Source organism: Oncorhynchus masou, unplaced genomic scaffold (genome assembly GCF_036934945.1).
Source record: "Oncorhynchus masou masou isolate Uvic2021 unplaced genomic scaffold, UVic_Omas_1.1 unplaced_scaffold_1268, whole genome shotgun sequence".
NCBI classification, from domain to species: domain Eukaryota; kingdom Metazoa; phylum Chordata; class Actinopteri; order Salmoniformes; family Salmonidae; genus Oncorhynchus; species Oncorhynchus masou.
In genome coordinates, this window is record NW_027002511.1 from 125,001 (window position 1) to 181,037 (window position 56,037).

At 45.0% G+C, this 56,037-nt stretch overlaps 1 protein-coding gene and 1 long non-coding RNA gene across 2 annotated transcripts; both read right to left on the minus strand.

The window, feature by feature from the left end:
- Nucleotides 1–18,197: 18,197 nt before the first annotated feature.
- LOC135530128 (uncharacterized) lies at nucleotides 18,198–18,811 on the minus strand. Its single transcript, XR_010453807.1, has 3 exons — nucleotides 18,747–18,811; nucleotides 18,371–18,692; nucleotides 18,198–18,316 (listed from the first exon to the last, which is right to left on the minus strand). It is a non-coding gene; the product is annotated as an uncharacterized LOC135530128 (long non-coding RNA).
- Nucleotides 18,812–23,756: 4,945 nt separating this feature from the next.
- On the minus strand, nucleotides 23,757–54,723 carry LOC135530132 (zinc finger protein 638-like). The gene is made up of 24 exons (XM_064958517.1): nucleotides 53,183–54,723; nucleotides 52,049–52,150; nucleotides 51,708–51,746; nucleotides 50,622–50,921; nucleotides 49,655–49,776; nucleotides 47,120–47,361; nucleotides 45,384–45,527; nucleotides 42,670–42,827; nucleotides 39,270–39,438; nucleotides 38,670–38,813; nucleotides 37,722–37,850; nucleotides 37,506–37,544; nucleotides 37,194–37,322; nucleotides 34,724–34,881; nucleotides 32,902–33,904; nucleotides 32,799–32,806; nucleotides 32,268–32,426; nucleotides 30,294–31,971; nucleotides 28,890–28,995; nucleotides 28,084–28,248; nucleotides 27,438–27,785; nucleotides 25,178–25,294; nucleotides 24,965–25,086; nucleotides 23,757–24,089 (listed from the first exon to the last, which is right to left on the minus strand). The coding sequence occupies exons 1-24, from the start codon at nucleotides 54,721–54,723 to the stop codon at nucleotides 24,054–24,056; spliced, it is 7,158 nt and encodes a 2,385-aa protein (XP_064814589.1). The 3' UTR covers nucleotides 23,757–24,053.
- Between the last annotated feature and the right edge of the window lie 1,314 nt (nucleotides 54,724–56,037).

The following is a 56,037-nucleotide window of genomic DNA, read 5'->3' on the forward strand; positions in this document are numbered from 1 at the left end:
GTCTGGGCCGGCAGCCTTGCGAGGGTTAACACATTTAAATGTCTTGCTCACGTCGGCCATGGAGAAGGAGAAGAAGAGCCCACAGTCGGGCCGCGTCGGTGATACTGCATTATCCTCAAAGCAAAGATGGTTTTTAGTTTGTCTGGATTAAATAGTACCAGTAATCCGGGATGCTGTCCTTCTAGGCAGAGTTCCTCTGTCCAGTCTCAATGTCAACAGTGAAGAGGCGACTCCGGGATGCTGGCCTTCTAAGCAGAGTTCCTCTGTCCAGTCTCAATGTCAACAGTGAAGAGGTGACTCCGGGATGTTGGCCTTCTAGGCAGAGTTCCTCTGTCCAGTCTCAATGTCAACAGTGAAGAGGTGACTCCGGGATGTTGGCCTTCTAGGCAGAGTTCCTCTGTCCAGTCTCAATGTCAACAGTGAAGAGGTGACTCCGGGATGTTGGCCTTCTAGGCAGAGTTCCTCTGTCCAGTCTCAACGTCAACAGTGAAGAGGTGACTCCGGGATGTTGGCCTTCCAGGCAGAGTTGCAAAGAAAAAACCCACATCTCAGACTGGCCAATAAAAAGAAAAGATTAAGATGGGCAAAAGAACACAAACACTGGACAGAGGAACTCTGCCTAGAAGGCCAGCATCCCGGAGTCACCTCTCAACTGTTGACGTTGAGACTGGGTTTTGTGGGTACTATTTAATGAAGCTTCCAGTTGAGGACTTGTGAGCTGCAATAGTCATTTACAACATTAACAATGTCTACACTGTATTTCTGATCACTTTGATGTTATTTTAAAGTGCAAAAAATTGCTTTTCTTTCAAAAACAAGGATATTTCTAAGTGACCACAAACTGTGGTGTAAGTCTCATGTCTGAATTGCAACTCCACTTTGTCTCTATACTGACATGACGATGCCTTCTTTGGGTACAGCAAGCCCCATCCCCCTCTCCCTGCCTTCTTCAACTAGGCTGCTGTGGTCAGAGAGAGGTCATAAATTCCTAGGGAGGACCCTGCCTCATGGCCACACAGTATAACTACAGATTGAAGTTTCATAGAGAACAAAGGAATTTCTTCCACCTCACAGAACTTGAGGTCCGAACAACGTTTACGTTCCGGAGAAGGTATAAAAGATCGGTGAAGAATCCAGCTACGAACTGGTCCGTTTGTTACATTTTGGTATTACCATAACGCTGTTTATATAATAGCCTCAGGGGTTTACATCTAATTGTTGTATAAGATGAATGAGTGAGGATGATACTGTTTGTGAAATTGTGTAATGTGATTTTGGACTGTTTAATGAAGGAAACTCCAATTCCCTTTTGAGTTGAACTAAATCAGAGGACCGCCAATGAGCCCAGTTAGGATCGGGCATCCTGGGACAGCCCCTTTTCTGAAATTCCGAATAAAACCCCAACTTTGAGAAGTTCTCACTAGACCATGTTTTTCTCCATTACGAGGGGACAAAGTTTGCAGACCATTGCTGAATCTTTCAACCATACCATGTGGTTAAACTCTTAGACTATCGATACCGACAGAATAAGAACAAGTCTTTGATACTAATTACTAGTCTGCAGCTAGGAATTCGGTATCATTGAACGCGAATAACGACAACCGCCGAAACATCCATTCTATAACAACACGAATGAATGAATGCCGCTCTGAACTATCCCCTCTAACCACGACAGACATAAAGAGACAGACAATTTAAAGTAAATAATACATTATTCAGAAGACTATGGATCAGATATGAAAATATCTGAACGGTTATATTAGGAAAGTATACATTTGTAATCTGAATATTTTCCTTGGTGCCCCGACTTCATAGTTAATTACAGTTACATGATTAATCAGTTTGATCGCGTAATAATAATTACAGAGAGTTATTTGATAAAAAAGTCTTCAGTTAATGATAGTAAAGACACGACAATACATTTTGCTTGTTTGATTGCATTACGGAGGGAATTATATTCTGTTTGTATTCTGTATTCTGGGGCGGCAGGGTAGCCTAGTGGTTAGAGTGTTGGACTAGTAACAAGTTCAAATCCCCGAGCTGACAAGGTACAAATCTGTCGTTCTGCCCCTGAACAGACAGTTCACTGTTCCTAGGCCGTCATTGAAAATAAGAATTTGTTCTTAACTGACTTGCCTAGTTAAATAAAGGTAAAATAAAATAAAAAATTCTGTCATATTCCCAGTCACCATGTTTACATACCTTAAGGGAACATTTCGACAATCACCGTATGGTTAGTGAGAAAGTCCCTATTGGAACTGTACGGTCCCTTACTAGACGTCCGAAAACATTTTAGAAATTCGGGGACGGCGTCGGGCCGAGCGGTAGGGCCAGACCTACCGGGAAGTCATCAAATGAACTTTGTCGGACATTCGGTTTTCGTTTAATAAAATAAACAAATTTTAGCCCATTTTTGCGCAATGCCGGAATATCCCACAAGAGGGCATAAGCAATCATATTGCTATTGGACAAAACATCCCGAATCACGACGTGCCATATCTCGGAAACCGAAAATATTTCGAAGCCGAAACTTGGTGAGCGTAGGTTTGGCATTATGGGAAGATGGCCCCGAACAAGATGGCGTCTAGGCCTCAACGGTTTTTGAGTTATGGCCATATTTCTGGGATTAAAGGTCCAAAATGAAAATAGAGAAAAGATTTTTTCACTTCACGTCAAAGTCAAGGAGCCTCCGGTGTCAATAAAAAAAAAATCGGCCATTTATCTATCGTCATTTACGAGAAATCGTACGGTGACCAGATCGTGATGTTCAGATATAGGTGTTTTTTTTTTTTTTCAACGGTTACAGATCCAGTTGCAGGGTGTTCATACGAGTATTTTTAAAATGTGCTGCGGAGCTCTGCGACATTTCTGTGATTTTCTATGATTTTCTGAAATAACACACACTCACTAAACCCTCCGTAAATAACTCAGTTCTTAACGTAAAGACTTAAAACTCAGGATTCTGTAAAGGCATACCCCAATGAGGATATGAGTTTATTTATAGCTTCCTGTGCCAACCGGAAGTGCCATAATTGGTGTCTCAGGGGCTGTTTGGAAGGGTTAAAAAAATCAGATCTGTCCAAAACTTCATATGTGTGATTAGACAACCCCCATGAACTGTAAATCAGTCATTTTTCCCAACAGATGTCAAAGAAAAGCTCTCACACACACACACACAGCAAGGATGGAGTGACAAAGCGTGGTGTTTAAAGACACAGAGAGCAGGCAATGGCATAAACATAATCCCAAGGCAGGGCCGAGTCCAACGAGGTGCCCCGCTTGACCGTAGCTCACTCGGTCTGAGCGCAGCGACCATGAGAAAAATAGGCCCACAATGAAGCCTGCACCACAATGTCATTTGATTTTGGGTGACAGCGGCGGAACCGTTAGGTTTAGAAGGACAATTCAAACACAGGACTGTTCCTAAGGTCCTCCCGATCTGTGCAAGCCTAACCTTGACTGTGTGGCATTAACCTTTCACAGTTAAAAGAAGGTGTTTACATAAAAACAGTGTGCATTGACTTCTCTCCCCATAGGAATACATTGCCTGCTCCCCTAAATACAACCTGGGGTCTTTATGGGTTATGAATGCTGTATGAACCTGTCTTCTATGACATTCCATCAGACCACTATGAGGTCTACCTGTGTCGATTCTAAGCTTCCTGGAGCAACCGGAAGTGGTTAAATTGACCCAAAAGGTATTTGGATGTACATCACCTCGAAAGGTGCCGAGGCCTCTGCATTATTCAACCCTGTGTAGATCAGTCAATTCTCAACTTAAAGACTTAAAACTCAGGATTCCCTAGGTTTCTATGTCAGTCAAGACATGTGTGTATTTATAGCTTCCTGTGCCAACCGGAAGTGCCATAATTGGTGTCTCAGGGGCTGTTTGGAAGGGTTAAAAAAATCAGATCTGTCCAAAACTTCATATGTGTGATTAGACAACCCCCATGAACTGTAAATCAGTCATTTTTCCCAACAGATGTCAAAGAAAAGCTCTCACACACACACACAGCAAGGATGGAGTGACAAAGCGTGGTGTTTAAAGACACAGAGAGCAGGCAATGGCATAAACATAATCCCAAGGCCGTGCCGAGTCCAACGAGGTGCCCCTCTTGACCGTAGCTCGCTCGGTCTGAGCGCAGCGACCATGAGAAAAATAGGCCCACAATGATGCCTGCACCACAATGTCATTGGATTTTGGGTGACAGCGGCGGAACCGTTAGGTTTAGAAGGACAATTCAAACACAGGACTGTTCCTAAGGTCCTCCCGATCTGTGCAAGCCTAACCTTGACTGTGTGGCATTAACCTTTCACAGTTAAAAGAAGGTGTTTACAAAAAAACAGTGTGCATTGACTTCTCTCCCCATAGGAATACATTGCCTGCTCCCCTAAATACAACCTGGAGTCTATATGGGTTATGAATGCTGTATGAACCTGTCTTCTATGACATTCCATCAGACCACTATGAGGTCTACCTGTGTCGATTCTAAGCTTCCTGGAGCAACCGGAAGTGGTTAGATTGACCCAAAAGGTATTTGGATGTACATCACCTCGAAAGGTGCCGAGGCCTCTGCATTATTCAACCCTGTGTAGATCAGTCAATTCTCAACTTAAAGACTTAAAACTCAGGATTCCCTAGGTTTCTATGTCAGTCAAGACATGTGTGTATTTATAGCTTCCTGTGCCAACCGGAAGTGCCATAATTGGTGTCTCAGGGGCTGTTTGGAAGGGTTAAAAAAATCAGATCTGTCCAAAACTTCATATGTGTGATTAGGCAACCCCATGAACTGTAAATCAGTCATTTTTCCCATAAAAATTCAAAGGAAAAATAAATCACACAGATACACAACTTGGATGGAGGGACGTATTGGGGTGTGTAGAGACTGACAGTGCCTCCAATAGTTAGCTTTGTTCGAGCTAAAAAAGAACCGTCAGACCTAGAGTTCGAAACTTTAGAATCCTGTTCTAGACCTCAGGTAGATAGTGCGTGGTGAGTTACGGCGCTCTAGAATGTTCTCGGACCGAGAAACAGCGTCGAACATTTGCAATGACTTCAATTCATTTTGACCATTACGAAAATGGCGACATTTAGAAATGTCCCAGAGACACAAGACTAGGTGCATTGTGACCGTCTCGGCCCATAGAGACAGAACCCAACATCTCGGTCCGATAGCTCATTCAAGGACCCCGTAGCAAGGCATTGAAAAAAGTGGATTTTCAGCACCAATTAGGCTTTTACTCGGACACCAAATGACCTATCGGGCCGAAACTCGGGATTCGGGGTTGCCTCACATAGGACTACACATAATGTCCGAACTGGCCCCGCAGCTAGAAAGTAACTATGTGTTTTATGGTTTTTTAATGTTTTGTACCGAAGGCCTTGTGAATTTTGGGCCAGCTCTGAAGTATGTTATACTTGGCTCCTAAATGAGTTGGGAAAAGTGGGTTTGGTGTCAGTTTGTATCAGTTTGGTGTCAGAATGATATCAAATTGACTGATGGACGGTGACTTGCAGGTGACTCTTGTCCATTAGCAATATGTTTAAGCGGTGAGGTACCATCACCAAAAGCGACATTCTGAAATCAACCCAAACGAGCGATGGAGAGGTACCAGTATCACTGCCCAGACATCCCTATGTCATCGGGCCAGTCAATTTGGCATTCCTGCATGATTTTTATGGCATGACAAATTGGTAATGGTGACTGCCCAGTTAACCATATGGCAAATGCACAGTGACTTTGAAAGAGTGAGAAAAATCACCAAATGGACATTCTGGAATCAACCCTAACGAGTGATGGAGAGGTACCAGAATCACTGCCAAGCCATCCCGAGTTCATCGGGCCAGTCAATTTGGCATTCCTGCACAAATTTTCAGTGACTTTGCAAAAGTAAGGAACATTTGCAATATGTTTTAACAGTGAGGTACCATCACCAAAAGCGACATTCTGAAATCAACCCAAAAGAGCCATGAAGAGGTACCAGTATCACTGCCCAGCCATCCCGAGGTCATCGGGCCAGTCAATTTGGCATTCCTGCGTGATTTTTATAGCATGACAAATTGGTAATGGTGACTGCCCAGTTAACCATATGGCAAATGCACAGTGACTTTGAAAGAGTGAGAAAAATCACCAAATGGACATTCTGGAATCGACCCTAACGAGTGATGGAGAGGTACCAGAATCACTGCCAAGCCATCCCGAGTTCATCGGGCCAGTCAATTTGGCATTCCTGCACAAATTTTCAGTGACTTTGCAAAAGTAAGGAACATTTGCAATATGTTTTAACAGTGAGGTACCATCACCAAAAGCGACATTCTGAAATCAACCCAAACGAGCCATGGAGAGGTACCAGTATCACTGCCCAGCCATCCCGAGGTCATCGGGCCAGTCAATTTGGCATTCCTGCAAGAATTTTTAGTGACTTTGCAAAAGTAAGGAACATTTGCAATATGTTTAAGCGGTGAGGTACCATCACCAAAAGCGACATTCTGAAATCAACCCAAACGAGCGATGGAGAGGTACCAAAATCACTGCCCAGCCATCCCTATGTCATCGGGCCAGTCAATTTGGCATTCCTGCATGATTTTTATGGCATGACAAATTGGTGATGGTGACTGCCCAGTTAACCATATGGCAAATGCACAGTGACTTTGCAAAAGTGAGAAAACATGACCAAATGGACATTCTGAAATCAACCCTAACGAGTGATGGAGAGGTACCAGAATCACTGCCAAGCCATCCCGAGTTCATCGGGCCAGTCAATTTGGCATTCCTGCACAAATTTTCAGTGACTTTGCAAAAGTAAGGAACATTTGCAATATGTTTTAACAGTGAGGTACCATCACCAAAAGCGACATTCTGAAATCAACCCAAACGAGCCATGGAGAGGTACCAGTATCACTGCCCAGCCATCCCGAGGTCATCGGGCCAGTCAATTTGGCATTCCTGCACAAATTTTCAGTGACTTTGCAAAAGTAAGGAACATTTGCAATATGTTTTAACAGTGAGGTACCATCACCAAAAGCGACATTCTGAAATCAACCCAAACGAGCCATGGAGAGGTACCAAAATCACTGCCCAGCCATCCTGAGGTCATCGGGCCAGTCAATTTGGCATTCCTGCATGATTTTTATGGCATGACAAATTGGTGATGGTGACTGCCCAGTTAACCATATGGCAAATGCACAGTGACTTTGCAAAAGTGAGAAAACATGACCAAATGGACATTCTGAAATCAACACAAACAATGGCATGACCATAGTGTCCAGACTGTGCCGAGTCCAACGAGGTGCCCCGCTTGACCGTAGCTCGCTCGGTCTGAGCGCAGCGACCATGAGAAAAATAGGCCCAATATGAAGCCTTCACCAGTACGTCATTTGATTTTGGGTGACAGCGGCGGAACCGTTAGGTTTAGAAAGACAATTCAACCACAGGACTGTTCCTAAGGTCCTCCTGATCTGTCCAAGCTTATCCTTGACCGTGTGACATTAACCCTTCACAGTCAAAAGAAGGTGTTTACATAAAAACAGTGTTCATTGACTTCTCTCCCCATAGGAATATATTGGCTGCTCCACTAAATACAACCTGGAGTCTATATGGGTTATGAATGTTGTATGAACCTGTCTTTGGTACCAGTCCATCAGACCACTATAAGGTCTACCTGTGTCGATTCTAAGCTTCCTGGACCAACCGGAAGTGGTCCAAATCGCCCTAAAAGTGTATACCCATACACTGCCTGCAATTTGATGGACATAGTGCATTGAACCCTGTGTAAATCAGTCAGTTTTCATGGTAAAGACTTAAAACTCAGGATTCTCTAATGGAATACCCCAATGAGGATGTATGTTGAGTTACAGCTTCCTGTGCCAACCGGAAGTGCCATAATTGGTGTCTCATGGGCTGTTTGGAGGGGTTAAAAAATCAGATCTTTCCAAAACTTCATATATATGATTAGGCAACCCCCATGAACTGTAAATCAGTCATTTTCCCCATAAAAATTCAAAGGAAAACTAAATCACACAGATACACAACATGGATGGAGGGACGTATCATTGGGGTGCGTAGAGACTGACAGTGCCTCCAATAGTTAGCTTTGAATGATATCAAATTGACTGATGGACAGTGACTTGCAGGTGACTCTTGTCCATTAGCAATATGTTTAAGCGGTGAGGTACCATCACCAAAAGCGACATTCTGAAATCAACCCAAAAGAGCCATGGAGAGGTACCAGTATCACTGCCCAGCCATCCCGAGGTCATCGGGCCAGTCAATTTGGCATTCCTGCGTGATTTTTACAGCATGACAAATTGGTAATGGTGACTGCCCAGTTAACCATATGGCAAATGCACAGTGACTTTGAAAGAGTGAGAAAATCACCAAATGGACATTCTGGAATCGACCCTAACGAGTGATGGAGAGGTACCAGAATCACTGCCAAGCCATCCCGAGTTCATCGGGCCAGTCAATTTGGCATTCCTGCACAAATTTTCAGTGACTTTGCAAAAGTAAGGAACATTTGCAATATGTTTTAACAGTGAGGTACCATCACCAAAAGCGACATTCTGAAATCAACCCAAACGAGCCATGGAGAGGTACCAGTATCACTGCCCAGCCATCCCGAGGTCATCGGGCCAGTCAATTTGGCATTCCTGCAAAAATTTTCAGTGACTTTGCAAAAGTAAGGAACATTTGCAATATGTTTTAACAGTGAGGTACCATCACCAAAAGCGACATTCTGAAATCAACCCAAACGAGCCATGGAGAGGTACCAGTATCACTGCCCAGCCATCCCGAGGTCATCGGGCCAGTCAATTTGGCATTCCTGCAAAAATTTTCAGTGACTTTGCAAAAGTAAGGCACATTTGCAATATGTTTTAACAGTGAGGTACCATCACCAAAAGCGACATTCTGAAATCAACCCAAACGAGCCATGGAGAGGTACCAGTATCACTGCCCAGACATCCCTATGTCATCGGGCCAGTCAATTTGGCATTCCTGCATGATTTTTATGGCATGACAAATTGGTGATGGTGACTGCCCAGTTAACCATATGGCAAATGCACAGTGACTTTGCAAAAGTGAGAAAACATGACCAAATGGACATTCTGAAATCAACACAAACAATGGCATCACCATAGTGTCCAGACTATGCCGAGTCCAACGAGGTGCCCCGCTTGACCGTAGCTCGCTCGGTCTGAGCGCGGCGACCATGAGAAAAATAGGCCCAATATGAAGCCTTCACCAGTACGTCATTTGATTTTGGGTGACAGCGGCGGAACCGTTAGGTTTAGAAAGACAATTCAACCACAGGACTGTTCCTAAGGTCCTCCTGATCTGTCCAAGCCTATCCTTGACCGTGTGACATTAACCCTTCACAGTCAAAAGAAGGTGTTTACATAAAAACAGTGTTCATTGACTTCTCTCCCCATAGGAATATATTGGCTGCTCCACTAAATACAACCTGGAGTCTATATGGGTTATGAATGTTGTATGAACCTGTCTTTGGTACCAGTCCATCAGACCACTATAAGGTCTACCTGTGTCGATTCTAAGCTTCCTGGACCAACCGGAAGTGGTTCAAATCGCCCTAAAAGTGTATACCCATACACTGCCTGCAATTTGATGGACATAGTGCATTGAACCCTGTGTAAATCAGTCAGTTTTCATGGTAAAGACTTAAAACTCAGGATTCTCTAATGGAATACCCCAATGAGGATGTATGTTGAGTTACAGCTTCCTGTGCAAACCGGAAGTGCCATAATTGGTCTCTCATGGGCTGTTTGGAGGGGTTAAAAAATCAGATCTTTCCAAAACTTCATATATATGATTAGGCAACCCCCATGAACTGTAAATCAGTCATTTTTCCCATAAAAATTCAAAGGAAAACTAAATCACACAGATACACAACATGGATGGAGGGACGTCTCATTGGGGTGCGTAGAGACTGACAGTGCCTCCAATAGTTAGCTTTGAATGATATCAAATTGACTGATGGACGGTGACTTGCAGGTGACTCTTGTCCATTAGCAATATGTTTAAGCGGTGAGGTACCATCACCAAAAGCGACATTCTGAAATCAAGCCAAACGAGCGATGGAGAGGTTCCAGAATCACTGCCCAGCCATCCCGAGTTCATCGGGCCAGTCAATTTGGCATTCCTGCATGATTTTTATGGCATGACAAATTGGTGATGGTGACTGCCCAGTTAACCATATGGCAAATGCACAGTGACTTTGCAAAAGTGAGAAAACATAAACAAATGGACATGATGAAATCAACACCACGAGTGATCGAAAGGAACAACAATCACTGCCCGGCCATCCCGAGTTCATCAGGCCAGTCAATTTTGCATTTCTGAAGGATTTTTGAGCACGTCAAATTTCTTATGACATTTGGCCCCCACAAAACATATGCCTTATGCACAAGCAAAAAAAAAAAAAACATTATGATAATAAAATATGACTAAAGTATGTTGATACAGTTCTTATACTTGTGTAACTGACACAAAATTCGAAAAATTTTCGAAAAACGGTCCAGAAAGCACTTTTTTAGGGGTGTGTGAAGTTTTTTATGAAATTTAATAATTTTTGACTTTTGACTTCCTATGAAATCATATTGCAGATGGACAAAACACATGCAATATGCGCAAGTAAAAAAAAAAAAAAAATTATGATAATAAAATATGACTAAAGTATGTTGATACAGTTCTTATACGTGTGTAACTGACACAAAATGCGAAAAAAATTTCGAAAAACGGTCCAGAAAGCACTTTTTTAGGGGTGTGTGAAGTTTTTTATGAAATTTTATAATTTTTGACTTTTGACTTCTGACTTCCTATGAAATCATATTGCAAATGGACAAAACATATGCAATATGCGCAAGTAAAAAAATTTAAAAAATTATGATAATAAAATTGGACAAAAGTATTTTCATACAGTTCTTATACATGTGTAATTGTCAAAAAAAAAGCGAAAGAATTTCGAAAAACGGTCCAGAAAGCACTTTTTTAAGGGGTGATACGTTTTTTTCAAAAAATTCGTTTTTTCAAAATTTGGCTTTTGGATGTTGACTTGGAGTCCAATACCAATATGAAAAACCATGGTGGAGTGCAATCGCCACCTGTTGGATTTTTGAAGTGTTACAACTGGCAATACCCATATGGCAATAGAAGTAAACTTTGCATGAATCAACGCCGCTTTGGGTGGTATTGGCCAATGTGTACATGGTTTGTCCTATGCCAATAACTTGCCATTCATTTTTGTCCACTACGGGGGTGAAATCCCTTACATTCTTTATTTAACCAGGCAAGTCAGTTAAGAACACATTCTTATTTACAATGACGGCCTACCCCGGCCAAACCCAGATGACGCTGGGCCAATTGTGCTCCCCTCGATGGTCCCAATCACAGCCAGATGTGATACAGCCTGGATTTGAACCAGGTACTGCAGTGACGCCTCACTGAGATGCAGTGTCTTAGACAACCGCGCTACTTGGGAACCCTGCGATGGTTTGCACTTTCAGTTTTGCACAAATGCTGCCATCTATCCACGGTTTCTGGTTATGGTAGGTTTTTATAGTCACAGTCGGTACATATATCTCCTAAACACTTCCTTATAAACTCAGTCACCGAATCAGCGTATGCATCGATGTTATTCTCTGAGGCTACCCGAAACATATCTCAGTCCTCGTGATCAAAACAATCTTGAAGCGTGTATTCCGATTTGTCAGAAGAGTGTTGGATAGTCCAACACGTCTGTTTCTCAAACTAGACACTAATGTACTTGTCCTCTTGCTCAGTTGTGCACCGGGGCCTCCCACTCCTCTTTCTATTCTGGTTAGAGCCAGTTTGTCCTGTTCTGTGAAGGGAGTTTGCTAACACAACGTGCCATTGGAACACAGGAGTTGGTTGCTGATAAAGGGCCTCTCTATGACTATGTATTAATTCCATTAAAAATCCAGCTGCAACAGTAATTTACGTTAACAATGTCTACACTGTATTTCTGATCAATTTGATGTTATTTTAATGGACATAAAATGTGCTTTTCTTTTAAAAACGAGGACATTTCTAAGTGACCCCAAACTTTTGAATGGATGTGTGTGTGTATATGTGTGTGTTTGGATGTATAGACGTTATGGACACTGGATAGAATATTTAGTATATCTGTAGAATACAGTGGGGCAAAAAAGTATTTAGTCAGCCACCAATTGTGCAAGTTCTCCCATTTAAAAAGATGAGAGGCCTGTAATGTTCATCATAGGTACACTTCAACTTTGACAGGCAATTGCACAATTATTTATGAAGTCGAGAACCATTTTGAATTAGGAATGAAGTAGTAAAACAACCTACATAGTGAAGACATCAACAAGTTATGGAATCATGTAGTAACCAAAAAAGCGTTAAAACAAAACAAAATACATTTTTACAAAATACATTTTATATTCTTCAAAGTAGCCACCCTTCTTCAAAGTAGCCACCCTTCTTCAAAGTAGCCACCCTTCTTCAAAGTAGCCACCCTTTGACTTGTAAAAAAAGTAAATAAAAATAGTAAAAATAAAGAAAAACCCTTGAATGAAAACCCTCTGCTCTCTTCCTCACAATTCAATTCACGGGGCTTTATTGGTATGGGAAACGTGTTTACATTGCCAAAGCAAGTGAACTAGATAATAAACAAAAGTTAAATAAACAATAAACAAAATTAACAGTAAACATTACACTCACAAAAGAATACAGACATTTCAAATGTCCAATAATGTGTAAATAGTGTGGAAGTGGCAGGGATGAGTCTCTCAGATTGTTCACAGCTTTGTGGAAGTTACGTGTGGCGTTGATGTTAAGGCCGAGGCATGTATATTATTGCGTGTGCTCTAGGGCAACGGTGCCTAGATGGAATTTGTATTTGTGGTCTGTGTCTCTCTCTCTCTCTCTCTCAATCTCGAATCAGCCAACAGGAGAGTCAATGGCCCAATACTTGAGCAATGCCTCCATCTAGTGGCCAAGCATTTCACTACACCCCCAATAACATACACATGCCAGATATCTGTGTTCGCGACCAATACTACCAGATTTTTATATGTGATGGTTCTTATTTTCCATCTCAATCAGCTTAACCCGCTTTAGTTTTTTCTTGTTGTAGTCTATAGCAGCGTTCTTTTGTCCCATTTTATTACCGTTGACACATTTTGTTTCAGTTTATTTGATTTTAAGTGATTTTTAGAATGTGATTTTGGTAAGTGATTTTTAGAATGTGATTTTAGAATGTGATTTTGGTAAGTGATTTTAGAATGTGATTTTGGTATGTGATTTTTAGAATGTGATGCCAGAATGCAATTTTTAGAATGTGATTTTAGAATGTGATTTTAGAATGTGATTTTTAGAATGCCATTTTTAGAATGTGATTTTAGAATGTGATTTTTAGAATGTGGTTTTAGAATGTGGTTTTAGAATGTAATTTTTAGAATGTGATTTTAGAATGTGATTTTGGTAAGTGATTTTAGAATGTGATTTTGGTAAGTGATTTTAGAATGTGATTTTGGTAAGTGATTTTTAGAATGTGATTTTGGTAAGTGATTTTGCCACAGGTTATGTTCCCCCAGTTGTGTTTATCTGCCATGGTTTTTCATTTAGTTTTCAACTCCAAAAGGTGAGAGTAAATCCCCCATGTTTAGTGGAACTTTGTAGGGCATCAGTGGTTCGTTTTCCCTTCATGTTTTTTTTTTCTTCCGATTGTCAGGCAGGAGGATATTTTTATTAATGACTTGATCTATGATTTACAGCCTTTCTCTTCCTTCATCTTTACAATCAGGAAGTCCAGATGTTTATGATGTTTAGCCCAAATGTTTAACAACACGTAACATTAGTTATTGAGGGTAGTGGTGATCCAGGACAAGTCCGGCATAGATGAGCAACCAACATGTTGACAAAGCAATTTCCTCTAAAAGGTCAAAGGTAACACGGGAGTGGGATGTGCCGTGTGCACGTTCTCCCCACTCCCGTCCTCTGGGAACACACTCGGAGCCTTAGAGAGACGGAGCAGGCTTGTATGATAAACACCCACGGCCCTCGCAGCAGGAGGAGATGCAGGAGGAAGAATACAGGAGGAAGAATACAGGAGGAGAATACAGGAGGAAGAATACAGGAGGAGAATACAGGAGGAGAATACAGGAGGAAGAATACAGGAGGAAGAATACAGGAGGAGAATACAGGAGGAGAATACAGGAGGAGAATACAGGAGGAAGAATACAGGAGGAGAATACAGGAGGAGAATACAGGAGGAGTATACAGGAGGAGAATACAGGAGGAGAATACAGGAGGAAGAATACAGGAGGAAGAATACAGGAGGAGAATACAGGAGGAGAATACAGGAGGAGAATACAGGAGGAGTATACAGGAGGAGTATACAGGAGGAGTATACAGGAGGAGTATACAGGACAAAGAATACAGGAGGAGAATACAGGAGGAGTATACAGGAGGAGTATACAGGAGGAGTATACAGGAGGAGTATACAGGAGGAGTATACAGGAGGAAATTACAGGAGGAGTATACAGGAGGAGAATACAGGAGGAGAATACAGGAGGAGTATACAGGAGGAAATTACAGGAGGAGTATACAGGAGGAGAATACAGGAGGAGAATACAGGAGGAGAATACAGGAGGAGAATACAGGAGGAGTATACAGGAGGAGAATACAGGAGGAGAATACAGGAGGAGAATACAGGAGGAGTATACAGGAGGAGTATACAGGAGGAGTATACAGGAGGAAATTACAGGAGGAGTATACAGGAGGAGAATACAGGAGGAGAATACAGGAGGAGAATACAGGAGGAGAATACAGGAGGAGTATACAGGAGGAGAATACAGGAGGAGAATACAGGAGGAGTATACAGGAGGAGTATACAGGACAAAGAATACAGGAGGAGTATACAGGAGGAGATTAGAGCAGGAGAATACAGGAGGAATGTACAGGAGGAGAATACAGGAGGAGTATACAGGAGGAGAATACAGGAGGAGATTAGAGCAGGAGAATACAGGAGGAGTATACAGGACAAAGAATACAGGAGGAGTGTACAGGAGGAGTATACAGGAGGAGTATACAGGAGGAGTATACAGGAGGAGATTAGAGCAGGAGAATACAGGAGGAGTATACAGGAGGAGAATACAGGAGGAGTATACAGGAGGAGAATACAGGAGGAGTATACAGGACGAAGAATACAGGAGGAGTGTACAGGAGGAGTATACAGGAGGAGTATACAGGAGGAGATTAGAGCAGGAGAATACAGGAGGAGTATACAGGAGGAGAATACAGGAGGAGTATACAGGAGGAGAATACAGGAGGAGATTAGAGCAGGAGAATACAGGAGGAGTATACAGGAGGAGTATACAGGAGGAGTATACAGGAGGAGAATACAGGAGGAGATTAGAGCAGGAGAATACAGGAGGAGAATACAGGAGGAGATTAGAGCAGGAGAATACAGGAGGAGAATACAGGAGGAGTGTACAGGAGGAGTATACAGGAGGAGTATACAGGAGGAGTATACAGGAGGAGTATACAGGAGGAGAATACAGGAGGAGATTAGAGCAGGAGAATACAGGAGGAGAATACAGGAGGAGTGTACAGGAGGAGTATACAGGAGGAGTATACAGGAGGAGTATACAGGAGGAGAATACAGGAGGAGATTAGAGCAGGAGAATACAGGAGGAGTATACAGGAGGAGAATACAGGAGGAGTATACAGGAGGAGTATACAGGAGGAGTATACAGGAGGAGTATACAGGACGAAGAATACAGGAGGAGTGTACAGGAGGAGTATACAGGAGGAGTATACAGGAGGAGTATACAGGAGGAGATTACAGCAGGAGAATACAGGAGGAGTATACAGGAGGAGAATACAGGAGGAGTGTACAGGAGGAGAATACAGGAGGAGTATACAGGACAAAGAATACAGGAGGAGTATACAGGAGGAGTATACAGGAGGAGATTAGAGCAGGAGAATACAGGAGGAGTATACAGGAGGAGAATACAGGAGGAGATTAGAGCAGGAGAATACAGGAGGAGTATACAGGAGGAGTATACAGGAGGAGATTAGAGCAGGAGAATACAGGAGGAGTATACAGGAGGAGTATACAGGAGGAGTATACAGGAGGAGTATACAGGAGGAGTATACAGGAGGAGATTAGAGCAGGAGAATACAGGAGGAGTGTACAGGAGGAGTATACAGGAGGAGTATACAGGAGGAGTATACAGGAGGAGTATACAGGAGGAGATTAGAGCAGGAGAATACAGGAGGAGTATACAGGAGGAGATTAGAGCAGGAGAATACAGGAGGAGAATACAGGAGGAGTATACAGGAGGAGTATACAGGAGGAGTATACAGGAGGAGTATACAGGAGGAGAATACAGGAGGAGTATACAGGAGGAGAATACAGGAGGAGTGTACAGGAGGAGCATACAGGAGGAGTATACAGGACAAAGAATACAGGAGGAGTATACAGGAGGAGTATACAGGAGGAGTATACAGGAGGAGATTAGAGCAGGAGAATACAGGAGGAGTATACAGGAGGAGAATACAGGAGGAGAATACAGGAGGAGAATACAGGAGGAGAATACAGGAGGAGTGTACAGGAGGAGTATACAGGAGGAGATTAGAGCAGGAGAATACAGGAGGAGTGTACAGGAGGAGTATACAGGAGGAGAATACAGGAGGAGAATACAGGAGGAGAATACAGGAGGAGATAAGAGCAGGAGAATACAGGAGGAGTATACAGGAGGAGTATACAGGAGGAGTATACAGGAGGAGTATACAGGAGGAGTATACAGGAGGAGTATACAGGAGGAGATTAGAGCAGGAGAATACAGGAGGAGTGTACAGGAGGAGTATACAGGAGGAGTATACAGGAGGAGAATACAGGAGGAGTATACAGGAGGAGATTAGAGCAGGAGAATACAGGAGGAGTATACAGGAGGAGTATACAGGAGGAGAATACAGGAGGAGTATACAGGAGGAGATTAGAGCAGGAGAATACAGGAGGAGTATACAGGCCGAAAGATCCAAAAATTATCATGTGGGATAGTGATGACACGCTTCACTGGGACAGTTATTAATGTACACCTTCACTGGGACAGTTATTAATGTACACCTTCACTGGGACAGTTATTAATATACACCTTCACTGTGTAGTTATTAATTTACACCTTCACTGGGAGTTATTAATGTACACCTTCACTGGGAGTTATTAATGTACACCTTCACTGGGTAGTTATTAATGTACACCTTCACTGGGACAGTTTTCAATGTACACCTTCACTGGGAGTTATTAATGTACACCTTCACTGGGAGTTATTAATGTACACCTTCACTGGGACAGTTTTCAATGTACACCTTCACTGGGTAGTTATTAATGTACACCTTCACCGGGACAGTTATTAATGTACACCTTCACTGGGTAGTTATTAATGTACACCTTCACTGGGACAGTTATTAATGTACACCTTCACTGGGTAGTTATTAATGTACACCTTCACCGGGACAGTTATCAATGTACACCTTCACTGTGTAGTTATTAATGTACACCTTCACTGGGTAGTTATTAATGTACACCTTCACTGGGACAGTTATTAATGTACACCTTCACGGGGTAGTTATTAATGTACACCTTCACTGGGACAGTTATTAATGTACACCTTCACTGGGTAGTTTTTAATGTACACCTTCACTGGGTAGTTATTAATGTACACCTTCACTGGGTAGTTATTAATGTACACAGCACCTTCACTGGGTAGTTATTAATGTAAACCTTCACTGGGTAGTTATTAATGTACACCTTCACTGGGTAGTTATTAATGTACACCTTCACTGGGTAGTTATTAATGTAAACCTTCACTGGGTAGTTATTAATGTACACAGCACCTTCACTGGGTAGTTATTAATGTAAACCTTCACTGGGTAGTTATTAATGTACACCTTCACTGGGTAGTTATTAATGTACACCTTCACTGGGTAGTTATTAATGTAAACCTTCACTGGGTAGTTATTAATGTACACAGCACCTTCACTGGGTAGTTATTAATGTACACCTTCACTGGGTAGTTATTAATGTACACCTTCACTGGGTAGTTATTAATGTACACCTTCACTGGGTAGTTATTAATGTACACCTTCACTGGGAGTTATTAATGTACACCTTCACTGGGTAGTTATTAATGTACACCTTCACTGGGAGTTATTAATGTACACCTTCACTGGGTAGTTATTAATGTACACCTTCACTGGGTAGTTATTAATGTACACCTTCACTGGGTAGTTATTAATGTACACAGCACCTTCACTGGGTAGTTATCAATGTATACCTTCACTGGGTAGTTATTAATGTACACCTTCACTGGGTAGTTATTAATGTACACCTTCACTGGGTAGTTATTAATGTACACAGCACCTTCACTGGGTAGTTATTAATGTACACCTTCACTGGGTAGTTATTAATGTACACAGCACCTTCACTGGGTAGTTATTAATGTACACCTTCACTGGGTAGTTATTAATGTACACAGCACCTTCACTGGGTAGTTATTAATGTACACCTTCACTGGGTAGTTATTAATGTACACAGCACCTTCACTGGGTAGTTATTAATGTACACCTTCACTGGGTAGTTATTAATGTACACAGCACCTTCACTGGGTAGTTATTAATGTACACCTTCACTGGGTAGTTATTAATGTACACCTTCACTGGGTAGTTATTAATGTAAACCTTCACTGGGTAGTTATTAATGTACACAGCACCTTCACTGGGTAGTTATTAATGTACACCTTCACTGGGTAGTTATTAATGTACACCTTCACTGGGTAGTTATTAATGTACACCTTCACTGGGTAGTTATTAATGTACACCTTCACTGGGAGTTATTAATGTACACCTTCACTGGGTAGTTATTAATGTACACCTTCACTGGGAGTTATTAATGTACACCTTCACTGGGTAGTTATTAATGTACACCTTCACTGGGTAGTTATTAATGTACACCTTCACTGGGTAGTTATTAATGTACACAGCACCTTCACTGGGTAGTTATCAATGTATACCTTCACTGGGTAGTTATTAATGTACACCTTCACTGGGTAGTTATTAATGTACACCTTCACTGGGTAGTTATTAATGTACACAGCACCTTCACTGGGTAGTTATTAATGTACACCTTCACTGGGTAGTTATTAATGTACACAGCACCTTCACTGGGTAGTTATTAATGTACACCTTCACTGGGTAGTTATTAATGTACACAGCACCTTCACTGGGTAGTTATTAATGTACACCTTCACTGGGTAGTTATTAATGTACACAGCACCTTCACTGGGTAGTTATTAATGTACACCTTCACTGGGTAGTTATTAATGTACACAGCACCTTCACTGGGTAGTTATTAATGTACACCTTCACTGGGTAGTTATTAATGTACACCTTCACTGGGTAGTTATTAATGTACACCTTCACCGGGACAGTTATTAATGTACACCTTCACTGGGTAGTTATTAATGTACACCTTCACTGGGTAGTTATTAATGTACACAGAACCTGTAAAGAAGAACAGTTGTTTTTGGTTGAAGCAGCACGTTGGAGGTCCAGTGTCTTTATATAGTTAGCTACTTACCCAAGACAGCGGAGGTCACACCAACTGCAACCCATTGGAGCAAACTGAGGGATTCGTGTTTTGTCCCGTCTACGTTTGCAGTTTATGATGCGAGAAAATGTTTATATACCGTACATTGGTCATATCATGGTTTCCTGTTGGGCATCTGATTCGCTGATACGCTTTTAAACACCTATTTAGCTCTGGCTTCTTCTTCTGCTGCTGGATCTTCTGCGATGTAAATCAGCCTGGAACGTGAAGAACAGCATCGGCACAAACCTTCGAGACATCTGCCAACGGTAAGTGGCACAGATTGATTGACCTGATTGGAGGATGAGACACGAGGGTCTACAGTGACTTCCTCTTCACGTCCAACGACCACGAGGCAGTATCCTCCTGTCCAGTATTTTGAGATCAGATTGGAGGATGAAGGGAAACGTGACAAGATGAGGAAGTCGCTTTCAAAATTTTGCAGTTTTATTATAAAAAACAACAACATTTGATTTGATGTTTTTGAAATCGTATGGATTTAGATGACTCCAAAACAAGGGTTTCGGTGAAATGTACTTTGGCTTGAAGTTTGAGGTACCGTAGCCATCGTGTATCGCGCTCGACCCTCTGAACATTACCAGTCTTATCCTTAGTTCCTTAGTCCGGCACAACATTTTGTAGCCCCCCCCCACACACACACACAATAACAATTCTCCCGACTAGCTAAACATAGCTATTGTCGACACAATTCTATAGTTGAATCATAATTACTTCACTGTTCACTGCCGGTATGTATATTGTTCGGGAGTTATTCTCTATGTCAGTACTTCCCAAGTCCTCTGGGACCAGGGGGGGGGTTGATATCTAGAAGACTGATCTAATCAGGTGTGGCCAGTTTAAGAGATACAATAACAAAGAAAACGATCCTCTCCAGGGAGAGGGTTGGGCCAACCTTGCTCTATGGGCCACGTTCCAACTTTGGACATTACACCTTCTCTATGCACTTGTCAGTAGTTGGTATTCAGTCTTACCTGACTGCAGGTGTGTAACAGGTGTTTTAGAGGCGTGGCTCCCTTCCAAGGGTTGAATACATTTCATTCAAAAGCTGAAAATTCACCCCACTTTCTGGCCAAACGATTTTCTCTTGGGAGTTTTTTTCCATTCAATGTTCAAGGCTCAGAATATTTGGGCTTAATGAAAGAACTATCTACATAGTATATCTGCATATTCATCTCCTTCACGGTACCAATTTGTTACGATTTAAAAAATGTTCTGATTTAGGAAAGTATTTATGAATCATAAAAACGTGTTGTTTTTTTTTACATTTTTAACTCTTTTTTTTAAAACGTTTTTAATTTTTTTTTTTTTTTTTAACGTTTTTAACTATTTTTTTAAAAACTTTTTTTTAATTTAATTTTTTACGTTTTACATTGTTTTTTTACACAGACGAAAGATACGGATAGTGGCTAATATTTAACACGATAGAAATAGGAAACAAGAGACAGTCAGGGTAGCCTATAATTAATACATTTGACAGTAACCCATCTCCGTAAGATCAAAGGTCGTACAACTTAAAATTCTGCATAAATCGGATAACTCATCAACTTTACTGTGGGAAAAGTTGATATGTTGATATGAATCAGTTTGCTGCCATCATGACTGGTTTCACATTCGTCTCCAGCGATTATAAGGTCAAATAGATCTGAAACTATTGTCATTGATATTTACAATTCCCTTTCCTGTTTTACCGAGCACATATTTATAAATTACTGCGTAAAGACAAATGGTGTTATTATTACTTTTTTTTTTATCCTCCTGCAACTCAACCAACGGGAGGTCGAAGGTCAAAGCTGTGCATCCTCCAAAACATGACCACGCTTCTTAAATTAAAACAGACATCCAAATACCCCCCCCCCCCCACAAAAAACAACCATGAAACTGTTCTGATACACATCGGGGCCCACATTCACAAAGCCTTTCAGAGGAGGAGTGCTGATCCTGGATCAGCCTTTAAGATCATAACTATATGGACTGGGGGGGGGGACTGATCTGTGTGGCTCAGTCGGTAGAGCATGGCGCTTGCAACGCCAAGCGTCGTGGGTTCGATTCCCACTGGGGCCACCCATATGTAAAAGTAGTGGCCCCAGCCGACTTGTAAGTCGCTTTGGACAAAAGCGTCTGCTAATGGGCTATATTATTATTATTATATTATAACTATATGGACTGGGGGGGGGGGGGGGACTGATCTATAACTATATGGACTGGGGGGGGACTGATCTATAACTATATGGACTGAGGGGGCTGATCTATAACTATATGGACTGGGGGGGGACTGATCTATAACTATATGGACTGGGGGGGGACTGATCTATAACTATATGGACTGGGGGGGGGGGGGACTGATCTATAACTATATGGACTGGGGGGCTGATCTATAACTATATGGACTGGGGGGACTGATCTATAACTATATGGACTGGGGGGGGACTGATCTATAACTATATGGACTGGGGGGGGACTGATCTATAACTATATGGACTGGGGGGGGCTGATCTATAACTATATGGACTGGGGGGGGACTGATCTATAACTATATGGACTGGGGGGGGACTGATCTATAACTATATGGACTGGGGGGACTGATCTATAACTATATGGACCGGGGGTAATGATCTATAACTATATGGACTGGGGGGACTGATCTATAACTATATGGACTGGGGGGGGGTAATGATCTATAACTATATGGACTGGGGGGGGACTGATCTATAACTATATGGACTGGGGGGGGGTAATGATCTATAACTATATGGACTGGGGGGGGACTGATCTATAACTATATGGACTGGGGGGGGACTGATCTATAACTATATGGACTGGGGGGGCTGATCTATAACTATATGGACTGGGGGGGGGGGGGACTGATCTATAACTATATGGACTGGGGGGACTGATCTATAACTATATGGACTGGGGGGGGACTGATCTATAACTATATGGACTGGGGGGCTGATCTATAACTATATGGACCGGGGGGGTAATGATCTATAACTATATGGACTGGGGGGGGACTGATCTATAACTATATGGACTGGGGGGGTAATGATCTATAACTATATGGACTGGGGGGGACTGATCTATAACTATATGGACTGGGGGGGGGACTGATCTATAACTATATGGACTGGGGGGCTGATCTATAACTATATGGACTGGGGGGGGCTGATCTATAACTATATGGACTGGGGGGGACTGATCTATAACTATATGGACTGGGGGGGGGGTAATGATCTATAACTATATGGACTGGGGGGACTGATCTATAACTATATGGACTGGGGGGGGACTGATCTATAACTATATGGACTGGGGGGGACTGATCTATAACTATATGGACTGGGGGGGGGGACTGATCTATAACTATATGGACTGGGGGGGACTGATCTATAACTATATGGACTGGGGGGGGCTGATCTATAACTATATGGACTGGGGGGACTGATCTATAACTATATGGACTGGGGGGACTGATCTATAACTATATGGACTGGGGGGGTAATGATCTATAACTATATGGACTGGGGGGGGACTGATCTATAACTATATGGACTGGGGGTAATGATCTATAACTATATGGACTGGGGGGACTGATCTATAACTATATGGACTGGGGGGGGGACTGATCTATAACTATATGGACTGGGGGGGGGGACTGATCTATAACTATATGGACTGGGGGGACTGATCTATAACTATATGGACTGGGGGGGGGACTGATCTATAACTATATGGACTGGGGGGGACTGATCTATAACTATATGGACTGGGGGGGGGTAATGATCTATAACTATATGGACTGGGGGGACTGATCTATAACTATATGGACTGGGGGGGGCTGATCTATAACTATATGGACTGGGGGGGCTGATCTATAACTATATGGACTGGGGGGGGACTGATCTATAACTATATGGACTGGGGGGGACTGATCTATAACTATATGGACTGGGGGGGGGGACTGATCTATAACTATATGGACTGGGGGGGGACTGATCTATAACTATATGGACTGGGGGGAGGGACTGATCTATAACTATATGGACTGGGGGGGGACTGATCTATAACTATATGGACTGGGGGGGGACTGATCTATAACTATATGGACTGGGGGGGGACTGATCTATAACTATATGGACTGGGGGGGACTGATCTATAACTATATGGACTGGGGGGGGGACTACTGGGCTCTGGTCTAAAAGTAGTGCGCTATGTAGGGAATAGGGTCTAAAGTAGTGCACTATATAGGGAAAAGGGTCTAAAGTAGTGTGCTATGTAGGGAATAGGGTCTAAAGTAGTGCACTATATAGGGAAAAGGGTCTAAAGTAGTGCGCTATGTAGGGAATAGTGTGCCGTTTGGGAAACTTCCAGGGTCAAGGGGGTCATTCGGAGACGGAACTTCCTTCCAGGTAATATTTCTGGAGAGAGAGAGAAAGAGAGAGGGGGATAGAGAGAGGGGAGAGAGAGAGAGAGAGAGAGAGAGAGAGAGACAGAGAGAGAGAGAGACAGAGAGAGACAGAGAGAGAGAGAGAGAGAGAGAGAGAGAGACAGAGAGACAGAGAGAGAGAGAGAGACAGAGAGAGAGACAGAGAGAGAGAGAGAGAGAGAGAGAGACAGAGAGAGAGAGAGAGACAGAGAGAGAGAAGGAGAGAGACAGAGAGAGAGAGAGACAGAGAGAGACAGAGAGAGAGAGAGAAAGAGAGAGAGAGAGACAGAGAGACAGAGAGAGAGAGAGAGAGACAGAGAGAGACAGAGAGAGACAGAGAGAGAGAGAGAGAGAAAGAGAGAGAGAGACAGAGAGAGAGAGAGAGAGAGAGAGAGAGAGAGAGAGAGAGAGACAGAGACAGAGAGAGAGGGGGGGGGGGGTGGAGGTGACAGGTAGAGGTTATTATCATTGCTAGTTGTCCTACAGAACTGGTTATTTAATAATGAAACCTGTCAATTCCAATGTATCAAACTAAAAATATGATGCAGGTCCCACTCCGTCACTCCCCCACGCGTCAGACCGGCCTCTCCTCCCCCCCCACCCCCATCAGTCAGTTAGTCCCCCCACCCGTCAGTCCCCCCCCCCACGCGTCAGTCCGGGCTCTCCTCCCCCTCCTCCACCCCCTAACTAACTGGGATAGTGATGTCAGTCAGCCCCCCCCCCCCCCCCACGCGTCAGTCCGGGCTCTCCTCCCCCTCCTCCTCCCCCCAAACTAACTGGGATAGTGATGTCAGTCAGTCCCCCCCACCAGGGCTCTCCTCCCCCTCCTCCACCCCCCCTAACTAACTGGGATAGTGATGTTGATACCTGCATGTTCTGATAGTGTTGCAGACTGCTGCAGTGGGTCTTCATGGCTGTGTGTTCGCTCCCGTAGAACAGAGAACACAACTTACAGAAGAACCCTGTCTTAGGAACCACAAAGTCCTGGCCTGGAGAGGAGGGAGAGATGGAGGGGGGGGGTCAGTTAAACCTGATGAGAAATGGTGTGTGTTTGTCGGGGAGTGTGTCTGTCAGTATCACCTATAGGGTTGTGAGGGCTGAAGGGAGGCAGTTTGAAGTCTGTGATCAGAGGAGACTCAGAACGACAACGTTTTAACTCAGGCTCCTCTTCCTCCTCTCTTCTCTGTTCACTGTCTTCTAGAGAGATGTGGAGAGAGAGATGTGGAGAGAGAGATGTGGAGAGAGAGAGATGTGAAGAGAGAGAGATGTGGAGAGAGAGAGATGTGGAGAGAGAGAGAGATGTGGAGAGAGAGAGAGATGTGGAGAGAGAGAGAGAGATGTGGAGAGCGAGATGTGGAGAGAGAGATGTGGAGAGAGAAAGAGATGTGGAGAGAGAGATGTGGAGAGAGAAAGAGATGTGGAGAGAGAGAGAGAGATGTGGAGAGAGAGATGTGGAGAGAGAGATGTGGAGAGCGAGATGTGGAGAGAGAGAGAGATGTGGAGAGAGAGAGAGATGTGGAGAGAGAGATGTGGAGAGAGAGATGTGGAGAGAGAGATGTGGAGAGCGAGATGTGGAGAGAGAGAGATGTGGAGAGAGAGATGTGGAGAGAGAGATGTGGAGAGAGAGATGTGGAGAGAGAGATGTGGAGAGAGAGATGTGGAGAGAGAGAGAGAGATGTGGAGAGAGAGAGAGAGATGTGGAGAGAGAGAGAGAGATGTGGAGAGAGAGATGTGGAGAGAGAGAGATGTGGAGAGAGAGAGATGTGGAGAGAGAGAGAGATGTGGAGAGAGAGATGTGGAGAGAGAAAGAGAGAGATGTGGAGAGAGAGAGAGATGTGGAGAGAGAGATGTGGAGAGAGAGAGAGATGTGGAGAGAGAGATGTGGAGAGAGAGAGATGTGGAGAGAGAGATGTGGAGAGAGAGAGAGAGATGTGGAGAGAGAGATGTGGAGAGAGAGAGATGTGGAGAGAGAGAGATGTGGAGAGAGAGATGTGGAGAGAGAGAGAGAGATGTGGAGAGAGATGTGGAGAGAGAGAGAGAGATGTGGAGAGAGAGATGTGGAGAGAGAGAGAGAGATGTGGAGAGAGAGATGTGGAGAGAGAGATGTGGAGAGAGAGATGTGGAGAGAGAGAGAGAGATGTGGAGAGAGAGATGTGGAGAGAGAGATGTGGAGAGAGAGAGATGTGGAGAGCGAGATGTGGAGAGAGAGATGTGGAGAGAGAGAGATGTGGAGAGAGAGAGATGTGGAGAGAGAGATGTGGAGAGAGAGATGTGGAGAGAGAAAGAGAGATGTGGAGAGAGAGAGATGTGGAGAGAGAGATGTGGAGAGAGAAAGAGAGAGATGTGGAGAGAGAGCGAGAGAGAGATGTGGAGAGAGATTATGTGGAGAGAGAGAGAGATGTGGAGAGAGATGTGGAGAGAGAGAGATGTGGAGAGAGATGTGGAGAGAGAGAGATGTGGAGAGAGAGAGAGAGAGATGTGGAGAGAGAGCGAGAGAGAGATGTGGAGAGAGATTATGTGGAGAGAGAGAGAGATGTGGAGAGAGAAAGAGAGATGTGGAGAGAGAGAGATGTGGAGAGAGAAAGAGAGATGTGGAGAGAGAGAGATGTGGAGAGAGATGTGGAGAGAGAGAGATGTGGAGAGAGAGATGTGGAGAGAGAGCGAGAGAGAGATGTGGAGAGAGAGAGATGTGGAGAGAGAGAGAGATGAGAGAGATGTGGAGAGAGAGATAAGAGAGATGTGGAGAGAGAGAGAGAGATGTGGAGAGAGAGATGTGGAGAGAGAGAGATGTGGAGAGAGAGAGATGTGGAGAGAGAGATGTGGAGAGAGAGAGAGAGATGTGGAGAGAGAGAGATGTGGAGAGAGAGAGATGTGGAGAGAGAAAGAGAGATGTGGAGAGAGAGAGAGATGTGGAGAGAGAGAGAGATGAGAGAGATGTGGAGAGAGAGAGATGTGGAGAGAGAGAGAGAGAGAGATGTAGAGAGATGTGGAGAGGTGGAGAGAGAGAGAGCGAGATGTGGAGAGAGAGAGAGATGTGGAGATGAATTTGGCAGCAAGAACACAGAGTCCAGATATCATGTCATTATGTTCCTATCAAACACACGTCTTCATGACCACGTGCCCATTAGGGAAGTCCAGGGAGGACCTGATATTCATCCCGCCTGGAATACAGATACCAGCCAAGCAAAAATGACTCAGGCTGTGGTCACATTTGAAAAAGATGACGCATACGATTCAAAAATAAAACTCCTCCACGGGAATGTGACACCTCAGTGACGTTACGAGGCTGGCTGGTGTCTCATGAACTACTGAACAACATCTAACGTTGTTCTCTCTCTACCTTGTGGTGTTGTGGAGTCAGTCCAAGCCTTTCCAACACTGATATCTGTTGTCTCCTGTTTCCCCTCCAGACTCTGGTTCTCAGGGGGGTCCGTGTGCCTCTCCTGCCCCGCTGAGGAGGCCTCCAGGCTGGGTTGGTCTGCAGGGGTGTCAGCCTTCCTCTCTTTCTCCTGGAGGTCTGGGACCGAGGCAGCTGATTGGGTGTCCACCTCTGAGGTCACAGCGACTTGGAGCAATGAGGAGGCAGCGTCAACGGAAGCTGTGTCAGTGGGAGGAGTCGTATCTGCCCGAGGCTCCTCCTCTTCCTTGTCTTTAACGCTCACCTTCTTCACCTTCACCGATTTCCTGGCTGTGATGAGAGAAGATGAAGAAACACAGCTGCAACATTATAACTCAAATCCTGTGTGTCTCCGAGTGTGTGTGTGTCTCTGTGTGTCTCTGAGTGTGTGTGTCTCCGAGTGTGTGTGTCTCCGAGTGTGTATGTCTCCGAGTGTGTGTGTCTCCGAGTGTGTGTGTCTCCGAGTGTGTGTGTCTCCGAGTGTGTGTGTGAGTCTCCGAGTGCGTGTGGGTGTGTGTGTCTCTGAGTGTGAGTGTGTGTGTCTCCGAGTGTGTCTCCGAGTGTGAGTGTGTGTGTCCCTCTATCTCACCAGAGGTCTGTCGGGCCCTCTTCCTCCCCCTGGCTCCTCTCCTTGTGGTAACAGCCTCCTCCTCCTCCTCCTCTCCCACTTCATCCACGGTCACAAAGTTCATTCTCCTGATTTCCTCCATGCCCCTGCCGTCGTCCTCTGCACCAGGAGACCCTGTAGCATCAGCTGGAGGAGAGAAATGGTTTAGAGGACGAGAGGACACCCCCCCCCCTTCTGTCCCGATACACTTCGCCTCCCCCATTCTGTCCCAATATAACCCCCTTCTGTCCCGATACACCCCCCTTCTGTCCCGATTCACCCCCCTTCTGTCTCCATACACCCCCCATTCTGTCCCCATACACCCCCCTTCTGTCTCCATACCCCCTTCTGTCCCCATACACCCCCCCTTCTGTTCCAAATCACCCCCCTTCTGTCCCGATACACCCGCCCCTTTCTGTCCCGATACACCCCCATTCTGTCCCGATACACCCCCATTCTGTCCCGATACACCCCCATTCTGTCCCGATACACCCCCATTCTGTCCCGATACACCCCCATTCTGTCCCGATACACCCCCCTTCTGTCCCCACACACCCCCATTCTGTCCCGATACACCCCCCTTTCTGTCCCGATACACCCCCATTCTGTCCAGATACACCCCCCTTTCTGTCCCGATACACCCCCTTCTCTTTCTGTCCCGATACACCCCCTTTCTCTTTCTGTCTCGATACAACCCCCTTCTGTCCCGTTCCCCCCACTTCTGTCCAGATACACCCCCCCGTTTCCGTCCTGACCCACACCCCTCTGTTCTACTCTGACAGACAGACCTGTGTGGTCAGCTTGCTGGTTCTGCGCTGGTTCAGGACTCTTGTTCTGCTCTTCCTCCTCATCATCCTCCCCATCACCTCCAGCCTCATCCAGGGTTACCAGAGTCTGATAGGAGAGAGGTCAAAGGGTGTGTGACTGAGAAAGGGAGAGGAGAGAGACGACATAGAGAGGAGAGAGAGACGACAGAAGAGAAGAGCGAGACGACAGAAGAGAAGAGAAGAGCGAGACGACAGAGAGGAGAGAGAGACGACAGAGAGGAGAGACGACAGAGAGAGGAGAGAGAGACGACAGAGAGAGAAGAGAGACACGACAGAGAGAGGAGAGAGACACGACAGAGAGAGGAGAGAGACACGACAGAGAGAGGAGAGAGACACGACAGAGAGAGGAGAGAGACAGCAGAGAGAGGAGAGAGACACGACAGAGAGAGGAGAGAGAGACGACAGAGAGAGAAGAGAGACACGACAGAGAGAGGAGAGAGACACGACAGAGAGAGGAGAGAGACACGACAGAGAGAGGAGAGAGACACGACAGAGAGAGGAGAGAGACAGCAGAGAGAGGAGAGAGACACGACAGAGAGAGAAGAGAGAGACGACAGAGAGAGAAGAGAGAGACGACAGAGAGAGGAGAGAGAGACGACAGAGAGAGGAGAGAGAGACGACAGAGAGAGAAGAGAGAGACACGACAGAGAGAGAAGAGAGAGACGACAGAGAGAGGAGAGAGACACGACAGAGAGAGGAGAGAGACACGACAGAGAGAGGAGAGAGACACGACAGAGAGAGGAGAGAGACACGACAGAGAGGAGAGAGACGACAGAGAGAGGAGAGAGACAGCAGAGAGAGGAGAGAGACACGACAGAGAGAGGAGAGAGACACGACAGAGAGAGGAGAGAGACGACAGAGAGAGAAGAGAGAGACGGCAGACAGAGGAGAGAGACGGCAGACAGAGGAGAGAGACGGCAGACAGAGGAGAGAGACGGCAGACAGAGGAGAGAGACGGCAGACAGAGGAGAGAGACGGCAGAGAGAGGAGAGAGACGGCAGAGAGGAGAGAGAGACGACAAAGAGAGGAGAGATGACAGAGAGAGGAGAGAGACGGCAGAGAGGAGAGAGACGACAGAGAGAGAGAAGAGCGAGACGACAGAGAGAGAGAAGAGCGAGACGACAGAGAGAGAGGAGAGAGAGACGACAGAGAGAGAGAAGAGCGAGACGACAGAGAGAGAGAAGAGCGAGACGACAGAGAGACGACAGAGAGAGGAGAGATGACAGAGAGAGTAGAGAGACGACAGAGAGAGGAGAGACGACAGAGAGAGGAGAGAGACGACAGAGAGAGGAGAGAGACGGCAGAGAGGAGAGAGAGACGACAGAGAGAGAGAGCGGAGAAAGCAAGCAGCAGATATTTCCTGACCTCTGGGTTGAAGGTGTCTCCTGATTCGTCCTCCTGGCTGAAGGGGTGTGGCTCCAGGAAAGGCCCCTCCGCTCCTTCATCCTCTCCGATCTCATCCAAAGTCACCAAGCCCTCAGTATCCACTCCGACCCTCTCCTCTCTCTCCTCCTCCCTTGTCCGTTCCTTCTCTCTACTCCTCCTCCGCCCTTTCTCTCTCTCCTTCCCTCTGTCCTTCTCTTGCTGCTTCTCCTTCACCAGTTTTTGTTTCTTAATAAGTTCTTCCTCTTCGGCGGCGTCATCTGGGTAATCCTCCTCCTCCTCGCTCACCTCATCCAAGGTGACAAGGTTACTCTTTTTCGGGGTACCCCCCTCGGATCCCTTCTTAATCTCCTTTTTCCCCTTCTTTTGGGGTGTCTTCTTACCCCCCTTGAGAGGCTTGGAGCCCCCCTGACATTTCGAGTCAGTCGTATGGTTGTCCAGAACTTGGGTCGTTTCCGTCTGATCGTCGACTGAATCTAGTATCTGGAACCCCTCCATCTCTCCGGGTAGAGAATCTCTTCGGCCCCCTTGGCCTGCGAGAGAGGAGTCGGCCATGTTGTCTTCAGTGTCTTCTAGAGAGTCGAGGATCTGGAAAGCAGAATCTTCGTCGTTGGAGATCTCTTCGTGTTCCTCTAGTGTAGCTTGAGGCACCTGGGAACCTGTAGATTTGGAGGCTGCAGGCGCCTGGTCACCCAGAGATAGAGATCCGGACTGTTCTTGACTGCCCTCTTCTCCGTCTCTAGGTGTGTCATCGTCCACAGCTTCGTCGAGTATCTGGAATTCACCATCATCATCAGGTACTTTATCAATAAGTGATTGGGGCACCTGGTGACCCGACACCGTCTCTACCTCTTGTAGTTGCAGGGCCTTCTGAAGGTTTTGCTCCTTGGCTGAGGCAGACGGATGGGTCAGACCAAGCTCCAGTGGACAGGCTTCATTCTGTGCCTCGGTACCCAGAATCGAGGAACCTTTTTCAGCTTGGGTCGTCTCCTCGCACCCCTCTAGCTCTGGAGGTTTTTCAGCGGTCGTCTCCATATCGCTTTCTGACACACCACTTTTCTCTTCCTTGTTGTCGGTCACTGCAGTGTCCAACACTGACATCTTGTGGTGGGATGACGGTACTACATCCTCTGTGTCACATCCCTTAGTGACCACTACGACTTCCTCTTCCGACTGAGACCGAGTCTCCAAGGGAACAGGCTCCGCCTCCGTATCGGCTATGCTGGTGTTGTCGTCGGCAGCTTCCTGGGTTTCTGCGGCTTCGTTTGCTACAACAACAGCTGCTGATGACCTGGTCTTGCGTCCAGAGGTGGCAGGTGGTTGAGGTTTAGTTGCTGCCTTTTTTGCTGCGGCTTTTCGTGGAGTCTTCTGAGCAGGCGGGGTAGAGGAGGAGGCCGTGGGTGTCTCCTTGTGCTCCAGGCTAGATTTCGGAGATGGGGTATCCCTCCTGCGTTTGGACGATCGTTTTGACCTTTCCGAGGCCTTATCTTGTGTCTTGTGTGATGAAGATGAGGATGACTGCGGTGGGTTGGTGTTCTCAGCCTCATCCCCTTCCACCTCATCCACAGTAACAAACTGGTCCATGTTGAACTGGTCCAGATAGAAGGAGTTGGCTTCATCAGGGATGACGTCAGATGTAAACTCATCTCCCGCGTAGCAACTAGCTTGAGGTAAAGAGAGAGAGAGAGAAGGATGAATCAAAATAATTAATTCATCAAAATCAAATCAAATCTTCCACAAGTTCAACAGAAGTGCTGTAGTTTGAAATCAGATGTAGTTTGAAATCAGTTCTGTCGTTTGATAATCAGATGTAGTTTGAAATCAGATGTATGAGAGTTTGCAACAACAGACTGTATTTCTTGCTCAGAAATAGAATCAAATCATAAAAAAGATAGAATTGTCATTCAGCATCACGCCTTGCTTCTCTCCTTCTCGTAGCTTTTCTTCTTCTCCTACCTTGCTCCTCTTGTCTTCCTCTTCTTTCCTCCCCTTCTTCCCCTTCTTCTTGGCGGGGCTGCCGTCGGGTCTGCTGCTCCTGCGGGAGCCAGAAGAGGAGCTGGAGGAGTTACCCTGTCTAGACGTCGAAGGGAGCCCTCCTCGGAAGGAGCCCGGCAGCTTCAATGCCTTGAAGAGTCTCTCCTTTCTGGGGAGAGGCGCCGGCCTCTCCCTCCGGAAGCCTCGGTCTTCCCCTGGATGAATTCATTTTATTAGACATTTAAACACATAATGAGTTGCCTGAGTCATTAGAGTCCAATGCATACATTCAAATATTAGCAGAAGCTAACGTAACAGTATTGCTTCCATCCCTCTCCTCGGCCCAAATGGGCTCCCTCGAAGCAGCCCCCCTGGACACATCGTTTGCCATCGCTCCCCAAAAGCCGCAGCCCTTGCAGAGGGGAACAACTACTCCAAGTCTCAGAGCGAGTGACGTCACCGACTGAAACGCTATTAGCGCGCACCACCGCTAACTAGCTAGCCATTTCACACCGGTTACACTAAGGTGCAATGAATCAGACTGTCAGCGATTCAAATCTGTCAAGGTTTAAATGATATCTGTCCCTTAAATTCACATTATTATTATGATACGTACATTCTTGTGGTCTGGTTGGCCAGATCCTGAAGGTGTCTTCTTCGTGTCGGTGGTCTTCTTGTCCGGCTGTGACTTCTTCTCTGGTCGTGGCTCCTCTTTCTTCGTCGTCTCTTTCTCCCCAGTCTTCTCTTCTGACTCAGCCGTGGTCCTTCTCTCCGCCGTCTCCCCAGCTGCAGGGCTCTCCTGGTTGGGTAGAGGCTTGGCCTGGATCCCCTCTCCCTGGTTGTGTTCCTGTTTAGCCTGTTCCTCCGCCAGTCTCCCCATACGGTGTTGGTGCACCGCTGCCTCCAGGGCCTTGAGGATCTCCTCGGTGACCGGAGGAAAGTCCTGAGGTTTGTCTTCAACATTTAACGCTACAGGGACGGGAGCCGGTGTTTGTGCCGGTACCAAGGCAGCAACGGTGTCAGAGTCGACGGGATTGGCCACGTTATCAGCTCCCTCCACAGCGGAGATCAGACGAGGTTCTGTTGTGGCCACAGTCGTCACGGTTTCACTAGCCAACGCAATGACATCACTGCCCTGTTGTGGGACCGCAGCGAGAACCTGTTCGGGTTCTGCTGCAACCTCATTGGTCGAGGCGACGCCGTCGGTGCTCTGGGTTTCCACGGTGACCTCTTCCTCGGGAGCGGACACGGCAACCGTAGGTAACGAGGCGGAAACGACGGTGTCGACGGTCGCAGTGTCTTCCTGGTTTCCTTTTGCCTCCTCCTCAGTTTCCATCCCTCCATCCTCTTTGGGAGGATGAGCGTTCTTCTTCTTCCCATCTTTTGGCGAGGAAATCCCACCCTCTTTCCCTCCAGACTCCGCCACCGTTGCCTTTCCGTCGGAATTCATCACCACGACGTCACTTCCTGGTTGCTTGGTCGCCACAGCAACAGGCTGAGAGGATGAGACCGTAGCATTGGTGCTGGTAGTAGTGGGAGTAACAGGTTTAACTGGGGTTGTGACATCTTTAGCTACAGGCTTCTTGCCTTTGATTGGTTTTCTTCTTCTCCTTTTGGTGCTGAAATAACAAACATGTAGATTATAAAATAAGTGATGTTTACATGCCCAGATCAGTCTGAAAGGTCTCCAGAGGAACACATGGGACAGGAGTTGTTCCCTGACGAGGAAAAACAACTCTAATTGTACCCTGTGTCCTTAGAAAACAGGACGTTAACTAGTTGGATATAGGGGGCGGTCTTTTAATTTTTGGATGAAAAACGTTCCCATTTTAAACAAGATATTTTGTCACGAAAAGATGCTCGACGATGCATATAATTGACAGCTTTGGAAAGAAAACACTGACGTTTCCAAAACTGCAAAGATATTGTCTGCTACAGAACTGATGTTATCAGTATTTTCGGTCGATTTCTCAGCCAAGCAGTTTTTCGCCTACTTAAATATTATTTTGGGAAAAAAGGAACATTCTAACTGGGAGTCTCCTGAATGATCTGAAGTTCTTCAAAGGTAAATGATTTAATTTGGTTGCTTTTCTTATTTTTGTGAAAATGTTGCCTGCTGCCAGCAGAGCCTAGCATAGCATTATGCTATGATAAACTTACAGAAATGCTTGTCTAGTGTTGGCTGTAACGCATATTTTGAAAATCTGAGATGACAGTGTTGTAAACAAAAGGCTAAGCTTGTGTTTGAATATATTTATTTCATTTCATTTGCGATTTTCATGAATAGGAAACGTTGCGTTATGGTAATGCGCTTGAGGCTATGATTACGCTCCCAGATACGGGATTGCTCGTCGCTTGAGGTTAATACAATGATTGGATTGGATGGACTGACGGATAAAATCTAGGAAGTAAATGAAAGGTTGAGTTAAGATATTTACCTGACAACAGATGTCTTCTGGGCTGGGGGCTGCGGTGCCTGTTGATCCTTGACCAGCAAGTCGAACTTCAGAGGGTTGTTCTGAACTACACTGGGGGACTTCTGGAAATGAAGACACACGGTCATCGCCACCGACGACGACTCCATCTCAAAATAGATCTGAGACAGAGAGAGAAACATATATATTAAACAAATCAATTCAGCTGATTTGTTATCTGTGTCGTCTCCTGACGAATCAGAAATGTTTAAAAAATGCAGTCGGAGGTTCCAGGGTTCTAATTGGTTACACGGAGAAAGCATTAAGCATAACACACTTTGTTTTGTTGCAGACTTATTATAAAAATGATTATCGTTTTTCTTCATTATTATAAAAATGATTATCGTTTTTCTTCAACATCCATCTACAAACGATACCCCATAATGACAAAGCAAAAAACAGGATTTTTTTTTTAAAGTTGTTGCTAATTTACAAAAAAAAATAAAGAAATATGAAATTTCACAGTTACATAAGAATTCAGATCCTTTACTCAGTACTTTGTTGAAGCACCCTTGGCAGCAATAGATATGATGCATATGATACCCATTACAATCTTGGGTATGATGCTACAAGCTTGGCACACCTCAATTTGGGGAGTTTCTTCATTCTTCTCTGCAGATCCTCTCAAGCTCTGTCAGGTTGGATGGGGAGCGTCGCTGCACAGCTATTTTCAGGTCTCTCCAGAGATGTTCGATCGGGTTCAAGTCCGGGCTCTGGCTGGTCCACTCAAGGACATTCAGAGATTGTCCCGAAGCCACCCCTACCTTGTCTTGGCTGTGTTCTTAGGGTCGTTGTCCTGTTGGAAGGTGAACCTTTGCCCCACTGTGAAGTCCTTAGCGCTCTGGAACAGGTTTTCATCAAGGATCACTCTGTACTTGGCTCCGTTCATCTTTGCCTCGATTCTGACTAGTCTCCCAGTCCTGCTGAAAAACATCCCCACAGCATGATGCTTCCACCACCATGCTTCACCGTAGGGATGGTGCCAGGTTTCCTCCAGACGTGACACTTGGCATTCAGGCCATATAGTTTAATCTTGGTTTCATCAAACCAGAGAATCTTGATTCTCATGGTCTGAGAGTCTTTAGGTGCATTTTGGCCAACTCCAAGCAGGCTGTCATGTGCCTTTTACTGAGGAGTGGCTTCCGTCTGGCCACTCTACCATAAAGGCCTGATTGGTGGAGTGCTGCAAAGATGGTTGTCCTTCTGGAAGGTTCTCCCATCTCCACAGAGGAACTTTGGAGCTCTGTCAGAGTCACCATCCGGTTCTTGGTCACCTCCCTGACCAAAGCCCTTTTCCTGATTGCTCAGTTTGGCCGGGCGGCCGTCTCTAGGAAGAGTCCTGGTGGTTCCACACTTCTTCCATTAAAGAGTGATGGAGGCCACTGTGTTCTTGGGGACCTTCAATGCTGCAGACATTTTATCTTACCCTTCTCCAGATCTGTGCCTCGACACAATCCTGTCTCGGAGCTCTACAGACAATTCCTTCGACCTCATGGCTTGGTTTTTGCTCTGACATGCACTGTCAACTGTGGGACCTTATATAGACAGGTGTGTGCCTTTCCAAATCATGTTCAAATCAATTGAATTACCACAGGTGGACTCCAATCAAGTTGGAGAAACATCAAGGATGATTCATGGAAACAAGATTAACCTGAGCTCAATTTCAAGTCTCATAGCAGAGGTCTGAACACTTATGTAAATAATGTATGTATCTGTTTTTAATATTTCAATAAATTAGAAAACTTTTTTTTTTTAAGTTCCAGGGATCTATTTGGTTATAATCACATGGTACCACTACAAGCCTAAAGTGGTTGGTTCCAGGGATCTAATTGGTTATAATCACATGGTACCACTACCACTCAGCCATAAGAAGTTAATGTGTGAAAGTTACATATTTCTAAACAATATTTTTGAATTTCGCGAGCTGCCTTTTCAGCGGAATGTTGTCGAGAATTAATAAAACCAGCATCTCTATTAGTTCCACGAGTTAATAAAACCAGCAAAAAACCAGCATCTCTTTTGGTTCAACTAGTTAATAAAACCAGCATCTCTTTTAGTTCCACTAGTTAATAAAACCAGCATCTCTTTTAGTTCAAGATGTTCATCTTTCATTTGCTGTATTGTTAATGACTTGTTAATGTGTGAAAGTTACATGTTGCATATTTCAAAAAAATGTTTGAATTTGAATTTCGCTCGCTGCCTTTTCAGCGGAATTTTGCTGCTGGCTGCTAGCTGTCTAATCTGTCTAATAAACATGGAAGAAGCGACAACAACAAAAAAATAAATTTATAAAAAGGAATTGGGTAATTCATTCTCATTCTGAGAAATACCTATCTTTCCAACCCAGGTAGGTGACTTGATTTTCAACATCGGAACAAAAGTCAACAGGCTACTTTCAAACAGCTGCCTAAGGCCTCCCGGTGTCTGTCCCTACCCTGTTGATCAGAGACAGCGAGTCGAGGTAGGAGCCGAAGCGTTTGACGAGGTCGTGAACCTCCTGGGCTGCTGCAGTCCCTGCGGGGACGTTACTGACAATCAGAAGACGTTCCTTCAACGTTGGATCCTGTTAACAGACAGAGGGTTATAAAGGGTTATTAACAGGTTATAACGGGGTTACATACACCACAAACCCCCCGAGGTGCCTCAATGCTTTTCTAATCTGGTTACCAACGTAATGAGAGCAGTGAAGATAACTGGTTTGGGGGACACAACAACGTCACCTTTCTAGTTAAATCTATGAACTTACCGTAGTGGTGAGGCCCTTCAGAGTGGTGTACACACCCTCCTGAAACAGAAACAACAGACACCTATGATGACTGGACTGGAGATATATATGTGTGTGTGTGTGTGTGTGTGTGTGTGTGTGTGTGTGTGTGTGTGTGTGTGTGTGTGTGTGTGTGTGTGTGTGTGTGTGTGTGTGTGTGTGTGTGTGTGTGTGTGTGTGTGTGTGTGTGTGTGTTACCTGGAGGAGGTTTGTATCAGGGCGGGTCAGCGTGAAGGTGAGGGGACAGTCTAGTAGTTTAGGAGGAGACTCTGTGTAGTTGGTCAACATAGCAAAGCTCTTTTGTTCTCTCTCCATACGGATTATGGCCTGTTGGGTCAAATACACTCATTATCACAACAACAAGACACCCACGTTACGGTACTGCATCAACAACAACAACAACAACCCACGTTATGGTACTGCATCAACAACAACAACAACAACAACAAACACCCACGTTACGGTACTGCATCAACAACAACAACAACAACCCACATTATGGTACTGCATCAACAACAACAACAGACACCCACGTTATGGTACTGCATCAACAACAACAACAACAACAAACACCCACGTTACGGTACTGCATCAACAACAACAACAACAACCCACATTATGGTACTGCATCAACAACAACAACAACAACAAACACCCACGTTACGGTACTGCATCAACAACAACAACAACCCACGTTACGGTACTTCATCAACAACAACAAACACCCAAGTTATTGTACTGCAACAACAACTATTTAGCCATCTTGATTTTGTTATTATGTATAGTAAAAGAACACCACAAATTAGCTTTAAAACAACTGAAATGGTTCAGCTCCATGGAGAAATTGGCTTAAAATGAAAGAATTCCTCAACACTGCCAAGTTGAGGGACTATAAATTCTCTCCAACTCCAGCCGTGGCGAGAGAGAGAGAGAGAGAGAGAGAGAGAGACACAGAGAGACAGAGAGAGACACACAGAGAGAGAGAGAGAGAGAGAGAGAGAGAGACAGACAGACACAGAGAGACAGACAGGGACAGAGAGAGAGAGACAGAGAGAGACACACAGAGAGAGACAGAGAAGAGAGACAGAGAGACAGACACAGAGAGTGACAGGGACAGAGAGACAGAGAGACAAACAGCCAACCTACCCATCTCTGGTTGGGCAGAATGAAACAGTTGTAGAGTCCAGGTTTATATCCGTAAGGCTTCGCCAGAGCCAGAACATCTTCCTCTGTATATCCAGTTTCTGGTAAACCTTCGATCTTCACAAACCTATTATTCGCAATGTCAGGCTAAACACGGAAAAGAGGAGAGGGAGGAGGACGGATCAGTTAGTTTCTGACCCCATAGACCCAGGTTCAGAGTCACCGATAATGTGATTCATGTTTCACTGTTTTTAATGTCATGAAGCCGAAAGACATATTTCCTAATGACGTTTTTATAATTCTAATTACACGGACAAATATGACTTTATTTAGGGCCAGGCAACTGAAAACATAGGGCACGTTTCAAATAGAGATCTGGCCCGGTGCGCGACCTAAACACCTCCTGGGCCCTGCTCCAGTGACCTGGCATATTGCCTCGCTGAACACGCCCTGACAAAGGCTGCTGGGACTTTGGCTCGTTTACACCTCCTACCTGCTCGCTAGAAGTCCTTAGTGTCTAGAGATCTGGAGCTCACAGACACTCCCTGGAGAGACACCAGCGCTCTTGTGTAAAGAATAGAGAAGAAGAAGCCCAAAACGTACCTGCTGAGGACCGAGGGGACTCTTCCCCTTGGACTTGGTATTAGATCCACACACCTTGGGCGCGTTCTTGGTACCGGCAGTTTGCGGTTTAGTTGCGGTCGTTGAAGACTTGGTAGATGTTTTAGTTGACTTGGTGGTGCTGGTCTGGGACTGGGCTGCTGTCGCTTTCCTGAGGGAGAGAGAGGGAGAGAGAGGGGAAAGAGAGAGAGAGAGAGAGAGAGAGAGAGAGGAAGAGAGGGAAAGAGAGAGGGGAAAGAGAGAGAGGGAGGGGAAAGAGAGAGAGGCAGGGGAAGGGAAAGAGAGAGAGAGGGAGGGAAGGGAAAGAGAGAGAGAGAGATAGGGGAAAGAGAGAGGGAGGGGAAGGGAAAGAGAGGGAGGGGAGGGGAAAGAGAGAGAGAGAGGAAAGAGAGAGGGGGAGGGAAAGAAAGAGGGGGAGGGAAAGAGAGAGGGGGAGGGAAAGAGAGAGGGGGAGGGGAGAGAGGGAGGGAGGAGAAGAGATAGAGAGAGAGAGAGAGAGAGAGGGAAAGAGAGAGAGAGGCAAAGGGTGGACAGAGAGAGAGAGAGAGGGGGCGAGGGGAAGAGAGAGAGGGGAAACGTGGACCGAGAGAGAGAGAAAGGGGAAAGAGAGAGAGAGGGGAAGAGGAAGAGAGCGGGGAAGTGGAAGAGAGTGAGAGAGAGAAGAGATAGAGAGAGGGAGGGGGAAGAGAGAGAGGGGGTAGAGAGAAAGAGAGAGAGAGAGGAAGAGGGGGTAGAGAGAGAGGGGAGGGAAGGGGAAGAGAGAGAGGGAGGGGAAGAGAGAAAGAGAGAGGGAAAGAGAGAGAGAGAGAGGAAGAGGGGGTAGAGAGAGAGGGGAGGGAAGGGGAAGAGAGAGAGGGAGGGGAAGAGAGAGAGGGGAAAGGGAAGAGAGAGAGGGGGGAGATTTGTATTTTTGTAAATAAAATGTTGAAAAGGGCAGCGTTGACGTCCACCCACCATGTTAGTGATGGTGCCGACTAATGAGACGATAAACTTAACAGAGAACAAAAATACCCTTTTAACCTCTCTGAACCGGGCTGAAATTCCACAACATACATATTGTAACCCAGAAACGATTTGATATGAAGATAAAAACTCTCTCCGAAGGAGAGACATATCATTCTACTATACTAATGAATAAATAAAGCTAACCCCATGTTGGTGCATCAGTGTCCTTCTACCAAAGAGATGCCTGTATGACATATAGCAACATTACATTGGCTAAGGCTAGCTGGCCAGTCAAGTGGATCTAACACACTAACATCCTATCATGATCGTTACATAAATAAGTCATATTAAACATTTATGAAAATACAAGTGTCTCACATGTTTCGAAAGCCTAGAATCTTGCCAATCCAACTGCGTTTAATTTAAAAATGTAAAAAGATTTTAAAAAAGGATTTACTGTGAAAAAATGCCCAATAAATAAAAATAAAAAATGCAACCAGCACAGGTGTGACATAATCACAAACTGCATTAAAATAAGTAATTTACCTTTGACGATCTTCGTCTGTTTGCAATTCCAATGCTCATTGTTTGATAAAACCTGTTTTTACAGCCGAGCGCGAAACATTTTGTGAACCCGCTTGTGTCGTGAATTCCGTCTCATTCCATTTCCAGGTAAATGACTTTTCCAGTCATGTTTGGTTTCACTGCAATCACAACCAAACCTGATGGGCCATTTCGCGGGACGTATCGACTGAAAGACACCGATTTGAAGACAACAAGTCATGACATCATTGTGCACAAATGATTTGCCTGCTGTTTCGTCGATTGACTGTCTTTTAACCCAATGACCACTGATCGTCTTGAAATCTAGCTGGGTAGATAGCCACAACGAGCTGAGGTAAATAGGTCCTGCTTATGTGCTACCGACCCATGTAATAAGCTCCAGCGTAACGAGAGTCATTCGCTAGTGAAGTTTCATACCGGAAGGAGAAACACATATTACTGCACTGCATTGTTTAGTAAACGCGCAGATTCAGCTGTTTATATATCAATCAGTATGGCGACTAAGTCAAGGAAAGCTAAATCTAAGTCTAGATATACAGATGTACACACAATTTTAGAATAAATTGATTGGGAAAGTGAGACAGAGATTGTTGTTGTTGATTGTTGTAGGACGATTCATTTAGCAATTGTGGAGGAATATTTTTGGAACGGGAGAAGACATCGTTTTGGTAAGTTCTTATCATGCTAATGCCCTTTTTTGAAAAGAATAATATAAAATTATTATTTGTGATTTTTATTTTATTTTTAGAAGCAATATATATAAACATTTAATGTCATGAAATGTGAGATACGTGTGTCTGCCGCCCCACCCCAACCCACATGAAATAGCCTATTTGAGGCTGTTGAGGGGAGGGCAGGCCCACAACAACGGCCAAAGTGAAATGGAGACAGTAGATACAGCTGATCTGTTGTAATATAATAAAGACAGTAGATCTAGCTGGTCTGTCATAATATAAAAAGAGACAGTAGATCTAGCAGGTCATAATAATATATTCAACCTTGTACTCATATATATTGTTGATTATACCTGTTGATACAGGTGCTCATATGTGAAACTATTCTAACAGTTTCTTTCACAGTGACACTGACTCCGAATGGGAGTCTTATCCCAGGTAGACAGCTAATGTTCCTTTTTTCCCAAAAATATTATTTTTGTAGGCGAAATAGCTCCGTTTGTTCTTCACGTTTGGCTGAGAAATCAACCGGAAATTCCGGTCACGACAACGGCCAAAAAATATTCCAAATTAGCTCCATAATATCGACAGAAACATGGCAAACGTTGTTTATAATCCACCCTCAAGGTGTTTTTCAAATATCTATTTGATAATATATCCGCCGGGACAATTGGTTTTTCAGTAGGACCGATTGGAAAAATGGCTACCTCTGTATTTTACGCGAGAATCACTCTGAGAGCCATCAGGTGACCACTTGTGCAATGTAGCCGCTTACGGGTATTCTTCAACATAAATGCGTAATACTACGTCACAATGCTGTAGACACATTGGGGAATACGGAGAAAAAGTAACCTGGTTGATAGCCCATTCACTGCTCAATAGGGACGCATTGGAACGCAAGCGCTTTCAAAACATGAGTCACTTCCGGATTGGATTTTTCTCAGGCTTTCGCCTGCAATATCAGTTCTGTTATACTCACAGACAATATTTTTACAGTTTTGGAAACTTTAGACTGTTTTCTATCCTAATCTGTCAATTATAAGCATATTCTAGCATCTTGTCCTGACAAAATATCCCGTTTACTTTGGGAACGTTGTTTTATAACGTTATATATATATTTATTTTTTTATTTTTCCAAAAATGAAAATACTGCCGCCTAGTCACAAGAGGTTAAGAAATAGTGGCTACACGGTTGTTACCTTTCAGAAGAAGACTTCTTGGCCCGGTCCAGTTCCTTTGAGTCCTCCAGCAGAGTCTCTTCCTCCATCCTTATGATAACGACCTGGCCTTTGATGGTCAGGGTCTTACAGCTAGCCAGCAGTCTGGCATCCTCCTCTTTCTCAAACATTACTGACGCCTACGGGGGGGGGGGTGGAGAGAGAGAGGGGGGAGGGTGGAGAGAGGGAGGGGGGTGGAGAGAGAGGGGGGTGGAGAGAGGGGGGGGGGAGAGAGAGAGAGTTTCTTAGACATTTTTTAAAAATAAACAGAAACTAATATGGAGCGAGGAAGGGAGGGACCGGGCCAGAGAGGGAAAGAGAGAGAGATGTATTTGTGGTTGATTAGTTGTGTCTATGTAACAGTGTCCAGTTTTAATAACCTCCTTGTGGGGACTGGGGGGGTACACCAACAAGGGGAAGGACTGGGGCTGGGGGGAGGCCAGGGGAAGGACTGGGGGAGGCATCAACAAGGGGAAGGACTCGAGGGGTCATCAACAAGGGAAAGGACTGGGGGGTCATCAACAAGGGGAAGGACTAGGGGGGGTCATCAACAAGGGGAAGGACTGGGAGGGGGGACATCAACAAGGGGAAGGACTGGGGGGGGTCATCAACAAGGGGAAGGACTGGGAGGGGGTCATCAACAAGGGGACGGACTGGGAGGGGGGTCATCAACAAGGGGAAGGACTGGGGGGTCATCAACAAGGGGAAGGACTGGGAGGGGGTCATCAACAAGGGGAAGGACTGGGGGGGTCATCAACAAGGGGAAGGACTGGGAGGGGGTCATCAACAAGGGGAAGGACTGGGGGGGGGGGTCATCAACAAGGGGAAGGACTGGGGGGGTCATTAACAAGGGGAAGGACTGGGGGGGTCATTAACAAGGGGTATTAACAGGTGGAATGGGGTACTTTACATTGAAATAGAGACAATAAGAGGTACTCTACATTGAAATAGATGCAATAAGATGTACTCTACATTGAAATAGATGCAATAAGATGTACTCTACATTGAAATAGAGACAATAAGAGGTACTTACATTGAAATAGAGACAATAAGAGGCACTCTACATTGAAATAGAGATAATAAGGGGTACTAACAGGTGGAATGGGGTACTCTACATTGAAATAGAGACAATAAGAGGTACTCTACATTGAAATAGAGACAATAAGAGGTGCTCTACATTGAAATAGAGACAATAAGAGGTACTCTACATTGAAATAGAGACAATAAGGTGGTACTCTACATTGAAATAGAGACAATAAGAGGTACTCTACATTGAAATAGAGACAATAAGGGGTACTAACAGGTGGAATGGGGTACTCTACATTGAAATAGAGACAATAAGAGGTACTCTACATTGAAATAGAGACAATAAGGGGTACTCTACATTGAAATAGAGACAATAAGGGGTACTAACAGGTGGAATGGGGTACTCTACATTGAAATAGGGACAATAAGAGGTACTCTACATTGAAATAGAGACAATAAGGGGTACTAACAGGTGGAATGGGGTACTCTACATTGAAATAGAGACAATAAGGGGTACTCTACATTGAAATAGAGACAATAAGAGGTACTCTACATTGAAATAGAGACAATAAGGGGTACTAACAGGTGGAATGGGGTACTCTACATTGAAATAGAGACAATAAGGGGTACTAACAGGTGGAATGGGGTACTCTACATTGAAATAGAGACAATAAGGGGTACTCTACATTGAAATAGAGACAATAAGAGGTACTCTACATTGATATAGAGACAATAAGGGGTACTAACAGGTGGAATGGGGTACTCTACATTGAAATAGAGACAATAAGAGGTACTCTACATTGAAATAGAGACAATAAGAGGTACTAACAGGTGGAATGGGGTACTCTACATTGAAATAGAGACAATAAGGGGTACTCTACATTGAAATAGAGACAATAAGAGGTACTCTACATTGAAATAGAGACAATAAGGGGTACTAACAGGTGGAATGGGGTACTCTACATTGACATAGAGACAATAAGGGGTACTCTACATTGAAATAGAGACAATAAGAGGCACTCTACATTGATATAGAGACAATAAGGGGTACTAACAGGTGGAATGGGGTACTCTACATTGACATAGAGACAATAAGGGGTACTCTACATTGAAATAGAGACAATAAGAGGCACTCTACATTGATATAGAGACAATAAGGGGTACTAACTGGTGGAATGGGGTACTCTACATTGAAATAGAGACAATTAGGGGTACTAACAGGTGGAATGGGGTACTCTACATTGAAATAGAGACAATAAGGGGTACTAACAGGTGGAATGGGGTACTCTACATTGAAATAGAGACAATAAGGGGTACTAACAGGTGGAATGGGGTACTCTACATTGAAATAGAGACAATAAGGGGTACTAACAGGTGGAATGGGGTACTCTACATTGAAATAGAGACAATAAGGGGTACTAACAGGTGGAATGGGGTACTCTACATTGAAATAGAGACAATAAGGGGTACTAACAGGTGGAATGGGGTACTCTACATTGAAATAGAGACAATAAGGGGTACTAACAGGTGGAATGGGGTACTCTACATTGAAATAGAGACAATAAGAGGTACTCTACATTGAAATAGAGACAATAAGAGGTACTCTACATTGAAATAGAGACAATAAGGGGTACTAACAGGTGGAATGGGGTACTCTACATCTAATCTACCTGCTGTATGGACTTGAGCAGGATGATGTTGTTGATCTTTCCGAAGGGTTCCACGGCCTTCATCACCTCATCATGAGCTGTGTGCTGAGGGATATTCATCAGTTTTATCAGAGCTGGGGTCCCTGGGCCTCGTTTCTTCTTCGTCTAGAGAAAACAGGAGGAGAGAGAGAGAGGACAGAGGAGGAGAGAGAGAGAGAGAGAGAGAAAGACAGAGGAGAGAGAGAGAGAGACAGAGGAAGAGAGAGAGAGAGAGAGAGGACAGAGGAAGAGAGAGAGAGAGAGACAGAGGAGGAGAGATACTGTCAGTGAGCTGGTAGTAAAACCCCGCCCCCCAGGTAGTAAAATCCCGCCCCCAGGCAGTAAAACCCCGCCCCCCAGGTAGAAAAACCCCGCCCCCCAGGTAGAAAAACCCCGGTTTGGGGGAGGGAAGACAATACTGGTCATTCTATGGTTTGGGGGAGGGAAGACAATATTGGCCATTCTATGGTTTGGGGGAGCGAAGACAATACTGGCCATTCTACGGTTTGGGGGAGGGAAGACAATACTGGTCATTCTACGGTTTGGGGGAGGGAAGACAATACTGGCCATTCTATGGTTTGGGGGAGGGAAGACAATACTGGCCATTCTATGGTTTGGGGGAGGGAAGACAATACTGGCCATTCTATGGTTTGGGGGAGCGAAGAAAATACTGGCCATTCTATGGTTTGGGGGAGGGAAGACAATACTGGCCATTCTATGGTTTGGGGGAGGGAAGACAATACTGGTCATTCTACGGTTTGGGGGAGCGAACGTAGCAGATTATCATCAGCTCTCTACTGTCCCTGCCAGTGTTCTTAACTTCTTGACGCTACCCAACCGTGTCGCGGGATCATTTGTCAGCAACCGCTGAATAGCAGAGCACAACAGTCAAATAATATTACTAAAAAATATTCATATGCAAGTGCAATATTGCAAAACACAGTTAAGCCTTTTGTTAATCCACCTGTCGTCTCAGATTTTGAAATTATGCTTTACAGCGAAAGCAATCCAAGAGTTTGTGTAAGATTATCGATAGCCTAGCATAGCATTATGTACACTAAGCATCAGGAAGCTTGGTCACGAAAAATCAGAAAAGCAATGAAATTAATCGTTTACCTTTGATGATCTTCGGATGTTTTCACTCACGAGACTCCCAGTTACACAACAAATGTTCCTTTTGTTCCATAAAGATTATTTTTATATCCAAAATACCTCTGTTTGTTGCTTATGTTCAGAAATCCACAGGAAAGAGCGGTCACGACAACTCACTCTGAGAGCCCCCACCTATCCACTTACGCAATGTGATCTTTCATGCTCATTTTTCAAAATAAAAGCCCGAAACTATGTCTAAAAACTGTTGACACCTTAGGGAAGCCATAGAAAAAGGAATCTGGTTGATATCCCTTTAAATGGAGGAGAGGCATGCATAGGAACAGAGAGGTTTCAAAATAAGAGGCACTTCCTGATTGGATTTCCCTCAGGGTTTCAACTGCAATATCAGTTCTGTTATACTCACAGACAATATTTTGACAGTTTTGGAAACTTTAGAGAGTGTTTTCTATCCTAATTTGACAATTATATGCATATTCTAGCATCTGGTCCTGAGAAATAGGCCGTTTACTTTGGGAACGTTATTTTTCCAAACATACAAATAGTGCCCCCTAGCTTCAAGAGGCTTTAACAGTTTCATTTAAACGTCTGGAAGACAAAATCCACACCTTGGTAGAAGTGGAGCTGGATGACTTGGAGGGAGAGGACGATTTCCTGGTTGATGACCTTCCAGATCCGAGCTTGCTTCCCGACTTGGACATTCCCGTTTCAGTTTTCCGAGAGGCACCTCCCTTTGAGGAGGAAGAGGAGGCGGCGGCTCCCTTCTTCTTGGCGAGCTCTGCCAGGAGGGCGGGGGCGAGGGACTGCATCATAACTTCCAGGCTGGTGTTCTCCGTCAGAGAGAGGCCAGCTGGAAGGGGAGACATGGGTAACAGAGAGAGGCCAGCTGAAAGGGGAGACATGGGTTACAGAGAGAGGCCAGCTGGAAGGGGAGACATGGGTTACAGAGAGAGACCAGCTGGAAGGGGAGGGGGAGACATGGGTTACAGAGAGAGGCCAGCTGGAAGGGGAGACATGGGTAACAGAGAGAGGCCAGCTGGAAGGGGAGACATGGGTAACAGAGAGGCCAGCTGGAAGGGGAGACATGGGTAACAGAGAGGCCAGCTGGAAGGGGAGACATGGGTTACAGAGAGAGGCCAGCTGGAAGGGGAGACATGGGTAACAGAGAGACCAGCTGGAAGGGGAGACATGGGTTACAGAGAGAGGCCAGCTGGAAGGGGAGACATGGGTTACAGAGAGAGACCAGCTGGAAGGGGAGACATGGGTTACAGAGAAAGGCCAGCTGGAAGGGGAGACATGGGTTACAGAGAGACCAGCTGGAAGGGGAGACATGGGTTACAGAGAGAGACCAGCTGGAAGGGGAGACATGGGTTACAGAGAGAGGCCAGCTGGAAGGGGAGACATGGGTTACAGAGAGAGGCCAGCTGGAAGGGGAGACATGGGTAACAGAGAGACCAGCTGGAAGGGGAGACATGGGTTACAGAGAGAGACCAGCTGGAAGGGGAGGGGGAGACATGGGTTACAGAGAGAGGCCAGCTGGAAGAGGAGACATGGGTTACAGAGAGAAACCAGCTGGAAGAGGAGAAGACCTGTTGTATTCAGCATTTCACTGTAAGGTCTACTACACCTGTTGTATTCAGCATTTCACTGTAAGGTCTACTACACCTGTTGTATTCAGCATTTCACTGTCAGGTCTACTACACCTGTTGTATTCAGCATTTCACTGTGAGGTCTATTACACCTGTTGTATTCAGCATTTCACTGTGAGGTCTACTACACCTGTTGTATTCAGCATTTCACTGTAAGGTCTACTACACCTGTTGTATTCAGCATTTCACTGTAAGGTCTACTACACCTGTTGTATTCAGCATTTCACTGTGAGATCTACTACACCTGTTGTATTCAGCATTTCACTGTAAGGTCTACTACACCTGTTGTATTCAGCATTTCACTGTAAGGTCTACTACACCTGTTGTATTCAGCATTTCACTGTAAGGTCTACTACACCTGTTGTATTCAGCATTTCACTGTAAGGTCTACTACACCTGTTGTATTCAGCATTTCACTCTAAGGTCTACTACACCTGTTGTATTCAGCATTTCACTGTAAGGTCTGCTACACCTGTTGTATTCAGCATTTCACTGTAAGGTCTACTACACCTGTTGTATTCAGCATTTCACTGTAAGGTCTACTACACCTGTTGTATTCAGCATTTCACTGTAAGGTCTACTACACCTGTTGTATTCAGCATTTCACTGTAAGGTCTACTACACCTGTTGTATTCAGCATTTCACTGTAAGATCTACTACACCTGTTGTATTCAGCATTTCACTCTAAGGTCTACTACACCTGTTGTATTCAGCATTTCACTGTAAGGTCTACTACACCTGTTGTATTCAGCATTTCACTGTAAGGTCTACTACACCTGTTGTATTCAGCATTTCACTCTAAGGTCTACTACACCTGTTGTATTCAGCATTTCACTGTGAGGTCTACTACACCTGTTGTATTCAGCATTTCACCGTAAGGTCTACTACACCTGTTGTATTCTGCATTTCACTGTGAGGTCTGCTACACCTGTTGTATTCATCATTTCACTGTAAGGTCTACTACACCTGTTGTATTCAGCATTTCACTGTGAGGTCTACTACACCTGTTGTATTCAGCATTTCACTGTGAGGTCTACTACACCTGTTGTATTCAGCATTTCACTGTAAGGTCTACTACACCTGTTGTATTCAGCATTTCACTGTAAGGTCTACTACACCTGTTATCTAGGAGACCCTCCCGAAGACGACAGTGTTTTGGGGTTAAAAATATGTCTCATATCTCCTAGATAAAGGACCGACACTTCAAAACATTATTATTATGTATTTTTCTGTCTGTTTTACCATTTCTAAACGTGTTATTCTCTGGTCTGTCTATCTAGTATAAGCAGGTCAGTCACCAGACAGACAGAACCGTGCACTGGTGTGTGTGTGTGTGTGTCACCAGATGACTCCAGTGTGTGTGTGTGTGTGTGTGTCACCAGATGACTCCAGTGTGTGTGTGTGTGTGTGTCACCAGATGACTCCAGTGTGTGTGTGTGTGTGTGTGTGTGTCACCAGATGACTCCAGTGTGTGTGTGTGTGTGTGTGTCTCACCAGATGACTCCAGTAGTTTCTTGGCCAGTCTCTCAGCACTGTTAGACTTCGGCAGGCTGCTCCTCCTCGTCGTCTCCCGACGTTCCCTCGCTCTCTCCCGCTCATAGCTCCTAGAGCGCGACCTGGATGAAGGAATAGGAATATTCAAACATATTAACTCATTAAAGAGAGGAATATTCAAACATATTAACTCATTAAAGAGAGGAATATTCATACATATTAACTCATTAAAGAGAGGAATATTCAAACATATTAACTCATTTAAAATAGGAATATTCAAACATATGAACTCATTAAAGAGGAATATTCATACATATTAACTCATCTAAAATAGAAATATTCATACATATTAACTCATTAAAGAGAGGAATATTCATACATATTAACTCATTAAAGAGAGGAATATTCATACATATTAACTCATTAAAGAGAGGAATATTCATACATATTAACTCATTTAAAATAGGAATATTCAAACATATTAGCTCATTAAAGAAGAATATTCATACATATTAACTCATTTAAAATAGGAATATTCAAACATATGAACTCATTAAAGAGGAATATTCATACATATTAACTCATTTAAAATAGGAATATTCAAACATATGAACTCATTAAAGAGGAATATTCATACATATTAACTCATTAAAGAGAGGAATATTCATACATATTAACTCATTTAAAATAGGAATATTCAAACATTAACTCATTAAAGAGAGGAATATTCAAACATATTAACTCATTAAAGAGAGGAATATTCATACATATTAATTCATTTAACAAGAGGAATATTCATACATATTAACTCATTTAACAAGAGGAATATTCATACATATTAACTCATTTAACAAGAGGAATATTCATAAATATTAACTCTTTAAAGAGAGGAATATTCATACATATTAACTCATTAAAGAGAGGAATATTCAAACATATTAACTAATTTAAAAGTCTGTTATCTTACCTCCGGGATGAAGAGGCTGTCTGAGGTCGACGTTCCTGATCCCGGTGGGAAGACGACGAGGTCGGAGGGTCACGTTCTCTCTCCCTGCCCCGAAGTGAACCCGGAGACCGGGAACGCCGAGTGGTGGTGTCGTGTCGACGTTCGCGGGATCGTTCCCTGGATCGTGGTCGGCGAGTAGAGGAGGAAGGGGTGTAGTAGGAGAAGGGGCGAGGAGGAGAAGGAGAGCGAGACCAGGATGAAGAACGGGAGGCGGAGCGTGTTGTCCGACGGAGCTTGGAGGACAGGTGGCTGCTTTCATTTCTACTAGGAGCAGGGGAGGAAAGGGGGAGGAAAGGAGAGAGAGAGAGGGGGAGGTAAGGAGAGAGGGAGGAAAGGAGAGAGAGAGAGAGGGGGAGGAAAGGAGAGAGAGAGGGGGAGGAAAGGAGAGAGAGGGGGAGGAAAGGGGAGAAAGAGGGGAGGAAAGGGGAGAGAGGAGGAGAAAGAGAGGAGGAGAAAGAGAGGAGGAGAAAGGGGAGAGAGGAGAAAGAGCGAGGGAGGAAAGGGGAGAAAGAGGGGGAGGATAGGGGAGAAAGAGGGGGAGGAAAGGGGAGAAAGAGGGGGAGGAAAGGGGAGAAAGAGGGGGAGGAAAGGGGAGAAAGAGGGGGAGGAAAGGGGAGAAAGAGGGGAGGAAAGGGGAGAGAGGAGGAGAAAGAGGAGGAGAAAGAGAGGAGGAGAAAGAGAGGAGGAGAAAGGGGAGAGAGGAGGAAAGGGGTGAGAGGAGGAAAGGGGAGAGAGGGGGAGGAAAGGGGAGAGGAGGAGAAAGAGAGGAGGAGAAAGAGCGAGGGAGGAAAGGGGAGAAAGAAGGGGAGGAAAGGGGAGAAAGAGGGGGAGGAAAGGGGAGAGAGGAGGAGGATGAGAGGAGGAAGAGGTGGTCAGGCTGATGAAGTTATTCTGGTTGGTAACGTAAAGGATGGAAAGGGGAGTGTTTACATACTTCCAACAGACGCTAAGACTCAACTTATAAAACCATTCAGTCAGCAGTGACCTAAATCGAAGGGACATTTAATTACCTTCTATTATAGAGCACAGTACAGGTAGGGGACTCACCTTGATACAGCGACAGTTTCTACTTTCCAGTCGGGATACCTGGAAGGAGGAAATGGAACAGGTGACTGGCACAAGCTACAACGTGAGGTCATCAGTGGACGTAGATTTCAATTCCTATTTCCGCGATTTTCCTCGCATCCAAATCTCCGCTCATTATTCTCAACTGTATTGGACAAGATATCAACGCCCTCCCCACTCCAGACTTTTTCCTCCAGTGGGTTTTTTGAGGAGGAGATGAGGGGAGAGGATACAAGGGACTGAGGGGAGGAGATGAGGGGGGGAGGCTGAGAAAAGAGAGAAAGGGAGAAGTGATATATAAAAAAAGAGAGAAGAAGACTCACGATTTCCTGAGTAGACGGCAATTCTCAACGTGGAGACCGGTGTTTTGATGCTCGATCCAGTTCTGTTGATCAAAACAGCAAACAGAGACAATCAGTCTGGGTCTTCATCCTCCTCCTCCTCCTCACCTCTCAACATCACCAATAACCCCCAAACTCCTCTAAATCAAGCACTTTCAATACAATTTGAGTCCAATTTCTTTCTGCTTTCATAGCAGGAGTTGATTTATACAATGTTGGGGGAAAAAATAACATGGTAAAAATAGTCTCTCTGTTCTACCAAGAAAAAGATTAACGGCAAAAGTCTGATGCTGGAAAAAAAAATGGCAGCATCTGGAATCTTCCGGGGTTCTTCTCTGGAACGGATCCTCTCAGCAGCCATCTTCTTCCCAAAAACAACGTACTTCCCAAAGTGACTAAATCGATTGTAAAATTAAACGCAGTAAGTAGTGTGTTGTTTCACTGGTTTAAAACACAAGGGTATAAAATACAATGATATCAGGGTTTGAGTAAAAAAATAAAAATAAAAAATAGGTGGCGTAAATAGTCCATTAATTCACAACGGTCGATGTCTAGAGATGGAGCCTAAACTTCCTTGTTTCTGGACAGCACTGTGACATCAGCTGATTAATGAAGGGACTTATAAATACATTTGATTGATTGATTGATGGTTGTTCTCTGGCAGCTTCTCATCTTGTCATTGGTTGTATCGTCTTCGAGCACTCGTCATCCTCATGGCAAATCACGGTCATCAAAAGTCACAATTAAAACTGCATTTTATAACGGAATGTCTTAAAGATGGCCTTCACACACAAATAAAATGACAATATTTCAAGGAGGTTTAAAAAATTATAAAAATAAATAAATAAATAAAAGTTTTTTAATTGTATCTCATGAAAACTTTCCATAACGACAATAGAATAATGTTGAATTCAGTCCAGGATTCGATGTCTTCATATCCAGAGGAGAAAATATTTTTTTATACAAAAAAAATAAGCTTTTCTGTTTTATTTAATGATTTTCATCCATTTTAGAACGTCTCAACTCACCGTGAAATACATGAGACAATCACACAGCTAGACTGAAGTGTTTGAATAAACAAAAATGTATTCAACAAGAAGCAAAGTCTTGAGTTACAACATGAGGTTCAACAATATATATATATTTTTATATTCGCTCATCATGGTCGGGGTCGGTAACCTCTTCGTCATCATCATCAACGGGGGAGGTAGGTTCATCTGCTGGTGCATGGAAGGCATCGGACCAATCCGGGGCGGAGGAAATGTCACCGGGACATGACCAGGAGGTGGGATTGACGGGTTCATGATGGGGAATAGGGAAGGCCAAATGGGGGGTGTCGTGGGAGGAGGAACCCCGAACGGGACACCTCCAACCCTGAGTCCTGGAATTCTGACCCCAACTCCACCACCAAGAACCACCAGGCCGGACCGGGGCTGAGCGTGGCCCCGGGCGTTGCCTTGATTCTGGGACGCCAGGAGTCGGTTGAGTCCTTGGTCTCCGCTGCGGACAGGGATGTTCATGGGCTTGGATGTTGCTTTAGAGGATGAGCCGTGGGTTTTGAGGGTCTGCTGGGGTTGGCTGGAAGGCGGAGGAAGGCCGATGCGAGAGCCTGTGTCTGTCATGGGGATGGGGCTCTGGACCGCAGGGCTGTGGATGTGCTGCTGTTGGGTACGCTGCTTGGAAAGGTCGGAGGTCATGGAATGGCCGGCGTACCCGCTCAGCGAGTCTCTGACCATGTCATATTTTGGCTTCTCTTTCGGGAGCGGATTGCGCGAGCTGTAATTATCGGGTTGGCTATTATCGCCATCATCATAACTGTCGTATTTAGTAGCACGAGAATGTTCGTAATCGATCACTTTGCTCTGTCCTCCACCACCGTGGTCGGACCCTGGGCCAGGTCCACCGCCTACCTTGGGCCGAGGGTCCACATCCATAGTTCTATTGGCCTTACGGATGCGGATGTCTCTGAGGATGAAGGGCAGGTTGTCTGGGGTCAGTTGATCGTCTGGGTAGTGGCTGAGGAGCTCCAGGTCTTCATTGGACAAGCCGAAACTCACCAGGATGCTGCTGGCGGACTCAGACGTGTACCGGGCTGGACGAGAGGCTGCGGACGAGGCGCTCATGGGTGCCTCGGAACCTCTGGAGGTGGACCCCAGCACTCCCGCACCTCCAAACCCAGAGGTTTGGCTTTGGTACTCAGGAAGGGTGGAGGAGAAGAGTTTGGAGGAAGCAGACTGGGTCAGGAAGCCAGACCAGGGGTCCATGGAACTTTGCTGGTCGCTGGAGGTCCGGCCAGGTGTGTAACCTCCCAGCCCTCCCCCAGACGAGAGCTCGTCCATGGGGTCGCGACTTAGGCGAAGGTCTTGGGCGTCCAGTGAGACCTGCTGCTTCTTATTCTGCTGCATCAACTGGCTGAGCAGCCTCACCTCCTCTCTGGCCCCGCGGATGTGGTGGTCTATGGAGGTCTCCATCTCAGGGGTCATCCCGGTCGATCTCTGCCCCGGGTCATACCCCATCTGCTGGGCCACCATCGAGGACATCATGCCTCCCTGGCCGGAGGAACCACCACCACCACAACCACCAGACCCCAGACCAAGGCGGGAGGCCCCCAGAGGGTCCCTTCCGGCCTGGGATTGTGTGAGTCCGTACTGCCCCATTAGGGCGGCAGATCTCTGGGCCTGTGAAGAGTACTGATCCCCTAAGGGGTCATATAGGGACGGGACATGTTATTGACGGTCGCTGCTGCTGTGAGGAGGTTGATGAAGGGGGCGAGAGGAGGTGAGTGTAGGGTGGTGGGGGGGGGGTTGGCGGCAGAAGTGGCGGATGCAGCAGTAACGATCTGGGCCAGCTGCAGGGAGGCGTGGCCTAAGAGGAGCTGCAGGGGCGGGATTCCAACTCCCAGCCCCCCAATCGGATTCAGCGGGCTGGAAAGGGGAGCAGCGCAACGATCCAATAGCAACGCAAAGCTGAAAGAGTTGGAGAGGAGAAACACACAGGAGGGTTACTGGTTGGTCTTCTCTCTGGCTCGCCCTGGTACAGGTCTATGGACAGTAGTAATCAAACAGGAAAGCAGACTGGTTATCTGCGATTGATCGGTTTGGTCAGTTTCCAGTCTATTCCACACTGAAACACTTTTCACATCAGTTGTGTGTCAAACTGTTCTAGAACAGCTTCTAGAACATCATCAGGGTTCTGTTGGTTAGGTCAGAGCAGAAGAAGACAGTTCCTGCATCTTCACTGGAGGAAAGAAAAACAGCAAGCAAACAGGGAACAGACAGGAGGGGGAGAAGTAGTCATCGTGAAAAACATACAACATTATTTTACAAACTCCATGCACTGCTTTAGTGAAATTTGCAAGATTGCAAGCAGCTTTTTTTTTAAACAAAAGGTTTACAGTCATACTTTTAAGATGATAGACTGCCAAGGGAAATAGTTTATTCAGTAATGAAAAGGGGCTTACTAGTTTCGCTAAAGATCAGTTATAGTACGGTTAAGTGTAAGCTATTGATTATCGAATGAAGACGGAATCAAAATGTGAAAGGTTACGTGGATGCATAAATCAATAAACGGTGTCAGGGTTAGTTGTAACGGAACTTCCCAAGACAACGATCTGCAAGTCGTATAACCAAACAGAACACTGCACTTGAGAGTCAACTAAACCAATTCATGTCTCTAACCCACACTAATACACTTTACGACAATATTGCCGAGATAATGTTCTTAACAGTTTATTTTCAAAGTCGTTAACGTCATGGTGCAAAGCGTTGAGGCATGAAAGCTGAACTTCAAAACCTGCTTCATAAAAACCAGTTGAGAGAAGGGAACCCATCACCACCACCCGCAGAGAAAGACAGTGGGTAAAATAGGTGCAAGGAGAACCCGTACGTACCCGAGCCTGAATTTTAAGCAGTTTACTACTTTGATTGGCTTCGTATATATAAATCATGTTCATGTATCTTTGCAACAACATA

What these genes read in the sequence shown, in the direction of transcription:
- LOC135530132 (XM_064958517.1), bottom strand. Translation starts at nt 54,723, where the DNA reads ATGGGGCAGTACGGACTCACACAATCCCAGGCCGGAAGGGACCCTCTG. An exon ending in ACAGCCTCTTCATCCCGGAG is followed by an intron (nt 49,777 to 50,621) that starts GTAAGATAACAG and finishes TCCTTCATCCAG; the next exon opens with GTCGCGCTCTAGGAGCTATG. An exon ending in GAAACTACTGGAGTCATCTG is followed by an intron (nt 47,362 to 49,654) that starts GTGAGACACACA and finishes CTCCCCTTCCAG; the next exon opens with CTGGCCTCTCTCTGACGGAG.